Here is a 72089-nt window from a genome sequence, read left to right on the forward strand (position 1 = left end):
CATAAATCAGTTTCCCTCAAGAGAAATCACTGGAGCTATGCTGATTTATGCCCTGTGAGAATCTGGCTCATGCTCTTAGCTGGGCTTGATGAACCCTACTGATTTCTGTGTGGATAAAAGCCGCTGCACAGAGTTGGGAGGGATTCATCTTAATTTCATCCTGTTGGCAATCCCCAAGCTGCTTCTTGTCAATTTCACATCACTGCCTCTCCCCATGCTGCTATTTGTCAATTTCACTCTGCTGCAGAGTGCTAAAATGACAAGAAGTGATACAATGACCCTCACCGACATTAAAGTTATAATGAGAAGCATAGCAATTGGCCAGCCCATATATTTTGCTTTCCATTCCTCATACATATATTATGTATGCCTGTTTTATGAAGTTGAAGGAAGAAGACTCAAGGTTGTTTAAAAGTAGGAGGGAATACCTGTGCCAGCGCCACTTTTCAATGCTAGGAAGGAATAAGTGCAAGTATATTATTTTATCAGCAAATTATAACTCTCTTTTTTGAAAGTTTAAAAACATTAACCTCAGGCCACTATGTAAAATCATATTCTTTGCAACAAATGCTGCTCTGGTGGCTGATTTCAATAATAAAAGACAACAGGAGACCATAAAAAAGGACAGTGCAAGATGCTGAGAAACATTCCTTTCCCAGGAGGGTGTACTTAGCTTTGTCTTCAGACACTTGAGAAGTATCATTATCATGACAAAGCAAAATGGCAGACCCTGGGGAACATTACAGCAATTATAAAATGATCCTCTTTAAAAAAGAAATTGTGATTTATTTGGGCTTTGCTCATTGATGTTTGTCACTTTCATCATTCAAACACTTGTTCTCAGCTGCAGGGTAAAAAGGTTTATTAGATGAGAGATGGAGAACATGCTGGAACAAAGTGTCAGACATTGGCACCTCAGTTACACCATTTGCCCATTGTACAAAAAAAAATCTACATTTGCAAATGTGATAGGCATAGACTCATCATCATCATTGTTTATATATTTGTACTACAATAGCACCAAGCGCTCCTAATTATGGACCTAGACCCCACTCTGCTAGGCCCTTTACAATCACAGAACAAAAAGACAATCCCTGCCCCAAAGAGCTTACATGTGTTCTGTGGCTGCACTGTAGGTGTTGACATTTGAGAACTCAGCCTATTTCTCTAATACATTGTAAAGTGCGATAGGAATATGTGTTATAATGTATTATTATTATTATATTGATTTTTATTTCTCATTTTAAAGAAAGTTAGAGCCTAAATAAAGGTGTTTTTTAAAGCTTATGGGATCTCCTGTCTTACTAAGCCCCGTTCCGTGGGTTTAGCATGACAGCCAAAAAACCAGTTACTTTAATCAGAAGAATTTCTCTTTGGGAGCATGGGCAGGGAGAGTAGGCTGGATGGGTTTTCATTTGTGTGTATTTCTGCTGTGTCCAATGGCTCATATTTAAAGAAGTCACCTTCTAAGGACAATAGCCACTTTCTTCCTCTAGAAGAGCAATCAGGCTAAGCGTGAATCAGATTCATTCCGGGAGCCAGAAAATGAGTAGGTATGCAGATGTGAATGGGAGCTACACAGAACTCCAGGCCTTAACTAACATGTGCTGGCAACATGTGTATGGGATTAAATGAATCAGTTAGGAGCCTAATAGAGCAGATTGCAACAGTCTTTATTGTAAAGCAAGGAGAAGACTGCACACTCAGAGGAGCTCTGCACTGTATACCTAACAATCTGCCAATATAAAGAGACTGTTTGGACAAACTCCATGAGGAATAGTTTTTGGGTGAGTTTCTTGAGGAAAGACACCATACAAGTACTTAACTAATATACCACTTGCACGCTGCCTGTGTTGTCCACGCACACAGTGCACAATATCCAATAATAAACACCGCTTTTAAATGTACCTTTTACTACCTCATCACAAGCTGCATTGATTTCACCTCACATGCAGTATCCTTAGCACAGAACACAGCAAGTCAAAAGAGAAACATAAATAACCTAATTTTCTGGGGGGGTTAAGTTCCATCTGGGAACATATGGAACAGATCGTGTTGCAATGTAGCAAAATAAAATATTTCAAGTAAACTACCTCATTATCATCAACAAAAATAAAGCGATCTAGCCAACCTTGCTATTTCAATTTTCTGCTCATTTTCTTTAGTTCATGTCAGTCTCAGCACTCATTTTCTTTAGTTCCTGAAAGACTCACTGTAATAGCAAACCAATGAGCAAAGACCATTTTCAGACATGGTAATTATAATGAAAAAGGAAAATATCAGGAAAAAAGATTGAATTTCGACAGACTCTGCCATTTATAATCCACCAAACCCAAGTTAGAAGGGACTCTCCTTTTCCATTTCTTCATTCCACCGCTTAAACTGTTAGGAGACTTGTTGCATGTGTAGCGATGTAGCTCTGATGTCTTTGCTGTCTCTCTATGGCACGTTTAAATGTCTCCGAAGGCTGCTTGTCCATAGGGGCAGCTGCCAGTGTGTGAGGCAGAGCTGATCTAGGGTATTGCAGAGGAGAGGAACTCCGTGCCCACTCATGCAGATTTTGTTTTTGTTGTTATTTCTTCCGTTTCAAAATAAATCACTCCTGCAAAATGTATGAGCTGTATAAAAACAGACCAAGGTCTACTGAAGAGGTATAATAAAGATTTTTAATTTTGTAGAGGTATCACACGCAACCTGCGAGCATCCTGGTCCTGTGGATTAGCCATAGGACTGGGACTCAGAAGACCCACCTTCTATCCCTGGCTATACCCCAGACTACCACTGCCCACAGTACTTCTGTGTTTAGTGCTTATCTGGCCCCCATTATCATAGGAGCTCAACAGCTTGAAATCTTTAATGTATTTAATAGTGACTGTGCCCCTGCAAGGTAGGGATTCATCCCTATTTTACAGATGCACAGAGACAGTAAGTGACTCACCCAAGGGCACACAGGAAGTCTATGGCAAGCAGGGATTTGACTCCAAGGCTATTACCCTAACGACTGGATGATACTGACCCACCTTGCAGTGGTATTGCAAGTCTTAATGCATTAATGTTTGTAAAGGGCCTTGTAAACTTTGTAGAGAAGGAGCTTTATCAGTATAAAATGTTGTTTTATTCATGAATCTACAAAGCTTCCTATACTTTGCTGCAGGGGAAAAAAAAGAAGAATCTAATAGGAGGCAAAGTTGGTCTGTCAAAACCTCTGTCTTTCCGTTTAATTAAGGAAGGAAAGGAGAGGGAAGTAGTGATAAAATCTAGAACCTTTTCTGAAGTCTGGGTCAGAGGGTAATAATGGAACACAAATTGAGTCAAGAAGTTAAGGGAAAGCCACACTCCAAAGTCACCATACAGAGGTCCAGGTTATTTCAATCGAAATTATTTTCAGGCAATGTCGCTCTCCCTAACCAGCCTTTAATGCCATAAGGCAAAAGGCCAAAGCAGTCAGCAGTCTGACAGCTTAGTTTTCTTACATCGATCCAGAAAATATATACTAGACCGTTTGCACCATCTGCCACACAGGTGTCATTCACAGGAAGTAGGGTGAAAACCTGGGACTGTCAGCGTTGAGATGCCATTAGAGGATAAATAAAGGCTGCGGTGGGAAAAGCCTGAAATAACAAAGAACCTAAGAGAGCTGAAAACAACAACAAATAATACTTGCAACCGCAGGGTAATCATGAGAAGGCAGAATGGGCATGCTTCTGAGACCTGGGGAAGCATACAACTTTCCAGCTTTTATCACCCAGAAATGGCTTAATATAACTCATGAGCCTGGCAAACATGTTGACATTTAAAAAAAGTGTCTTCTGCAGCACAAAAAGTGTCCCAGCATAAAAAGGGAGCTGCAGAAGCAAGATGTGCACAGTACACAACGAGCAGCCCACCTGCACAGATGTATATTTATATATGACTGTAGTATTGATAAATCCACTGACAAAAAATAACATTACCCTGATCCTTTTGTGATGTTTTTTCTTTGAACAAAACAGACTATTCGGTTTATGAAATTGTGCGAGGAAGATTAATGTATGCTGGGGCAGGGCCTCAGCAACTGGAAAGTGGCATAGCATTTCTGACTTCAGTGGAGAAATGCTGATTTACTCCAGCTGAGAATATGACCCTCGCTATAGAGGGAAGGAAATAAGGAATGAAATTCAGTCTAGAGCCGTATCTTCGACTCTCTGAATATAGGGAATTGTCAAGTCCAGGGTTTTTGTTCAGCTAGGTACAGCAATAGCAGCCCCCTGAGAAAGTCAGATTTGGGATTGGATTCCTCCTCCCTCAAGTACTGGTGTGCTGGATTTGAGTTTTGGCTCATGCCCATCGACTATTCTAAGGCAAGCTGAGGCACTTCAAGGTCACATCGGCACATGTAATATGCAGCCTTCTGATTAAATGCTGGATGTCAGTTACAGACAGATTGGAGAATGTACAAGTCTGCCAGCTGTGTCTTGTCCTTTTCCAAGGCTAGTGTCATTGGGAACTGTTTAGCTTAATTTATTAAAGGTTTTGAAATAGATCACATTGTCATCGGCTTGTTTCAGCACCTGCTTGGAGTGTGGTTCGTGCCCACTTCTGTCTCGTTTATCTCGCACATTCTGAGTTAAGGCTGTCCGCACCATCCATAACATAAAGAATAGTGGCCGCTCACTCTGCTTAGCATGCCATTTAAACTGGGCTGTGCATAACTCCCTGCACAATTAATCACAGAACTAGAATATGTGATTGGTGTCACTCAGTGCTTAATCTGTGCCAGGGTTGAGCCCCGGCACCTCTAGGTTTGGCAGACCTTAGCCCTGGAACCTCTGGGCTCGACACATCAGTTATGAAAGTAAAAAAATTGCTTTAGCCGCAGCACCTAATTGCTTGAGCCTCAGCACCTCCTTCATTACAAATTAAGCATGGGTGTCACGTATGATCTTTGGCCACTTTGGCTACTGGCCATTATGTCAAAAAGAGTTTGGCTCATTACAGGAAGGGAAAAAGCAAAAACAAACCAACAACTTGCCAATACATCAGCTCAAAGCAGGAGGTTCAAGCTCATTGGAAATTGGCATTCCATATGCTCAAGAGACTTCTGGAACAAGCACACTCTACATATGCTTCTGTTGGCAAGCTCATAAACAGAAAGGGAGATATTTTCCTCTTCCCACCTAACATTTTCCTCTTCCCACCTCCCACTCACTTGAAATGCTCACTTGCAAATGGAGAGCGCTCAAATATAAGAATGACGCTAGCATATACCCAATATATGAAAAGCTAGTGAGAGAAAAATGCTGAATGAATTTGAAACTAAAGAAGTCCTTGATGCAGTCACAGTAGTAGAAAGCATAGCTTGTAAGAGAGCCTCCCACTCCACAGTCAGTGGACTAGTTAAAGGAGAATAACATTTGCTGTGCTGTGCTGGCCACATTTATTTCCATCCCAAGTAGATGCAGATTGCTGGAAAGATGCTTTCATGGACAAAAGATTTTAAGCCCGTGTAATTCTCTGCCTCTACTTTTTCTTCATAATAATGAAGCCATGGTATCTATCTATCTATCTATGGTTACCTCTTGGGACATCAGAGAGTGTAAAAGAGAATCACCCATGCTGGTAGCAGCAGTATCAACAATAGACTATAAATGCACCTATTGTCTTTTTTTCAGACATGTCTTTTGGTCCTTTTCTAAAAGGTCAAGGTAGAGCAGGAAAATCACCCCGTCTTCTTAATTTGCTCGTACATGCATATTGTTTGTAGAAGTTCAAGTGTTTGTATGGGGGAGGGAGGGAGAAAAATATCTCTACAGTTTGAGAGGCCAGGTTGAGACAGCCTGTTAATCTACCCTTCAGTGACTACCTTGGGGAAGTTGTGTCACTGTATAACGAAACCCAACCTTAAAAATAATAGTTCCTCAGTGCGGAATTGTTACTTCATGAAAGGAAAATGGAAATGTCAGAGAAAATAGTGCAGGAACCCGTGCTTGAAGTGAATGGTTTATATGCATAGTCGTCACCATTAGTCAGCCTTTGCCAGCAGTTGCGACACGGGGGTACCAAAGACTTTTTTGAACATGAAACAGCTGTGGGTAAGCAGTTGATCTGTTGACAAATTCTAAGTTTTTAAATGGCAAGCTCACTCGATCTGGTTAACATTTTTCAGATTTCAGCATTTTGACAAAATAAGAGTGTCCATTAAATTATTGTGAAATTTCCCACTATTTGTTGACTAACTTTTAGAGCTGGTGGAAAATTTTCAACATGTGATTTTCTTCTAGAGGGGAAAATATTTTAAAAAATGAATTGTGCAAAGTTTTCCCTGCCTCAATCAAATCTACTTCCTTACCCTGCCCACTGGGAAAGGGGAAAGAAAAGCTTGGGCACTCCGCTCTGCTTGGCTTGAGTTGAAGTTATAAAAATGAAACTGCCCCACCTGCAAGACCTAAGGCAATTGTTTATTGGATGTTAAATAAGAAGATAATGGAAGAAATTATTTGTTGTATGTTTTTATTTGTATGTGAAATGGTTACTTGGTACAATGGAGAGCACTGAATTTAGTATGTAATCAAATACCTACAACCAGTAAACCTGGCTTTAGACTATATTTCAAGTTCCCTGATAAGCAACACAAAAGGCCCTCTGCTCCTCTAGGGGGTAGTGATGGAGTCCTTTCCCTGTTTCTAGAACCACACAATTGAATTAGAACATCCCTATCATTCAGCAAATACACAGGGCTACATTCTGCACTGACCTGACTCCCACTGGCGACCTCACTGAAAATCATTGAGTTCACACAAGCTTTAAGGCAGCAGAGAATCTGCCCCACTGAGGTAGATGTTAACTCTGATCTTAACAAATACATGCCCACAGTATTAGCAACGATGGAAAAGGCTTCCAAGAAAAATGAGCACAAACTAATTACTGGTATAAATAACACTGCTTCCATTAATTTAGGTCTTCTAATGCAACACATTCATGCTAGCAGAAAAGTAAAGCAAGGCCATGTATTTAGAACAGTTCTATCAACTTTAAAAAAAAAAAAAAAAAAAAAAACTTTCAATACCCAGAATTTTACACTGAATAGTTCTAATGTGAAACATTCCTTATAATAACCTACTAAAAGGACACAAGCATCACAAAACTGGCAGTCTGATTAAGCTAAGAGTTTAAGCACATGTTTAACTGGCAGGATCCCATCACATGCTCAAGAGAATGGGCTGGGGGGTATCACTAGCGCCTCATGCTGTCTGGAACAACAAATCTGAGAAGCCCTTGCCTGGTTGCTATGACTCGTAAGAGGAGAGAAGAGTGACACAATGATTTGCTTAATCAGAACTTCGGGGTTTGGCATGCGTCTTGCAGTGCCGGGTTTACAATGGCTCCAGTGACTCCATGGAGCCAGACCCATGTTCAGAAGGGGCCCCAGCCTGCTCCGCTTGCACTGTGCCCTGAGACCCCACTGGCTCCCCCTGCCCACCATTTGCTCCTCTCGGCCTGCCTGCTGGCTGGCCGAGGGCTCCTGTCTGCCCTCTGGCCCCACTCCCTGCTCCTCTCAGCCCCCTGGTAGGACTCCAGTGCACCTCCGGCTCTGGGCAGTCTCTGCTTCCCACCACCAGTGGGGCCCCACCTGTCACCCCAGAGTTGAGCCTCCTGGGACTGGTGCAGAAGCCTGGCCGGTCTCAGCCCAGCATGTGTGTGGAGGGGAATAGTGTGGAGGGCTTGGCAGGGCCCCTCCAGGCAAGTGTGTCTTGAGGGACCCCGGCCGGGGCAGGTCCCGGCCTGGCTGACTGTGCCACTCCCGAGGGAACGGAGCAATTCCTGGCCCTGGGACCGGCCCTGGCTGTGCTGCCGGCTCAGCCCAGCAGACACAGTCGCTTCCCAGCAGGGCCGGTGAGTGGGTCTGTGGGGAGTATGGGGGGAGGGTGCTGGGCTGTGTAGGAGCAGGGAGGATTTGTGTGTGTTGGGGCACTATGGAATGGGGGTTCTGTGTGGGGGGTGCTGGGCAGTTGTAGTGGGGCTGTGGGCAGGGGTGGTGTTGTGCAGGGCACTGTGCATGTGAGTGGGTCTCGGGGGGGCGCTGGGCATAGTGGGTCATAAGACCATAAGAATGGCCATACTGGTCAGACCAAAGGTCCATCAAGCCCAGTATCCTGTCCTATGGCAGGTGCCCCAAAAGGGAATGAACAGACAGGTTATCATCAAGTGATCCATGCCCTGTCGCCCAATCCCAGCTTCTGGCAAACAGAGGCTAGGGACACCATTCCTGCCCATCTTGGCTAATAGCCATTGATAGATTCATAGAAGATAGGTCCATCTAGCTTCCTTTTGAACCCCGTTATAGTATTGGCCTTCACAACACCCTCTGGCAAGGAGTTCCAGAGGTTGACAGTGCATTGCGTGGAAAAAAATACTTTCTTGTGTTTGTTTTAAACCTGCTACCTATTAATTTCATTTGGTGGCCCCCTGTTCCTGTATAATGAGAAGGAGTAAATAACACTTCCCCATTTACTTTCTCTATACCACTCATGATTTTATAGACCTCTATCAGATCCCTCCTTAGTTGCCTCTTTTCCAAGCTGAAAAGTCCCAGTCTTATTAATCTCTCCTCATACGGAAGCCGTTCCATACCCCTCATCATTTTTGTTGCCCTTTTCTGAACCTTTTCCAATTCCAATATAACTTTTTTGAGATGGATCGACCACATCTGCACGAAGTATTCAAGATGTGGGCATACTATGAATTTATATAGAGGCAATATGATATTTTCTGACTTATTATCTATCCCTTTCTTGATGATTCCCAACATTCTGTTCGCTTTTTTGACTGCCGCTGCACATTGAGTGGATGATTTCAGAGAAATATCCACAATGACTCCAAGATCTCTTTTTTGAGCGGTAACAGCTAATTTTGACCCCATCATTGCGTGTGTGTGTGTGTGTGTGTGTATATATATATATATATATATATATATTAGTTAGTTAGGATTATGTTTTCCAATGTGCATTACTTTGCATTTATCAACATTAAATTTCATCTGCCAGTCACCCAGTTTTGTGAGATCCTTTTGTAGCTCTTTGCAGTCTGCCTGGGTCCTAACTATCTTGAGTAGTTTTGTATCATCTGCAAATTTTACCACCTCACTGTTTACCCCTTTTTCCAGATCATTTATGAATATGTTAAATAGGACTGGGCCCAGTACAGATCCCTGGGGGACACCACTATTTACCTCTCTCCATTCTGAAAACTGACCATTTGTTCCTACCCTTTGTTTCCTACTTTTTAATCAGTTATGAATCCATGAGAGAACCTTCCCTCTTATCCCATGACTGCTTATTTTGCTTAAGAGCCTTTGGTGAGGGACCTTGTCAAAGGCTTTCTGAAAATCTAAATACACTATATCTACTAGATCTCCTTTGTACACATTCTTGTTGACCCCCTCAAAGAATTCTAGTAGATTGGTGAGGCATGATTTCCCTTCACAAAAACCATGTTGACTATTTCCCAACAAATTATGTTCATCTATGTGTCTGAGAATTTTGTTCTTTATGATAATTTCAACCAATTTGCCTGGTACTGAAGTGAGGCTTACTGGCCTGTAGTTGCCAGGGTCACTTCTGGATCCCTTCTTAAAAATTGGCATCACATTAACTATCCTCCAGTCATTTGGTACAGAAGCTGATTTAATGATAGGTTACAGATGACAGTTAGTAGTCCTGCAATTTCACATTTGAGTTCTTTTAGAACTCTTGGGTGAATACCATGAGGTCCTGGAGATTTATTACTGTTTAATTTATCAATTTGTTCCAAAGCCTCTTCTAATGACACCTCAATTTGGGACAGTTCCTCAGATCTGTCATCCAAAAAGAATGGTTCAGGTTTGGGAATCTTCCTCACATCCTCAACGGTGAAGACCGATGTAAAGAATTAATTTAGTTTCTCCTCAATGGCCTTATCATCTTTGAGTGCTCCTTTAGCATCTCAATTGTTCAGTGGCCCCACTGGTTGTTTAGCAGGCTTTCTGTTTCTGATGTATTTTTTAAAAAATTGCTATTACTTTTGGAGTCTTTGGCTAGCTGTTCTTCAAATTCTTTTTTGGTCTTTCTAATTATATTTTTACACTTCATTTGCCAGAGTTTATGTTCTTTTCTATTTTCCTCTTTAGGATTTATCTTCCACTTTTTAAAGGATGCCTTTTTGCCTCTCACTGCTTCTTTTACTTTGTTGTTTAACCACGTTGTCTCTTTTTTGGTACTCTTACTATGTTTTTTAAATTGGGGCATACATTTAAGTTGTGCCTCTGTTATGGTGTCTTTAAAAAGTTTCCATGCAGCTTGCAGGGATTTTACTTTTGGTACCGTTCCTTTTAATTTCTGTTTCACTAACCTCCTCATTTTTGTGTAGTTCCCTTTTCTGAAATGAAATGCTACAGTGTTGGGCCGCTGTGGAGTTTTCCCCGCCACAGGGATGTTAAATTTAATTATATTATGGTCACTATTACTAAGAGGTCCAGCTATATTCACCTCTTGGACCTGATCCTGTGCTCCACTTAGGACTAACTCAAGAATTGCCTCTCCTCTTGTGAGTTCCAGGACTAGCTGCTCCAAGAAGCAGTCATTTAAGGTGTCAAGAAACTTTATCTCAGCATCCCTTCCTGAGGTGATATGTACCCAGTCAATATGGGGATAGTTGAAATCCCCCATTACTATTATTGAGTTTTTTATTTTAGTGGTCTCTTTAATCTCCCTGACCATTTCAGAGTCACTAACACCATCCTGGTCAGGTGGTCTGTAATATATCCCTACTGTTATATTCTTATTTTTCAAGCATGGGTCCGGGGGGCCTCTGGCCATAGGGAGTCAGAGGGGTATTGGGTGGGGGGGCTGTGTGGCAAACCATAGGTCCACCCCAGAGGGGAAGGGACATGCTGGCAGCTCAGGGCCGAGTAGGCTACTGTGAGTCTGGCAACTGCCGGTTTGTAAATAGTGCCCTCGCATTGGGCGGAGTAGGGCCACCCCTGCCATGCCATGCCCCATTGCCTCTGGCTGGCCCCTTGCTCCGCGGACTGACCTCCCCACGCCATGCTCCATTGCCTCCATGGGGGCCCATGTTTGGCGCCAAGCTCACAAAAGCTTAATCCGGCCCTGGTCTGAATGCGTCCAGAACCCCTTTGCTGAGCATTCATTGTATTTATACTTTTGCATGCTCCTGCACTTCCTGCTTTTGCCAGGGATGAGAGATGCAAGTTCTGAAATTCTGTGGAGAGAAAAAAGTCTGTTCCTTGTATATGGAAGCATGTAATTGTGACATTGTGTAAATAATGTAAGGGAAGACCTCATCTTTGTGACATTCCCCAGGCTGTGTCCTGACTGGAATGCTTGGATAAATTCAGATCAGAGTTGTGTGGAAGTCAGCAGTTTTGATGTGGAAATAATGAGGAGGGCTCATATGAATCTTTTCTTCTATTTGTATTCATCTGGCTATAGCAGTCACACAAGGTCACCCCATGGAAGAGCTCCCTGGACCTCAGTGGGATTTTTGCTCAATAAAGCACTGCAGAATTGGACTCTACGTTCCCAGATAGTAACATGTGCTTAACTAATCGTTAAGCCTGCCAGGCCCTTCACTCAGCTTTGTGGCACTTCTCTGGCTGTTTGGATGTAATGCAATCGCTTTTGCTCATTGCAGCTGATCAATTCCAAAAATTCAGGGGCTGTTCTTGGCAGAACCCTACTGATTTCGGTGAAAACTGGAAAACCAGAGAGTGAAATGGGGGGGACACATGGGAGCCCTGGCATCTGGTTACCAGACCCAGCAACTTCAACATGCACTATTCTCCATCCATCAAAGAAATGGCATCCATTAACACTTTCCAGCATTGCAATGCCACTCTCCTGCCCTCCTGCTAGAGCTGAATATGTTGATGCCCCGAATGACTCATCTCCCAGGCAAAAAAAGAAAAGAAATTATAGTGGGGGAATGGAAGCCACACAGATTTCTGGCATAGAGGGGAGGGGATGAGGGGCTGCAGTATGGGGCGGGAAGAATAGGCAGCCACACAGTGACCCTAGCATTTAAGGAAAGGGGGAACAAGTGGGCACACGCAGCCTCTGGCATGGGGGAGGGGATGAGGGGCTGCAGGGAGTTCCTGCAATAGAGTGGGAAGGGGGCCAGTGACACACAGAGAGCTTGTGGGAGGGAATGGATGAAGGATCTTGGCCTTTAGAAGCTACAGAAGTGTAATCCCATACTTACAGGGAGTGTGACTTATAGGGAGTCGCATCTTCCAGCTTTACTAACGAGCCAAACTTCCGAGCTGCTCTCCCTCCTCTCATTAGCAAAAACATACCCTGCACAAACCTCTTTGTTTGCATTTAGCCTCCATATCTCTCGCTGTCTGTGCCTGCTTGTTCTTCATTATTGCACCTCTATCTTTTCATCACCTGGGGCCCAACCCTATGAGATGCTGGACACCTGCTGCAATGCATTGAATGCTCCCAGGCTCCTACTGAAGTTCAGTGCGTCACCCTGGGCTCTTCTAAGGCACACAAAAGAACTTTGTTCCCTTTTTTCTCTCTTTTAATGAATGACATTAGCAGCAGACAGGCAATTCCATTGTTCAGCAACACAGACAATACTAGAATAAACACTGCAAAGTGGGCAGCTGAGCCGAAATGCATTTATTTCTGTGGCCTGTGGGATGGTCCCTTCTGCATTCTTTTGCCTTTTCAAACGTTTCTGAAATATTAGGTTTTGCCAGGTGAGTGACAGTTCACCTATGTGCCTTGCCAGTCACATGGCTTCCTCTGGTACTAGCAGTGCCTATGACTAGGAAAGAAATAATGGATGTCAAGCCACTCAGTGGATGTTATCACTGATACGTACCGAGATCTTGATTGCTTCTCCACCTCCTCCTCCGTCTATGCCTCCCTATTGCATAGCTGATGATTTTCTGCATGATGTGCAAAGGTTTTTCTCCCCGTGCTATTGCATGGTTATTTTTCAGTGTACTCGATCTGCAGCATCTACCTTCCTGCCCTCCACTAATGCATTCTCCGACCCCATTTGAATGCTGATCTAAAAACACTGATGGTTTTATTTTCTCTCTCTCCAATAGCATTGCTTCCTATGGATATATTCTCTAGGGTGGTTTTTCTCTTTAGATTCCCTCTTTGTCCCTGTGCCTTGTACCCAGAACCAAATCCTTCAGTCCTTCATCATTGAGATCAATGGGATCTCATCTAAAGGGTCCGGAGTACAAGCATATTTTTAAGAGGCTACGGCATGAGAGATGCTGCTGCTCCTGCTGTACTTGTACCAGCCTGTTCCTCTCTTCTCTGCAGAAGGAACACCCTGTCCTTTGCTCCTGTTCTCCCTCTTCTTCAACAAAACAAAAAAGAAATCATTTGCAGCTTTACAACTTTTCTTTTCCACTCACAAGTAGAAGGATTTGGCCTGCTGTTCACCCTTCTTCCCACTGCTAGAGCTTTCGCACGGTGGGAGTTAGAACGAATGAACATATTGCACACAAAAGTGGCATAAATACCATATGCAAAAGTAATTTTCTGTGTAGGCAGAAAATACAAAACCCAGCTTTTGACACCAGCATTTGGGATAAGGGAGAATCACACCTGGTGAAAAGACGTCATCAGGCAAAATGCAAATGTATCCATTTTTCATGTTAAGCAGGGGTGAGGGAGGCCCATGGAATACAGGGTTTGCAAACCTCAGAAGCCAAATTCACAGGGGTTGCAGGTCCATACACCTATTTTTCCCCTTTCCCTGTACTATAAACCCATGTTGTTTTCTAGGGTAATTCAATTAAAAAAAAAACAATCTAGGTAAACGGAAGAATGAGCTAAATTGGGAAAGAAGGGCAATTCACAAAACCTAGGTTGATACTGGGGTCAGATTTAATACAGCTGGCACAGATCTCAGACACCACGGCAGTTGGAAAGTCCACCCAAAAATGGCTTGCAGCAGTGCATCATACCCACACCCTCCCGTCCACTGGGGGGGGCCTCACAACTAGTCAGCACAATTCCAAACATGGGCAGTGTTGAGTAAGGAGGGGGTGTGCTGATTCCCCACTGCAGCCTTAGATCCAGCTGCCAAGATTGAGGCTGTCCCCTCCCTGGAGGAAACTCCCCGGCAAAGTTGTTCTGTGAAGACAATTTGCACCTCCCTGCACTCGCAGTTGTGACTCTATCCCAGATATTCATGCTGCCTGCCCATTGCTCTGTTTTTTACCCTGGTTTTTTTCACGGGACATTTTTCTCCCTGTCTCTTTTCTGCCCCCTTCTTTATATTCTCTCCTAAGCAGAATTTACACCCAGTAACTTCAGGGGTCAGACAAACTTTGGAGCCCACAATAGTTATGTGGGTTTCAGATTGGTTGAGCTGGTTTAAGAATGGAAACCTATTATTGTGTACCAGCGGCGGCTCCAGGCACCGGCGCACCAAACGCGTGCCTGGGGCGGCAAGCCGCGGGGGGGTGGCCTGCCGTTCGCTCTGAGGGCGGCAGTCAGGCAGCCTTCGGCGGCATGCCTGCGGGAGGTCCACAGGTCCTGCAGCTTCGGCGGCAATTTGGCGGCGGGTACGCCGAAGCCGCGGGACCGGCGGACCTCCCGCAGGCATGCCGCCAAAGGCAGCCTGCCTGCCGTGCTTGGGGCGGTAAAAAAGCTAGAGCCGCCCCTGTTGTTTACAGTTGTCAATTGTTCAAAACTGGTCGATTCATTTTTTTTTTTTTTTCAGAATCTTTTAGGGGCTGGAGTGAGTGAGATGAAATTTATATTGGACACATGAATGGTTTTTGAAATTTTCATTCAACAAAAAAATTCAATAGCTATTTTGCTAACAATTTTTTTAAAGGTATAGGGTAAAATCCTGGCTCCACAAAAATCAATGACAAAACTCACATTAATTTTAGTAATGGCAGGATTTCAGCCATAAGATTTTTTTTTTTTTAATTGTTTTTTAAAAAGGCCATTTTTCAATTAAAGCAACTTCAGAATTTTTTTGGTCAGCTCTAGAAATTAGATTAAACATGTTTGCATTGTGAACTGGAGAAGAGAGCACAGACGTTTATTTCTAGGTGATTCGGGGACTCAAAATCACACCATGTTTACTCCATACTTACAAGCAATAACAGCATCTTATTTTGCCCGGGAGACCGAAGTAGCTGATCGTCTCAGGGATAGAGAAAACAAGGTGTAACTTCATTTCAAAGCTGTCTTGAAAGTGTTGAACATCTGAAAACTTTCCCAGATGTACTGAGAGCATAACTTGCCCCAACCCATGAGCCTAATATCAATTTGTGTAGTCCCATTGGCCTCATCTGACCATGTACTGCGGTCTTCTAACTACTTGCATCAGTGCTAGAACCTGACTTGGAAATGCAGTAGCAATCTAGGAATGTATTTCTCTTAATTTTTTGGTCACTTCTCTGAATTAGAATGTGGCAAATATTATGGGCCAGACCCTCAGCTGATGTAAACTTCTGCACCTCCATTGCTATGGTTTTACACTTGCTGAAGACCTGGCTCTATGTGTGTGCATTATAGGGGCTGCATAAGAACATGTTGATTCAGTCCCTTGGAAGGACTTAGCAGAAGGAAAGGCTCAATTATAGGCTTCTTGTGTAGCTGACTTTAAAACTCCCACCCCCAACTGTAGAATCTCAAACATTTGTAAAATAAAACAGTTGCAACATGTTGTTCTCTCTTCTGTTTAGACTGAAGAAATTAGGGGGAGGGCTCTTGTCAGTCTTTGCTGAATTTTCTGTATTCAGAGATATTTCCAAAGCTCCGTACATAAAAAGAAGGTACAATTAATTCTTCCTGAATTTGGACAGCTTGGAAGTTTTCTGTTGCCCTCTGTCAAGCTTGGCACATTGAATTCTCTCTTTGAGATTTCTTACAGCATGCTGTTTCAGGCATTTCAAAGATGTCTCTGCCTGCTCCTAGAAATACTTGAGATAGTTTGTGCAGAGACTGTTTCTAGGAATTGCACAGCAGTGGCAATCACCTGTGCTTGCTGTCTTCAGAATCAGAGAGCAAATATATATTTTATATATTTTGTTTATTTGTGCAAATGCTCCATCAATTGGTAAGTCAAGTTGCTATTAAGAGATGAATAGGGATCTGAAGTACAGACCTAACCTCTCATAGGGCATTATTTGGATGGGTGGGTATTAGCTGCCTCCAGTTGTACCTGCTAGTAACCTGAGTTCCAGTTTCCACTCCCTTCAAAGCTTGTGCCTAGTATCCCATAATACTTGTTTTCCATGTGGTTTATACGCCCAATATTTTCAGTAGCAAAATGGTTTTTGGGTCCTGAAGAACAACAAAAAATGATTCAATTGTGGTTTTAGCAGATGAGAGGGAGGGGGAAATCCACAGGTTTCTGCAAAAGCCGACATTTTCAGGGGAACGAAAGCACTCTGAGCCCGAAGAAGCTGTTCATGACAGTGTGGGACATAAGAGGTGAAGAAGCCATTTGGAAACCTCTTCATTTATCCACACATTGCTCTTCTCCTGGATCACCTCAGAAATATCATTCCTTCATCTCCGGTTTAGAATTAGAACTAGGTAAATAAATTAAACTAAATAACATCAATTAATTCCAATTTTTTTTCGGTTCATGAACTGTCTAGGTCCCAGATCATGATTGTCTCAAATTGATTCATTATCTGTTGAACAATTTTTGTGAATAATTCTTGACCTGTAGATTGTTCTTGGTTAGTACTTTAGCCAAGTTTTGATTGAACACATTTAGTTATGTGGTATGTTTCTGTGCCCTGATTGGACAAGTGCAACTCTTCAAGCATCTAGTATGGTTACAAATTCACAATTTGTTTCTCATTAATATTTTGCATAAAATTCACCATTTTGGTTAACTATCATGCAAGTGAACTAACTCATATTAAGTGAACACTAAAGGGCTGCAAGCATGTCAAAGACAATTTAATATAGCGCAGGCCAAATAAACTCCATTCTGCAAAAAATCTCAGTTCAGCCAGATGTGATAACTCCCTGTAGGTCAGATTACCCCCAGCTGGGGGAAGACAAATGATGGCTTTCAGGATTTTTGTAAAATATCAGGTTCCTCTGAAATTAGGATACCTTGTCCTAAAGGAATGACTAGATTACTGTTCTATGGTGCCAGGGACTTGATCCTTCAGTTCTTACCTTTAGTAAGGCAGACTGAGCATATCTAGAAGGACTCAGCATATTAGTATTCTAAAGTTACACAGTGTCTCTTAGCGCTGTGAAAGCACCAGAGGGGTAGCTTCCTTCCCCCATTAGAGTTTTATCAGTTATCAGATCCTCTCAGATCCTTATCAGTTATCAGATCCTCTTTTTCCTCCAGTTGTATCTTTCAAAAATAGTATTTTTTTTTAATTTTGCTCTCATTTGGTTCCAAATTAAGCCAAGGACCTTGCTGGGCTGTATGATATACAGGTCAGTATGGCTAATGAACTCTGACTTTAAAATTGTGAGCATTGGGAGGAAAGCTCTTGCACAGAAATGGAGGTGGGTATTCCTGAGGGTTAGTAGCCAGGATTACTGTCTCCAGATTAATAATCTACAGCAATTAGCATGAAGATGGTGTTTTTTCACACCATTGAATGGATTGTCCTGCACCCTAGGACTCCAGTAGTCTGGAATCAGCCAAAACTTTCTCAGTGGGACTGGCATTTATATATGTCCACAAGTTATTCTGTAATAACTAGTGTCCTAGCCCTTGCCCTTCACGCAAACTATTAGACAAGGTTACCCATTTCTCTCTCTTCTTGAGGCCTGGTTCCAATCTCATTTACAACACAAATTGTTAGTAACTCCATGGAGCTCAACAGAGTTACACCATATGAGTCTGTTCTGAATCAAGTCCTTACTACTTTAGCCACTGAGTCTTTAGTTTTCTGTTGTTTGAGCTATTAACAGAATTCAAACAAATTGGGCCTCAATTTTCCTTCCTTTGGGAGGAACTTTGCTGCTAATGTCAATAGTCTCCCTCTTAGGAGACAGGTTTCTTTCTTTTAAACATATGGATCAGCTTCCCTCCTTCAACTGAATGTGTGTGGGTATGGGTTTTATGGAAATATCTGCTTCTCCTAGCTCATCAGTCTCAAATTTCTGCCATGTTATTTATTGTGTTTGTTATAGCACTGCCTAAGGACCAACCAAGACTGGAACGCCATTGTGGCAGGCACTGTACAAACTCAGAATAGTTGACGGTTCCTGCCTTGAAGAGTTTATACTCGAAATATGCCATGAGACTTCTGCAGGGTTTGGTTTCAACTGTGGAAACCATTAAATCTTAAGGATTACTAAGTAAAGAGCAATTGTGATTATCTACGTTGAGCTACCTAGACTATATTTTATTTTGTTAGGACAAGGGCTTCCCTTTATCAAGCTTTAATGGTTTAGCTGCCAACGTTAATTAGTTTCTAGGGCTTTTTTCACTGATTTTACAGGCTATGGATGTGGTAAGATTAAGAAATGTCTGTTTCCCTTTTACTTCAAGGGATTCTCTCTGAACTCAGCATGGTTCTTTTATGATACGATTTCCATACCTAACTACCTGATCATCAGCCGTTCTGTACATGGTTCAGCATATGTGAAGGAGTTCAACTTTTTAATCAATAGATACACTGATTTTCTTCAGCAATGCTTTCCCTGGGATGGGTAACCCTTTACCCTCCAGGAAGGGATTACCAGTGGGAAATCTGCAGTGGAGGATGTGGTCATCAGTTGTCTGTTCCTGACCTTTTCAGAGCTGAGTCAGAAATACAGCATCACCTTTCCAGCAAGTCTTGTATGAGTATAAATTGATTTGCTCTGAATACTGTTTAATTTTTTTCCCTTCCCTCTTGTTGCTCTGCTACATTTATATCTGTCTGAATCCATGTTGATGTCTCTGATGCTGATTTTTCTTTGGAAAAAGGATTTTCATTTTCCTAAAGCTGGGATTTAGTAGTTTGTGAAAATGGAAAACAAACAAACCCTGATCAATTCCTATTCCTCTAAAAGTATCCTAGTAAACAGTGTTTGAAAACAACTAAACTGTATCTAACTGGTTTGATTCATATTTGTGGTGCACATAAAGCAAAAAGCATGCCTGATCTTGCTTCCCTTGAAGTCAATGGCAGAGCTATCATTGACTTAAAAGGGAGCAATATTCAGGACCTTAAATGCTACAATTTTGATCACAAGATTGCGGGTTAACAGTTAGACCAGGTGACTGGATGACGGAGCTCCTCGGTTCTGGCCCCAGCCTTGCTACTAGCTCACCGCACAGCTCAATTTCCCTCCATGAAAATGCATTTAATATTTCAAAGCAACATTGTAAGGCTGAAATAATTATAAATATTCTTAAAGCTCTCTGAGATCCTCGGATGAAATTTGCTATAGAAATGAAAGTATGAGTATGTCTTGTGACTCCACTGAGCAAGCAGGCTGACGCAGCACCCCACCCCACTGCATCGCACAGCAGCGACTGGCTGACTTTGCAGGGCTTTTTCATTTCAAATAACGTTTCCAATTTGTTGCAGTGGCTCCAAAGAGCTACATAACCTTCTTTTATATTCATATTTGCCTGTTCAGTGATGGGGGTTTTTGGGGGGTGGGAAGTTGTTCAAAAATACGCACAATTTATTAATTCAGTTAGGGATGTTCTGAGCCTGGCACAATTATTCCTTTTCCAGGCACATTGGAGTGGAATTTCCTTGCAGTAGAACATCCTGGGTTGCCCTGATTCCCATACATTTTCTTTGTGTCTCTGTGAAGTGTCCTCATGATAGTTCCCTTCTGCATGTGGTCTGGAAATCACAAAGCTGAGATTCAAAAATTAATGAAAATGTGGAAGCGCAAAAAAGAAAATGAACAGCTGTAGCGACTGTAATGATTCCTACACCCACAGGCTCAGCAGGTTCTGGAGCAATCAGCTATAACTTGGCTTAAAAAGCATAGAATTTCTGGTACTACATTTGCTGCTGCTTTGCTCAGTTTAATTGTGGGGGACTCTTCAGAAAGGAATAAGACTTGAGGTCTCAGCTGAATCCCAGCCTGACATAACCTATGGGACCACTGGAATAAACATCAACTTTCAGGCCAGTATATATCCTACAATGAACAAACTGTAAAAGACCACGATTTATTGCACTGATAGAAGAAACGGTATATAATTTGCCGCAGATATTAGGAATGGAGATGTTGTGCATTTTGGGACAACCTCCACCTCTCTAATTCAAGCCAAAATCGTCTCCAGCTGAATTAGATAGATGGGTAGAGAATCTGACAGTGACACAGAGCAAGGCAGTGAAAGTAGAAACTCAGGATTCAGCACGGTGGCAGAGGGAGGATTAGTGCCAGTTGGACTCTCTCTCTCTCTCACCTGTCTGATTGCTGCTTCTTAATCCATCTAGGGAGGCCAGGGACCTCATTTTCCCACCCTCAGGCTACATGTAACTCCTATCAATGCCACATATCCTGCAGGGGGAGAGGAGAGGCCCAGCTGTTTTATGGAGGTGACTACAAGGCTCTAAAGAAAAAGGTTAAGCACAATTCAATCTGTATAATGTTTTCTCTGTACGAAATTTGTACCTGATGCAGGCGGGGGATTTGCTCCTCGTCTCTGCTGCAACTGCTACTCCTTCCATTGACCTTAATTCATTTCCGTACCCTGGTCTCAACTTACTGCAGACTGGAGGGTGCAGTAGCCCAAGATAGCCATGTGAACACTGTCATTTCAGAAAGAATGACTCAGGGGGCTCATCCACCTGCGCAGTCAGAATGTGAACTGCTTCTCTCTCAGTAGACAGCTACGTGTTCATAAAATCATAGCCAAATCAGTTTGATTAAAGTGAACAAAAGGAGAACTCGGTACTTTCCTTCTCCCTGGCAGAGAATGTGACGCTCATGCAAATGAGGTCCTCGTTTCCCTTCCATCCTATCTTCTATTGGTTCCCTAGCTGGTACTCCCTGTACTGCTACACTAACCCACATGTGGATCCAAATGGCAAAGTTTCTCTGTTTTTTATTTCTTCCTTGAGGGTCACTGGGGATGTCTTTTCCTCTTATTCAGGTTGTAGGGGGGAATCTTTGCACAGATCTCCATTTTCTCTTCCTGGCTGACAACTTCCTAACTGTTGGCTGGAAGATCCATCTTCAGGTCATGCAGCCCCTTTGAATACCTCCCAGTCAGCCAGAAACCCACATTTCTGGATTTGGCTTGCTAACCCTAAAAGCTGGAATTGAATTTTAGGAAAGGTTCAATTTATGAAGTATAGCCTTGGCCTTTCACAATTCCTGCTGCTCTACAGAGTGAATTCCTTTGAACAGCACAGAGTTCCTCACCACTTCCTGTTGAAGAAATTCTAAAGGGCAGGGTCGGTATGCACTATAGAGTACCAGTGATATTACCCTATAAGTTACATCATACTGTATCTCTGCAAACTCCCTTTCATTCAGTGATCACACAGTAATTTACAGACTTTAATTAATTAAGCCTCAAACCACGCTGTCAAATATATAAGGAGTATTATTGCCTATAAAATTGAGTAAGATGAGGCACAGAGAAGTTAAGTGTCTAGCCTAAGGTCACTTCTCATTTCTGTTTCTGATCTGTTATGTCCTGAATCCTCGGGCCTTGCTCTGAACATTAATTCACACTCCAGCTCTGAAATGCCATGACAGAGAGTTTGGGTAGCTATATCATGAAAGAGAGATTTGTGTTCTGAGTGGCACAAGCTGTTAATTTTCCTTTCTCTGAGCCCTAATACGCAACGGAAGAGAAAGGCACTCAGTTATTCTAGGCAAGAACATCATAGCAAGGGAAGAGAGATCCAGTTCAGATAAAATACAATCATATTTTGCCTTTATATAGCGACTTTCATTCAAGGTTCTCTGAGTGCTTTGGTGTTCAAAGGTGGGGGGAAATTTGACAGTGTGTGTCTAATTAGGAGTACAGCTATGTAGCTAATGGTACCAATGCTCTAATTTGTGTTTACAGCTGATTTTTGCTACCTGAAAGTAATTTTGCAGGCTCATTTTTCACCCACAAATAAGGAGGTTGGGCCTGAGGATTAGCCTTGTAACCATACAGTACTGCCGAGGCCACTGTATGCAGCTGTCATTGCCTATAGTTTGCTTTCTCACAGCCCCAGTGGGATTGAGATAAATGGCAAACTGTTGCTTAACCTGATGCCATTTTTGTGCAGGGTATGTTTGCTTGCTTGCTTGCAAATCTGTCGGGTGTGGAGAGAGGATAGTGGGTGCTGTTAACATTTTTTCATCAACATTTTATCTGGGAGAAAAATTATTGCCAGTTCCAGTGCTATCAGGGAGGCGGAGCCAGATTTCCAAAGATACTTAGGGGCCTCAGGCTAAAGCCACAAAGGGGTCCTAGGCTCAGCATTGAATATTTTCTTATATTTTTCAATGGTAGGTAAGATGCTATTATTGTTGTATATTATTTGTATTCCTATAGCACCTAGTCATGGAGCATGTTGTGCTAGGCACTGCACACACAAGGAACATAAGACAGCCCCCAAAGAGCCCCAGATACCTTACAATGTAAGTCCTGGTTTAAGTAGGTAGGGCCAGATTTACCAAGGTAGTTAGATGCCTAAAATGCAGATGGGTGCCTAGCGGGGTTTACAAAAGCATCCAAATAAATTGGGTGCCCAACTCCCATTGACTTTCAGCAATGCCAATGGGAGTTAGGTGCCCAACTCATTTAGGTGCTTTTTCAAATACCATTTGGGGTTAGATCTACAAAGGGAATTAGGTGCTTATCTGCCATTTTAGGTGTCTAAGTCCAAAGTCACATCCTCAAAAGATCCACTCAGCTGCTGCCTAACGCTGTACACCCCTAAGTTTCTGCTAGTAAAATTCCTGCGGCACTTAAAAATCTGCCCATAAGCATGAGTACAGCTGACAAAGTCCTGACTTCCAGCAGAATCCTCAGACTAGCCATGCCCCTCCCATCTCCCACAGGGCTTGACCTGATAGATGTTCTCAGAGGCTGCCTAACAGCTATCACCCTGCACAAAACACAGCTGGAGAAGAAAGAAATGATGGTGTGAGGTCTCCCACCCAAACCTTTAGCCAGTGGTTAAGGCATTCACCAGGATGTGGGAGAACCAGATTCAAATCCTTCCTCTGACTGATGTGAAGCAGGCTTTTGAGCCAATATCTCCTACGTCTTAGGAGAGTGCCTAACCACTGGGCTATGGTATATCCAGGGGGAGTGTGGAGAGGGAGTCTCTCAGTCTTTCCAATTGAAACTGTTCCATTTTGTATAACATACTTCAATAGTCACGAGAGAGTGAGAATGACTCTATAGCTCAGTGGTTAGTGCACACTCCAGAGATGGGGATTCAACTCCACATCAGGCAGGGGAGGGATTTGAACTTGGGGGATTTGAACATCCTGGGGGAGTGCTCTAACCACTGAGCTACAGGTTATAAAGGGGGCGGCTCCTCCTCATGTGTTTCGGGTTTTTTATTTTTCTTGTGAGAAGTGGCTTAAAGGCCTACGTATCAGGGGGCATCCGAAGAAGTGAGGTTTTTACCCACGAAAGCTTATGCCCAAATAAATCTGTTAGTCTTTAAGGTGCCACCGGACTCCATGTTGTTTTTAAAGGCCTAAGTCCAGGAAGAAGGTTCACAGCTGTGAACCTCAAGTGGAGAGAGTTGCCTAACTTCCCTTGAGCTGTGGAGCTTAGGCCACACTTCTCTCGTCAGTACTTCCAGTTGGCTGTCTAGGTGAAATCCTGGCCCAATGGAATTCAGTGAGTTTTGCCATTCAGTGTGCTGGCTTTTGTAGTTCCCGTTTTTAGGCACTTAACTCTCCCCAAACTTTGTACAGGGAGCCTGGGTGCCCGTCTCGGGGCTGTGCATTCCATTCAGTGGCAGCATGCTTAAAGTTACATCTTGACTTTTTGATTGCGTCCACTGTAACTGACGTTATCTGATATAACCTCTGGTACCATTTAATGTTTTAATAAGCATTCAGGAGTCAGGTTTGTCCAGAGTTAAGATGAGGTACTTGCCATTAAGATCACTAGCACTCACCTCATTCTGAGACTGCTCAGGTTTCTGGAAAAATCTCGTGAAAATCCTGGCCCTATGGAAGTTAATGGCAAAACTCACTGAATTCCATAGGGTCAGGATTTCACCCTTACTTAAGCATACTGGGCATGCTCAGAAGCTTAAGCTAGACATTAGCATCCTCAGTGGGTACCAACATCAGCTCATTAGGAGACTCACTCCCATGCTTGTAACTTGATACCTTGCCCTATACCGTCACTATTTCCTCCACTGTCAGAATAATAGCCTCTGTATCTTCCTGATTATTGCCTTCACTGTCATTGAGTTTAGAGGAGATAGACAGACACACCACTGTCACCTCAATCAGTATCAGCTGTACCTGATAATGTATCAGCTGAGTCTGACCTGACACACCATTCTCCTGATATCTTTATTATCCTTATTGGTAATTTCAAGTTCAGACTGAACCTGACTGCAGCAGTTCCTTGAGAGTTTGATGTATCTGAACTGCCTGGTTGGGAGGTGGACAAGGACTCCCCTATCCCTCTGTTCTGAGTTGAGCTCCTTGCAAGCTCTGCTTGTTTCTCTGCTTGTTTCTGACTTGGTGGTTATTCTCTGAGGGCTGATGTCTACTGCTTGCTTTATTTGATCTATTGATTGATTCTATTTATTTTATCTTGTGCTTTTACTGGTGATGAGAGAAAGAATAGGTTGGATCCAGACACACAAATTAACTAGTTAATTGTTCTCTTTCCCTACTCTTTAATCTGTTCCTCTGTGTATTTGCTTAAATTGGAGTTCAGCTTGTTTTTCTTCTTTCTTATGTACCTGCACCCTTTTTTACACATCCTATCTATATAAGCAGAGTCAGGATGAGCTCTACCCTGACATCTGGTGGTGAATTATGGTGAGTGTGGAAAAGAACTCCAGGGGCTGATCTTGTTTGCATAGGCACACCCACTCGCCTGGCATGAAACAACAGCAACTGAAAGTGGTTACTTTGGCTGGTGTGGGATCCCCAGTTTCTCTGTTATTGGGGCAGGAAGAATAAAGTTTTGTTACCCTGATTCTGTGAATCAAGGCCAGTGGAACTGTTGTATGACAGAAGGACTAAGTGAGTCCTTCACCATTACCTAAGTAGCACTTGCCCGACAAGGGGCATGGGTTACAAAACCCAGTGAATTGAGAGAGGATGAGGACAGGTAGTTGTAGCTGATGGTATGGGCCTTCTCCACTCTTGAATGTCAGAGCTAACTTTGATTCTATTAGGAGTCTAGTCACAGGCTGCTGAGCTGAATTCACTTTGGGCCAATGGTGTACCAGCACTGGGGCTCCCCTACTGTGAGCTGAAATTGCTAAGAGCTGAAATCACAAAAGAGCTAAAGTTATTAAGAGCTGAGATCACTGAGTGCTGTGTTAACTAGTGGGAGAGCCCGAAGCTATATTGCTAAGCAGCTGGCAGAGCAATTTGTGGGGACGACTGGAGGAGCAGCGAGTGGTGCGGAGCCTTGTGGGGACGGTTGGAGCGGCCCAAGGAATGGCGAGCAGAGCTGTTTGCGGGGATGGCTGGAGCAACTCACAGGTCAGTGAGCGGAGCAGCTCGTAGAGCGCAGCAGTTTGTGGGACGGCAGGAAGTGGACTGGCTCATGGTGAAGGCTACGGTGGAACCCCACGGAGAGACGGCCGGCTGGCCTTGGATCACATAAGGTGCCCCTTAACACCCTGTGTGCCCCCCCTTTTACTCTGGGGCTGCACTGACCAGGGACAGAGACTTTGGGGTTTGTTGGACTTTTGGGACTTTGGGTGGTTGCTGAACCCAAGAGACTTTGGGGGTGTTGGACTTTGGGGACTCTGGGTGATTTTTGGGTTGCTGGATTCAAGAGCCAAAGGGAAAGTACACAGCCCAATTTGCTGGGGTAGGTTTTTTTGCTCATGGTTTGTGTTATGAATCCTGTTTGTGGTGTTTTTCCAATTTAATGCTGATGTCGTTTACCTCATGTTATTAAACATTTTCTGCTACACTCAGACTCCGTGCTTGCGAGAGGGGAAGTATTGCCTCTTAGAGGGGGTGATATGTAATTGTCCCAGGTCACTGGGTAGGGGCTTAAGCCGGTTTTGCATTGTGTTATTGAAACAGAACCCCTAGATACAGAACCCGGCCATTGTTGCTGCCAACTTAGATGGACAGAAGGGTTACATATAACTCATGCTCCAGTTCTTCTCCCTCCTCACACTGGAGGACAACTGGATTGTGCCCATCCTTGTTGGGGCACAGCCCAAGGGCACCCAGTAAGCATAGCAATAATTTATGCTAGCAAGGAAATTTGTCTGTCTTTGCTCTGAAATTACACTCATCTAACTGTGCTGGGTAACCTTACCTGAATGCCAAAGCCTGCACACTGTGCTTCACTGAATATTTGTGCTGTAAAGTGTGGCAGGTCATGCACAAAGATGAATAAAATGAATTGTACAAATACCAACCTTCATGCTGTTAAAATTGATACATTCCAGTTTTATGAGAGTGACCTAAAATCAAAGAGTTGACTCAGAATTACTGCAGTGGAGGAACTGGAGAAAATGTTAAGACCTTTGTGGTAATGATCAACAATCCTGAATTACTGTCCAAGACATGAGAGCTCCTTGCCAGGATACATAGAAAGTTTGAGGTCAGAGGATGAGTGAGAGCTCAGTGAGAAAGAAGAATATTGAAATGGTAGCAATAAAGAAGCCTTTATGGTCAGGAATAGAAATGGAGGGTGTGTAGAAACAGATGGATACTACATGCTTAGGTCTCTGAAGATCCAGACATGTAATGATTTCGCTGGCTGATTATCAATATTGTATGTGTGTTGAAATCTAAAGCCTGGGACAGATCCTGAAGAGACATTCATGTCCATATAAAGCCCTGACAGAGCACAAACACAGTTTCTACCACAGCAACAGGCCAGACAGCAAAGACGTCCTGAAGGAAGTATTTGCTTCTCCTGCACAGCAGGGTAGCCCTCGTAACATTACGTGGAGGGCTAGCAGAAGGGTTGGATGGGTTTGCATTGTGCAAAAAGCAAATCCAGAAGAGCCAGGCTCCCTCCTCCCTCACCCCTTTGAAGGACAGGAGGGCACTGCCTATGCAGCAGAATTCTGAGGCTAGCATTGTAGTGGTGGAATCTTTTCCTCTGTCCTGCTACGGTTCAAAGCATTTCCATTTTATACTCTGGCTTTTCTCCATTACCAGAGAGCCTCTCTAAGTCACAGGTGGTGGCCATAGCAAGAGTGAGCCTCATCTGAGAGAAATAAATCAGGCAGTAATTATTTATAGAGATAGGGCAACCGAATATTAATTGGAATCAATGGCAATTACCATGCTAGGAAAAAACAAATTAAGATTAAATCAATTAAAGGTAATGCCTTGACGGAAGGACAATGATATTTAAATTAAATTGTTCTAAAGGGTACTTCACAGACACAAATTGTTATTTCCGTTAAAATATTTTAAACATTTTAACATTGAAAATGAAATTGAATTCTTTTTGAAAGGTAAAGAGCAAAAGTGGTATTGGCAGCTTTTTTTTATTCCCTCGGCCGGGTCTGGAATTGCATAAGTATCATTTTACTTAGCCTGCAGTGCACATTTATTTTATACTTTCAATGTACTGTATGTGGTCTGCTTGTGAGAGAGGCTTAAATTGCAAAAGGCATTCACGTCTTTTAAAAATTTACATTCAAGGTCTTTTCTTGAATTTTTGTTGTTCCCCCCCCCCACAATAAAAGATTGAGATCAAATCATCTCATCAAAGTGTCAGTTACAAACCCCTTCAAATTAATGTTTCTTTGCTGATCAGTAGGAGATGTAAGATGTTTACCCCATGGTTTTTATATTTCATCCTGTTCACATACTTAAGGCTACAGTCTCTGAAGTTACATACAGTTGGCATTCTTGAGTTTCTAAGCCTGGATTAATAGTAACAATGCTCAGATGTTGCCCAAAAAATAAGAGTACTGTCCATCCATCATCTCCTTCTCCTTCTCCTTCTCCTCCTTTATTATCATCATCCCTTAAAATAAGCAAGCCACTTTCTAAGTTTTATATAAGGCTATATATTATTCACTGTATGTGAAATACTCATCCTATTGAGATCAAGTGTGACTTGCTGTTGTCTGGGTGTTGATATATGGAAAGAATATAATAGGAGACTTTCAAAGGCATGTGTTAACTCTTCCCATCCCATACTTCCTACCCTACACAGATATGTAACACTGCCTGATGTGACATAGTATATATATAGAAGATCTGCATCCTTCACATAGTAAAAACTCCTCATTTACTTCATTTAGATGTTTTATTGAGTGAAGACTGAAGGATCAAGTCCAATACCAGTATGTCTAAAAGAATTGTTTCCCAACTGGCAATGATTTTGCACTGTAATTGATATGCTAGATTTCTCTTTTCTTAATGATGAGCATTTGTCCTCTTCCCCATTGGGTACCCTTGTGCCAGACTCGATTCAGTTATGCAAAGTTTAAGGGCTTGTTTATAGTGGTACAGCTTTTTGCTGACTATTGTGCTGCTAATGTGAATACATTGTTCAGAACAATTCCAGATAAAACGCTCGAGTGTGAACTGAGACAGTGCTAGGGGTTGGCACAGGCTGAAATGCCAGCATAGGGAAAGCCTAACTCACAGCAAAGCTTCGTTTGATTATGAGACAGCCTCCAGCATGAACTGAGGTGAGTACAGCTGTTTGGAAGGCAGCTCACACTACCCAGGGTTTAGCCAGATATAGTGTTATAGTTGCTTGAAAAGGCTGGGAACCCCTCTCCTAAGGCATATCAAGTGCATCTTAATTGGACTTGTTCTGCAGAGTACATCAATCTTCAGCAAAGTAGTCAGAGTACTAATTTCAAAGAAAAGCTATAATTACAGATACCCTTTATCAGAAGCTTTGCATGTTCTCTGAAGGATGTAGGTTTTGAATGTGTCAGGCCATCTATTTGGGGGATCCTGATAGCTTAAGCTGCTCCATGGCTTAAATTGCTTCAAGTTATTAGTTATATTTCACAAATGTCAGTGCTGCTCCGTAGAAACTTGATGTGGCCTTACCCAGACAGTGCTTCATTACTGACATTTCTTTCCCTAGCTAGTGCCTTTTCCTTGGAACCCATTGTCTTGAGTTGTCTGTCTTTGTCTCTGGCTTTTAAACCCCAGAGAGCTGTCAACTAAGTATCAAACTGGGGCCGAGGTAATGCAGGTCACTGATGTTTTAATTGACACTTTGCTTTGCATAATGTGCAGAAAGCATGGGGGATGAGCTTCAAGGTCAACCTCAAAATATGGACACTCCTTCTTAATATTATGTTTGTATTAATTGTGCATGCTCTCCACAGTGCTGCCCAGTAATTTTTGGCTATATTTAGGAAAGATCTCCCCCCCCCCCCCCCCCCCCCCAGAAAAGGGGGATTGTTTTTTCTCCCTTCACAGGAGGTAAAAAACGCACTTGTTTGCTTTTACTTTACTTTCCTGCAAAGTTTCCATCTAACTCTGCCAACATGTGGAGAAATTAGCTCTGAAGGCAGTTCCTCACTTTATTCATGAAGTAGAGCTGCCATGAATACCATACTCCTACTTTTGCTGTTCTTTTAGATGATAATCTAGAGAAGGTTCATGTTCATGTAAACTGTCTAGACCTCTAGAAATAATGCCGCATAATATCTGAAGCTAAGGCCAGATCCTCAGCTGGTGTAAATTGGCATAGCTCCATTGAGTTCAACAGAGTTATGCTGATTTGTCCAGCTGAGGGTCAGGTCCTTAAGACTTGTTCTAAGATAACATGGTTAAAAAGGAAGTTTCACAGGACCTGATTCAACTCTCAGCTTTCATTAATATGTCTCCATGGACTTCAGTTGAGTTACTCCCATTTTAAGACTGATTTAAATGAGAACACAATATGACCCACAGTGTACCTGAATATCTTGATGACATTTCTTTTGACAAGGACAGCCAAAGAATTTATCAAACCAGATTTGGAACTTCTCTATCTGATTATCTGAGTGAGCATCAGGTAGGAGAAGACATCCCCGTTCCAACTTAAGCTGTTGCGAAACTCTTGTTGCAACAAGTATTCAAGCTTTCCCAGCACCTGATGATTTAAATGGTTTTTGAGTTTGCTATGTACAAGAAAAGTGGTGTTTGCTGCCTTTACAAACCTCTAGAGAAACATTCTGTGTAGCTCTAATTCAAACTAGACCAGCTGGGCAGATAAATCATTATGTAAAAATCCATCATTGCTATCAGAATATTTTAAGGAAATGAGCAAAACTAGGTATGCTTCCCTTCAAGAGTTTCCCCCCAAAATGCTGAATTTACTATAATTAGTTTTGTTCTCTACAGAAACCTTCATTTAGTGGCAACGCCATTAAACAAGTGAAATACAAATTACAAGTGACATTTATATGATCATAATCACTCCTTCCTGGCTGCCAGGAATATTTTCTCATAGAGAACCTGCATTTCTGCAGATGGTATGAAAAAAAATGAGGCCTGCAGAACACACCATTATTCCTGTGAGGCCGTCAGTTCATTAGTCGAAGCAGCCAAGTCTTGACGAGCCGCAACTGATCAGCAAATGGGAAATGAGCAGGAGTATAAATTCCCAGCAAACTGAATCATTAACATTTGCTGCCTGCATCCTGGAAACCCGGTAAATCAAAAGTGTCATGATGTATCAAGACAAAATATCATTACTAATTGGGATTAATTTGCTGCCGTGGGATTGCCGACCTTTGCTGAAAGAAAATAAAATTGCTCATTAACTTTTCTTACTTATTTTTTATTATTATTATTTATTTAGGATAGACTAAGGTGCCACTATACCATATCTTTCACTCAGTTCCATTCTTGTTATAGTTTGATGCTTTGAATGACAAATGTAATATTTTCTGCATGGACCGGATATTTGTGTTCAGAGAAAGTAACACACATCCACACTATGTTAGTTCTGATTGAGAAGTGTGGAAAACATTATTAGAAAAATAATTAAGGTGGAATTTTGTCCTATTTGAAGGAAAATAGGTAAAAATAAGACATTTGGGATTTACTTTCCTATTTCTTTTGATTGTTAACATGAGGCATGGGACTATTGTGGGAACACCATCTCTGTCTGGCACTCATTGGCATTCCCCAATGCTTGATAATTCTTAGCACTTACAGAGCATCTTTTCATCTTCAAAGGACTTTGCAATTGTTATCCAGTTGATCCTCAAAACAGTCTTCTGAGAAAATGCTACTGAGAATATGAGCTACAGAGCCATTTATGGAGGATCAGGCCTATTATAATTTTTCATCAGTGGCCGCAAGGAGCCCTGAAAGAGAATTCATCGATAAAATGAAAGTCATCAACCCCTATAAATGTGTAACAGGGCAGTTTGGGTGGAGCGGGCCTACTGTCAAACACATGGCACCTACCCACCTGTAAGCTGCTGGTGAGTGTGTGTTACAGATCCCTCTTCATGCCGATCCACAGAGCATACGAGTTGTTACAGCTCCCAGCTATAAAATCTTGGCTATTTAGTTCATGCTGTAGCACCTAATGTTTTTAGCTCTGGGGGGTCCCCAGTTCAGTCTCTGGTGCATCAGCCAATGTGGATACCATCACACGCCTATGTCCTGGACCTCATTCATACACTAGTACAAAGTGGAGGTGTGATGGGGTATTCACCCCACCCCAGCCCCAAAAGGATTAGGGAAGCTGAGAATGGGCCAGTTAGTGAGATAGGCCACACATGAGGGGTGTACACTGGAGAAGCAACCCCAATGAGAAGATGGAGCTCAGCTAAGCAGCTGTGGGCTGAGCTAGTATAAAGCCAGGAAACTGGCAATAGAAATGACTACAGTGAGGAAGTCTGTAGCCACCCTCTGTACATTAAAGAGGGAAGCCTGGGAAAGAGTAGGACTCTGGGAGCCTGGCCCTGAGGAAAGGGTGTACCCAGAAGAGAGAAGGGTGAAGATGAGAGCCTGTGGGAGGTGGGTAGGAAGCAGCCCAAGGAAGAGCAGCAAGGGTAGGGACTGAGCAGTCCTTGCAGGGGTGCTGCAACAGTGGGGGTGCTGAGAGCCTTGAACCAAACTGTAAACCCTGTATCTGATGGAAACCACTTCAAGCCAGGGCATGCCGCCACACCCCCAATGCCCTTATTTCCAGCACCTATGAGACCTTTGCTGTGTGTTGTAGGGTCTCTGGACTGGAACTCAGAGTAGTAGGTAGGCCCAGATTCCCCTACCAGTCACTGACTGAGTGGCATTGCCTGGACAATGGGGCCAGTGAGAGACTGTATCTCAGAAGGGGAAGCCACATAGTAACCTGGCCAGAGGAGGCGTTCTGAGGAGGAAGCTGCAGCTCCTGGTGCAAGAGAGGGGCCACAGAGTGAGAGGTATGACAATGGGCTGAGAGATGGCAAGGGGAGGTGTCAGACCTGGAAGACAGCTAATCCCCAGAACAGCTAGGATCAAGCGCCACCTGCAGTGAGTATCCCATGATAGGTGGTTCCATTCTGACTGGTCAGCATTTTAAATCCAGTTGCACTGGTGTAAATGCCTACACAATGTCCAGAGCGCAATTAATAGATCAGGAATGAAGATTAGGCAAAATAGTTGAATCCCGAAGTTGAGTAGGCTTGTTCTTTCCTCAGAAGGCCTGCCACAGCCTTGGGTTGAAGTGAGGGAATGTTAGGCAGGGTTGTGGTAAAAAATATAGGCTTCTCTATATGAGAGGAAGATCTCTGGAGAGAGGTCCTTATCCAATTTAAGGCAAATATATAAGTGGTTCCTACTCATCCATATTGATCAGGGAGAAAAAAGGAGGGAAAGAGAAAAGAGGCGGTCAGGAAGGAGAAAATAATAATGGCAAGGAACAGACAGCACTGTTGGGGATGGAGATGTCTCCTGACACCCCCCCGTATCATCACCTAGCAACACCCAATTGCCCAATTCACCCCTTTACTTCTAACACCAGCTCCTGACCACCCATAACAATATGAAAAATGGACTAAAGGAGAGTACACTACTCAAACTCCTCCCCTCCGCTCCCCTTCCCCCCGCCCACACCTCCCAGCCAGCTGTGAACAGGCAACATTTCACATGGAACCCATTTCCCACATAGTTCACAAGAGGGTGCCTTCCTTTATTTATTGTGAGGCCTGTGAGATTTTAAAAGGCCCTGCCAAAATACGTCTCAGTGTTCAAATAGGAACAAGAAGAGGTAAATGATACCTGAAAAATAACCCATGACAATTCTGAGACAATAATATACAATTAGTTTAAAAAGTTGACAAAATATTCCTCTTTCTTTCCATAGTATTGAGCATATTAAAAGTTTTTCAGTGCCTGTTTCAACATGTGCATGAGTAACCATGTGCTTGAATCCTTGCCCCACTCTGAGCTGCTCCCCAGTTCTGCCTTAATGCGTCCCCAAAGCCCTCTACAAACAGTAGTTAAACATATATTTAGTCTGCCAGGTTTATGAATGTCCCTCATTACTTTCTCATGTGCACCCCAGCCCCTCATGATTCCTTGGCTTTCCTACTTATACACAAACTAAATCATAGTTTCTCCCATAAATACAGTACAACATGAAATTATTATCAGCGCTCCATGATTGTATTGAAAATGGGGAATGGTAGAACTGTAACACCTTCTTCTAATGATTTAAGTTTCTAATCTTGTGACCCTCCCAGCGTGCTGTCTCATAAACTGTAATCACATACTAGAGTTCACCACATATTTTGTCCAGAGCTTATTACTCTGTGTTGGGTTTCATAATGTGTGTGTGGGGGGGTCATTTTTATCTGCTATTAACAAAACCATTATTTTTCTGATCAAGCCAATGAGGGAGAAGATGTATTGTGTGTGTCTGCTCAGTCTCCTCACAAGAGGCTATTCTACCTCCTGGAATCTTCCATCACTGTGAGATAAGGTAACGGTTATAGTAACATTGACAGTGCATATTTGGGGTATTCAAAGTGACACTAGAAAGGACAATGGTCTATAAATAATTAAGAAAAAGTCATTTGTGCTCAGAGATAAGCTCTCGTTTCAACTTCAGGCATGTTGCAGCCAAAATTGATAGTCCAAGGTCAACTTGAGTGTTGCACATAGCTCCATTTGAAATAATGTTGTCCTTTTCAGTTATAGGGGCCAGACTCAGCCTTGGTGTAAAGCTGGTACTGAAGTCAATTGGAGGTTTCTTCATGTCCCTGCCAGCAAGTAGGGGATCTTGGGGGACAACTATTGCACTGGTGGGGTGCAAAATAAACTTTATTGAGAAAATGCAAAAACAGGGAAAATTCAATAGTGAGGGGTATGAGGTTTGTTAAGGTAGACAATTGGGGAGGGGTTTCTTTTAGTAAATAGGATAGGGGGTTTCAATAGTGGGGTACAATACAGTGGGGTACAATACAGTTGGTAACCAATTAACACTGAAGTATAAATGTAACAGGTAGCTAACAATTTATATGTAAAGAGTGTGTCACCGCAGCATATAACCAACTAACAATTGGGTTAAATGTGTTAAATAACCAACAACTTTAAGTAAAAAATGTGTCACAGTGGTGTAAATGTAAAATGTGAGGTGTGTTAGAGAGAAAAGGGGTAACCAATGGGGTTTTATGCTAGACTTCAGTAATACAATTGAGGTTTGGCAGCAGTGGTAACGGGGTGAGCATGTGGGGGAAGGGATTAAAAGAGAGAGAGAGAGAAAGAAAGAAAGTGGTAGAGAAGTGAGGTTGGGGGATGGGGGAAGAGGAGCCCGTGGTGGAGCAGAGGCCAAAGGCAGAGGGAGATTTAAACTCAGGGAGACACAGAGAGCAGACAGGCTGCAAGTTTAAACAGCAGAGAGACAATTATACAGAACACAGTAAAATCTTATCTATGATTTAATTTAACCAAGACTACACAAATTAGCAAGTAACAAAACTCAATGCAACAATTTTTAAGCCTAACTTACAGAGTACAATGCAAGCAATTTCCTAAACCTAACTTAACCACAGCTATGCAAAATGAAATTACAATTTATCTAGACTAAAAGCTAAATCTAACCGAATGGGTGCACCTTATACTAGGGGTAGTTCCAGAGGGCAGACTGGTGTGTGCCCAGGATACAGCTCCAAGGGGGGAGAGGGGAATTAACTAGTGGTGGCTGCAGCAGTGGGGTGGCTGCAAGCTGGCAGCCCAGGATACAGTCCAGGAAGGCACAGGCTTATTTCTAGCAGCAAAGGCGCTGCGGAGCAAGAAACAGATTACAGATACAGACCAAGGAGTTAGCTTGGGTCTGCCTGCTGGGGGAAAGAAAGCCAGCAGGTAAAACAAGGGGGGTGTGCAAGAGGTTTTTCCTTACCAATCCCCAAAGCAGCAGCAGGAACAGCAGTTTCAACATCAGAGGACACAGAGAGGACTCGATTCGTTTACAATAATCAGGAGCTCTCCGGGCACAAATTCGTTGTTCATGGGAGGGGAGTTTAAAAACGGGGGTACGCTCAAAAACAAACGAGAGCAGGGAGAGGGCCCCCCAAAGACCCCTAGCTGATCAGACTAGGCGGCAAAGCAAGGACCTTCTTCGGGGGTCTGATCAGAAAATGTCTGTTTTTAAGGGCAAATTCAGGCAGTTTCCCGCCAGTAACTTTGATTGGCTCCTCTGAATCCAGGGGAGCAGAGAAGGCAGGGAAAACTTGCAGGTAGGCACAGGACATGTCTGGGCAAGTTCTGAGTCACAGGTATGACTCATATGCTCAGCTATGTGGCCACTTTAGGTCTCACATACCTGGGCAGAGCACCCTACACCGAGCCGGGTCCTGAACAAAGAAGCTAGACAAAGGAGCGAAAAACCCCCACCTCCCTGAGCAGAGCAGATGGCTCCAGTCAGTCTGCACAAGCCATTTTCATGAACAGGGCCAGGCTGTGACTTTGGTTAGTTCCATGGCCCGGGGCGGCCACACAGCACAAACAGAACAGCAGGGGAACAGCTGTAACAGACACTTCACTGTTGCCAGTACTAGATTTGGCCCATAATTCTTTTTGAATATCTTTGGGCTGAGACTCACCTGCTGCAGTGGTGTTTAGGGTCGTAAATGAACCACCAAGGTCCAGGAAAGAATTCTCTCATCTTAGGAGCAGTGTAAGGCCAATGTAAGCCCTACACTGCTGCTTATTGCAAGCCACACAGAGGGGAAAAGCTGGGGCTGGCAGAGGGAAGAGAGATGTCGAGGAGGGTGAGGGGGTAGTGGTAGCACTTGATGCTGTGCAGAGTCTGGGCTGCGATCCATAAGCCCCTTGGGACACGCCACTTTTGCCACCCCTTCTTGCTGTGCAACATCTGCTGTGTTTCTTCTTTCAGGAGATGCCAGAGAGAGAGAGAGAGAGAGAGAGAGAGAGAGATCTTGAAATAGAAGAAGGGCCATATTTACAGCAGAGATGGATTTGGCCAAAGATATTTACAAACATCACATTAAGAAACCTGTAGGAAAAAACTGCTACTGTGCTAGATTTTTTCCCCACCTCTTCCTAACCCCTACCTCCTCTTCTCCCCAGGCCTGATAGGTATTTGACTTTTCTGGGCATTTGTTATGTATAGGTTAGGCAATGGACTCATCAGAAGACAATACAAATATTGAGAAATACTGTACGCTTATCAAAGGCTAAATTAAAAACCGTTCTCATTATGGGCAGCAGTGTTATTCTTGTGCCCCAGACCTTGTGGCTCATCTGTTTAATATGTATGTAGGCTGGCTTTCAGACGCATGATAAACTACCGGCTTGTCTACTGAGCCCAAGCTGACTTTATTAACACCATCATTAAAAACACATAGACAGTATTTCATTAATTTAGAAGCAAGAAGCTGTTTTAATTAGATACTGTAACTCAGTTTAAACTTCTCTTTATCTAACTTCAGAGTCAGACACCTGGATTGTGACAATGTCTTTAGTGACGCAAAGGTCCTTTTTCCAACCAAATCCATAGGAACCTGTAACATTTACCAGTACATTTGTGTTATTAAGATAAGCAATGCCAGTCCAAGTCAAGAACAGGGACTCTCAAGTCAATAGGCAAACAGATGAGCTGCACGTCAGCAGTACAGTGGTTGGGGCACTAGCCTAGGACTTGGAGACCTGGGGTCAATTCCCTGCTTTACCACGGATGTCCTGACTGACCTTGTTGCAAGTTACTTAGCCTCACAGTGCCCTATCTGTAAAGTGGAGGTAAAAATCATTCCCTACCTCACTTGTGAGGATAAATACAGTACAGGGTGTGAAGCACTTTGAGATCTACTGATGAAAAGTGCTATATAAGAGGTAGGCATTTTTTAATTTAAGGTAGACTGTCAAAGTGAACTATTTATTCTGTGGCCGCACCTTACATAGTGAATTTAAAAAGTTGCATTAATGTGATTATGATTAAATATTAAAACAAGAATAAACTATTTCAAATTCTCCTCTAGCATGGGAGTTATTTTACCCCTGAGCATAGGTGTTGATGTTAATAATTTTACATCCAAAAGACTGTGAGGACTCCTCTCACATGGTGCTAGATGAGGATGAATGAAGGTGGCTCTGGAACACAAAGGTGCCTCCTCCACATGCTCCAGTTCTGCCTTATTTGAACTTTAAGAAGATTTTTCCAATGAAGCCAGGAAGCCAGCCAGCCACCCATATCTGCCCTAGCTGCTGATAGACGCTCATCAGCCTATCTACAGGTGGTACCATTTTGTGCACAGTGTATGATAACGATCCTCTTTTGGCAGTAAGTTCTGCAGGAACCCCCTCAACCAATTTCCAAACTAGAACTGGTTATTCTGGTTTTAAAACGGCTTTTGGCTCACATCTCCCATGGATTTCCAGTTATTGCATCAGCCATGTCATCCAGTGGCACTAGTCAGTGCTGGATGTTCCTTTGCAGTGGTACAGGCTTTGTTTTGATCAGCAAGACATTTATGAACAGGTGATCCTTCCTGAAAAGAACACAAGGCTTGTGTTGGTTGAAAAAAAACCTTTCTGTGCAATACAGTATAGAGCTAACTTATGACCTACCCCAAGCATCAGCTTCAAAGTTTCAAACTCATCACACACAGTGACATATTGAAATGTACAAGTTGTTAATGATAGACCAGGAAGACTGAGCATTTCACACAGGTTTCGTAGCTGTAGGTCAGGGATCGGAACTCCCCTGACGGGCCTGGAGGGTTTGTTTACCTGCAGCGTCCATAGATTTGGCCGATCGCAGCTCCCAATGGGGGCTGTGGGAAGCAGCATGGGCCGAGGGATACACTTTCTGCTGCTTCCCGCAGCCCCCATTGGCCTGGAGCGGTGAACCGCGGCCAGTGGGAGCTGCGATCAGCCGAACCTGCGGACGCGGCAGGTAAACAAACTGTCCTGGCCTGCTAGCGGCTTTCCCTGACAGGCCACATGCCAAAGGTTGCCGATCCCTGCTATAGGGTGACCAGATGTCCCAGTCTTATAGGGACAGTCCTAGTATTCGGGGCTTTATCTTATATAGGCATCTATCACCCCCCACCTCCTGGCCCAATTTTTCACACTTGCTGTCTGGTCACCCTATGTAGCTGTAAAGGTCCATACAGATTCCCAGCTACTTTGAATAAGCAACATTGATCATCAATAATATGAGTCCTATGAAAGGAAGAGCAAAATTCACATGGATATGCTGGAATGGATTTTCAACCCACCCATGAATTACGGATGCTGCTGTTTTCCCATAAGCAAGGAGATGCTATATACTTTTTCAGAATGACCTTTATTTTAAAGAAATGTCATTTTTGAAATCTAGTCAGTTTTCAAAACTTGAGTTAACAGGTAATGATATCTACCTCTTGGTCTCCCTGCCAATGTTTCTGTGATTATTATTTTTTTTTTTGCAATCACACTTTCCAATTTTATAACATTTTTCTTTACCCTGTTTGTTGTATGAAAGACCTATACAAACAACAAGGGAATCCAGCTAACTAAATTGAAAAGGAAACAGTGAAATTGAAAATGCGCCAAGTGCTGTCAAAAGCATAATATAAACTGAAAAATAGAGAACACCATTTTTTTTCTAATCCCTTTAATTTAAACCAATCTTAGGCGCTACTTGACGAAAATGGTAAAAACATTTTCTAATATAAGTGTGAGATTGTTTGGTTTTTTTAATTTGTTGACTCTTTAGGAGAAGGGCTAAATAAGAGAGCACAAAAGGTAACATCTCCAAAAGAGAACATGCGATCTGTGCCTGCACTGCTCTGCGTTAGAAAATGGCAGCTTCCTTCTGTGTGTTGACAGCAGCTGTCTAGAAATTCAAAGGTTCAGTAACAGAAAACAAACAGGAAAAGTGACATAGCTCCATATACCATAAATATAGGGGTGCCATTTCTAGCACAAGAAAAAACTTCTTTTTTTCCCCCTTTGTACAGTCCAAAGGAAGGTCACCAAAAGGAACTTCGGGCAATTTGCTCCAGCTCTATCACTCCACAAAGCCTATATAAAGCTCAGCTGGCCTCTGCTTGCTTAATTGTGGTGGAATAAGAGTTTGAATACACAGCAAGACTGAACCAGTACCTCTGTTTATCTGTAGTAATAGGGTGTGAGCACTTCTGACTTTCCTAGAATGTTTTCTTAGAGAAAACAAGTTTAACAACACAAGACAGTATTAAATCAGCTGGTTTGCATTGTCTTATGTGCAGATAAAGAAATGAGTTTGCGTGGCTCCATTACCAAAGCTTTAGGAAGAATTAACAATTTTTCTAAGATATACTAGAAAATAACACTGCACTTTAATAGTTAAAATATTTAAAGACAGTAATTCATCGATTTCTGTGTTTTAGCTAATAACTCTGAAACTGAATCCTTCCCGCACTATGAAATTTTGCTTAGGGCTGCTCTTTGCAATTCCTCTATGTTGTTAAGTTCTCCATATGTTTTCCCTCTTGAAGGACATGTTCAATGGAGGGATTCTTTCCTCCAGCTGCCTAATGGTACACGTGGCATGGCAGACATTGTGGCTTTATTCTTAACATGTCCCGTATCTTCTTTTCTAGATAACTTTGGAGATAATACGTTGTTGAACTCTGACAGATCTCAGCAACTGTTATAAAGTCATTCAATTTCAGACCTACCATTCTTCTAACGCATTGGCTTTCAAAGGCATTTAGACATCTGGCTACCTTTGGTGGAATTCCAGCTTTCACATCAGTTAGACATTTTTAAACCAATGCTTTTAAAAAACAAAATAAGCTTTTACATACATTATGAACAATAGCCTGTGTTTAAAAAAGCATAGGCACAAAAGTATGGGCCTGATCTGTGTGCTCAAAACACACCTGATGTGTATACAAGTTGGGACTGCACAGGTGTAAAGGTATGAACAGATGCAAATCTCAACCTTATATGCAAGGATCAGACATACTTTCATCCATTCATTTTTAGAATTTTGGGCCAAGGCATGTTTCCATATCTTTGCAAACGAGTCCCTTCCTCACTCTTAGTATTGTGACCTTTTGCATGCTAGTTATACTAATCTTATTCAGAGAGTAAATATTTCAATTTTAATTGCATCAGAACTAATTCAGTCTAGCCTATAGATGGGGCTCTTTGAATTAGCTACAATTAACCTGAACATCTTAATTTCTTTGTATGGGAAAAACAAGACATTCATTCCCTGTTCATTTCTGTTAGCACAGAGCCGCAATAAATGAATACTGTAGGTGTTAACAAGCATGACTGTGCTACAGAGTAAGTTGTTCTTTTGCAATATCTTCTTATAACACTTAGACTTTCAAGGGAACTGTTGTTTCAAACACAAAAGTAATACCTCCAACATGTGAGATGTCTGACTGCAGCACATTTTTTTGCTGCACTTCGTTTCTGCAGCTGCAACCCAACTGGAGTGTTAAAGCATTATGACTAAACATTCAAAGCTAGGAATGCTTATTTTAGATAAAGTAGGGAAAAGCACTTTTGCATTGTCGGGTACTTAAATAATAAGTCTGACTGATGAAGAGGTTGTGCTAGCGGCAGCTCATCCTTATGCTGATATAACTTTGGATGTAGCTTTTATTGAAATTGTGAAATTATTTAGGACCATGTATTTAGAGTGCTTAGATGAATCAGTGTGAAAATATATGCAAAAGTCTATTCCTGTTTAGGAAAAGCACTTAAGTGTGTGATTAAAGTTACACAGGTTCTTAAGTGAATTGAGTCATGTGTTTTTTATATTTACTGTAAAATATCTACAGTAGTTGCTTCTGGTGAATCTTCAGAACATTCAGGGTGTGTTTGCATGTATTCTTCTCCTGTAGTAAAGAGGATAGGATTCAGACATTGTGTGCTAAATCTGCAGTAAGCCAGGTTGTTGAATCTATACTTAAGATCCTACTGTGTAAGGTCCTCGCTCCTCAGATATACACTATAAGTAAGATTCTAACACCCTTTCTCCATGAGTAGTGCTGCTGACTATGATGGAGTAAGATGTTGTTTGGGGTGAAAATGGGGTACTAAGTACTTAATACCATGGGGAGGAAGTATGCAGGTTCTTCTGAAGTTAAGGCATCTCAAATCCACCAACAGTTAGCTTTATTGGGTGGAAGTCTGTATAATGATGTTCCACCTCAGCCTAGATAGTGAAGGCAAGATCCCTTTTCTATTGAATCAATGGAAAGACTCCCATTGAGTTTGGCAAGAGTTGGTTTGGACCCTGAGGAAGCAAAAGGAATATCAGTGCTTTCCTTTCTGCAATAACTAACTTGTACAGTTCGGATGTTTAGCCCACAACTTACTGTACTGCTCTGCATTTTAAAAGATTAGCATGGGATTTAGGCACACAAATCTCATTGCATGAGGAATTAGCCAGCCAATTCCCACTCTAATCAATGGGAACCACATGGCTAAATCCTGTGTAACTCATTGAAAATGTAGAAGTTTCTCAGTTGTTTGTTGCCATATGGCTAGATAATGCTGGGGGTTGTGCAACATAAACATTAGTTTAAGTTTCTAGAGTAAAAAGATTAGGTTTGGCATGTTGTTAATAGAGCTTCAACCTCCTCAAATGGTGTAGCTTATCTTCATAAAAGTTGTTATGGCTTCAAGTCTGGCTGCTGTTTCTTCTCCAAGCCTCTCCAAGTTATTCAGTCTCTCTTGCTTACTGCAGTGCATAGAAAACAATAACATGTGTCAATTAATTCCTAGATTTCCTCCCTTCCCTCCCCCCCAAAAAAACCCAACAACTTGGGCTGAATTCTGGCCCCAGTGAAGTCAATGGCTGGCCCTAATGAAGTCAATGGCTGGCCCCAATGAAGTCAATGGCTTAAATGGGGCCAGGATTTCACTCATCATCTGTCTGAGAAACAAACAAACAAAATTGGAAAATATTATTTTCTCTTTCCTAACTAATTTGTCTGCAATTTGAGTGTTACATCAAATTATGATTTTTACAGTGGATAAAGATTTTGAGACATCTGCCCACTTCATTATTTATCTTGGGTGTGCTTTAATTAACCCATTCTCCTACACGTCCCTGGAGCTCATCTTTCAGTTCTGTTGATGATATTTATTTATATGGTTGTCTAATGCCTTATGATTTATTTTCACTGCTGTCACTGGTACTTCTAAATAACAGTCAGGAGCTCAGACAATTGATAGAAATGTTCACTGTGCTGTAATATTAAATGTCTTACAGCCAAACAACCCAACTATTTGTATTGTACTGTATACTTCTTTTCTTCTGAGAATGTAATACCTTCCTGTTCTTTCATCTCTCACTCCCTATTATCCTCAGAACAGATAATAAGAGCTCAAATTATTGTTATGGCCCCCAAATGGAGCATAATTTGATATACCATAGAAAATGCTAAATGACAATTTTCTCCACATTTTGAGGTATTGATATTACATTTGTGCCAACCATAGATCATTTATGGGACAAATTGCTTCAACAAATACATTTAACGTTGGATAATATAAATAAAAATATGCCTATATTGTTCTTTTATAACCCATGAATATATGATTTAATCATTTAATCAGATATACAAGCATGCACTGAGCGAAGGACTGAGTCCATAGAATGGATAAAAATACTGTGTACTATTGTCATAATATCTAGGGAATTTTTTATCCAAGTTTCTCTGTATGGTCGTGCAGAGAAATCTTTTGTAAATGTGCATTAGCGTGCAATCAAACTGAGGCCATGATCCTGCAAATACTTATAAATGTGCTTAACTTTTTATGCATGTGAGCAATTCCATTGAAGTAAAATATTTGACACCCCTGGGATTAAGCACAGACATAAGTGTTTGCAGAACTGGGGGCTTAAAAACGTACCAACTTTACTTTATAGAGCTAATGCACATCTGTCATGCTCTATTGTATCAATAACACTATTTCCAATGAAGATTGTAGTGCCTTGTAACTTGCTATTGTATGAAAATCCATGTCTTCCAGGGACATATATACATACTTAATAGGTGCTATTAGAAACTCAGCATTTGCCACTCCAGGTTCCTGCACTAACTGTGGTATTTTCCTGTACTTATAACAGGGTGGCCAACGTGGGGCTCCGGAGCCACATGTGGCTCTTCAGAAGTTAATATGTGGCTCCTTGTATAGGGACCGACTCCGGGGCTAGAGCTACAGGCGCCAACTTTCCAATGTGCCAGGAGGTGCTCACTGCTTAACCCCTGGCTCTGCCATAGGCCCTGCCCCCACTCCACCCCTTCCCACCCCCTCACTCCTCATCCCCAGAGCCTCCTGCACACAATGAAACAGCTGATGGGGAGGGAAGGGGAGGCGTTGATTGACCAGGCTACTGGTGGGTGGGAGGTGCTGGGAGTAGGGGGAGAGGGGCTGATTGAAGGCTGCTGACGTGGCTCTTTGGCAATGTATATTGGTAAATTCTGGCTCCCTCTCAGGCTTAGGTTGGCCATCCCTGACTTATAATAAGAGATCCCAGTGTACCACAATCACTGCAGTAGGTCAGATAGTGAGGTTTATTTTCTAATAACCTTTTACTTTTTAAAAGAACTTAAGAACATACATTGACTTAAATTATGTATGTTATTTTACACTTCCTTGCTGTTCAGCAAATATTGTTATATACTAAAAAAAAAAAAGTTAAACAGTTTTACAGCAGCTGAATTATACATTATCGATAAAACAAAGTCAGTTATCTAGGTATTTGTCAGGAATTTTTTGTCTCCCTTATTGGGTTTTCAGTTAATGTGTGTATTTCTCCATTACCATTATATCTTAAGCTTTATTGTACCAGGCAGGAGTGTTTTCTTTTTCCATTTCCCAGCTAATGAGAAACTGGCTGCCTCTCGTAAATGTGTTATTAATGATTTAGGTTCTCCAAAGGCCATCTTGTTAATTGGGAAACCTAAAAGGACCTAATGGCTCCTTAAGAAGATTACATCGAGTCATTGATCTGATTTGGTCAGTTATCCTGCCCCAGTAACCTTGTGCCTCTGGACAATCCCACCTGCTATGCATAAAGGGCCCTGTATTCCCACATGCCCTCCAGCATCAGTCACTGGTAGGTTACAAATATTAAAAGCTTTGCTGAATTAAGGTACCATTAACGTAATATCTTAAAACAGTTTTCCCTTGTAATGGTATCTCTCTGTTGACATCTATTCCTCTTCTCTTCAGGATGCCAGCATTCCCCTTTATGTCCTCAGGGATCAGATATCTGCAGATCTGTAGGAAAGTATCCTCTTTTCCAGTTCTCCAATAATTGGCAAGCGACCCACACCAGCATGCTGCAGAGGAAGGTGAAAAATCTCCAAGGTCACTGCCAATCAGATCTGGAGAAAAAAATCTTCCTGGTCCCATATATTGTGTTCAGTTACATTTAACAAGAACCAGACAGCCAAGCACCTAGAGAGAGAATGCTCGGTGCCACCTCACAGCCCTGGCCCACCACATCCAATGTCCCATCTCCAGCCTGGGCCATCCCTGATGCTTCAGAGGAAAGAGATTTTTAAAAATACCTGGCATAAACTGGGGGAAAGGAAATCCCTTCCTGCCCCCTGCAGGTGGCTTGCTGAAACCCTGAAGAATGAGCCTTTATATATGCTAATTTATGTGAGTGAAGTGTGTGATTTATTTATAAGCATTCATTAAGGAGATTTCTATAATACAACTATGAATCATATCATCAATGGCAGAATTCATCCTAACTCCAATTATTGTCTTATCTCACTTAAACTTTCACCTAGATATGTTTGCATTATTGCACACTCTCATAAGATAAATTTAAAATGAAAATGCCTGAAGCAATACTGTCCACTTCACTATGACAGTAATATTTTGTTGTAAATCTCCTGTGGAAGAGTTAAGTCTGTATTCATTTCAGTGAGAGTCAATACAACCCTAACTATTAATTCCTTGGTGTTGTAGTTTGTTTTTTTAACTCAAACTTTCTTGAACGGTTACAACATATACTTAGAGTTGGGTTTTCTAAAGCATTCAGCATTGGCCTAACTCTGCTCCCTTTGAAGTCATTGCTGCTAAACCACAGATCTATACTTGCCACCTTAACTATCCCTTAACAAAGCTTGTTCTCTAAACATCTTCTTCAGCTTCTCTGTTGTATGTTTGTGAAAATTATTAGGAATCCTAATGAAAACCATTGAAAACAGCTATCATGCAGGGCCCCACACTGAAATTGATAGTTGAAATGGAGAAATTTGCATATTTGAAATGACTCTATGTTGCTGTGAATGTAGAACTTATATTTAGCTCCCATAATTCCCTGAGCCCGAATTTTATAATGAAGTAGAAATTAATGTAAGGATAAATTCTCATCACAAAGTACAGCGCATAACTGTTTAAGTTCAGTTTATGGTCTGTTGATTGGCTAAGTCTGAGTTAATTGAAAGTAATTATAAATAGGCAATTTGCAAACTGAAAAAAGAAAATCAGAGTGAAAAATTAAGCTTCCATGGTCCAATTCAGCGAGTCTTATAGTTGGAGCAAAGAAACTTTGATATAAATGTAATTCCTCAGAGACAATGCTCTTCCCACTACTATTATTTGAAAAATAAATGTAAACAGATTCTGCACTCTCCATCCAACAAAAGATCCTATTGGCATGAAATTTCTCTAGTGTAAAATGTCTTCTTCCCTCTAAACAGATACCATACATTGTACCCAAAGTCAAAATATGTTACAAAAATATATTACAAAATATCTTTATATGTATTACAAAATATCTTTAAGTTAAGGTATGGTGATAAAACATGACCTTCTGAATATTTTGGGGGTTCAGTGATATTGTATGAATATTAACTATATTTACTAAGCCTTGTCATCTTATATTTGTCTGTAAAGCATTATGCACACCAGTAGAAAATAGCAATGAATAATAATAGTGTGATCCATATATTTAAGTGGCATAAAAGCCTACCTAGGCTGTAGTACTTACGAAAAAAGAAAACATCATGTCATTATTTATATACTTAGTTACTCTGCAGAGTGATTGTAAAATAGCTTTAAATCCTACTCAGCTCTTCTATCTCGGCTGATTACTTTATCGGAACAGTGAAATGAATTTTAATTATAACATGACATTTCCATGAAATATTCTGATAGATGTTCGTCTTATTTTTCCATCAGTCATCATAAACAGAAGGAAACATTCATGATATTCAGCTACCAAAATACCTCCAGTACTGCCTACCAAAGATACCTTCAGTGTTCATCGATTAGCTCTGATGTCACACAGACTCCAAAGTATTGTAATGTTATTCCCCAAAACAGCCCCTCCTTCTGAAAGTGGTTCTTCCGAGAATGATGTAGAAACATGTTGAGGCAAGCTGCTTGCCTAGCCCTATTGTGAAGGCACCTGTATATGCAAAAGTATCTGTCTCCTCAGCTGGGTAACCTGCAAATCTTTAGTTGATAGTTGTTCAGGAAAATGTAACACATTTTGCAGTCTGTAAGGCAGGATGCTCTGCTGGCCTATCTATACTCTACTGGCCTTACAGTCAGCAGTTTTGTGATTCTTAGCCTGGATTTTGGATATTCCAGAGATGATATCACACCACTTACTGTAGCCGCAGAATACTAATGAGGAGTTAGGGAAGATTTGCAACTGCTGAGCCTGAAATTGTTTGAGAATTTTATTTGTACATTTCCCTTTGCAGGTTTTGTCACAACTCACTTGTCTCTGTCCTCCCACATCCTATATTTATTGAGAAACAAATATAAATTCCAAAGATCAATAATCGTGGGCCTGAAAGCTCTGTCCTGTGAGTGAAATACGTCTTTAAAAGTGTAGCTCTATGAGTTGTTTGCATACACTTGAAACTTCTGTTTAATTTCTGTTCTTGAACCTCCTTTATAAAATCCAGATAAATGCTGGACCCGGTGTAATTTATTAGCCCAACAGTAATAGCCTTTCAATATCCTAACCGAACTGCTGTCTTCCCTCTGAATATTCCAACAGGCATACAGTAAGGATTCAGATTTTTTTAAACACAGCAAATTAATCACAGAATTAGAGCAATTATGTAACAAATTAAATGCACAGGGACTTACTTTCATAAATGCAACTGAAAATAGGAATGTAACCCTCCCCAGTTAGTGGGGGGACTGAAACTGACTTTCAAGTGAGCAGAGCAGGTCCAGTCTCTCCTCAGTTGAAAGCCCAGCCTAGAACCAGAGGCTCAACACATTCATGAAGAAGGCTTTGTGCTTGCTGATTATTGTACTACTGCAGAGTGCAGGGATGCATTCGTAATCAATAATTAGTCATTAAAACAGCATGGACTATCTTCCACAGGCAGCATCCTTTTCGTTGGTAGCATTTCCTTCTTTCAAGTAATCTAAATGAGTCTGCTGTTTTTGTTTTTGCTTTCCCAGTCAGCATCTGATAAACATGGTGATGGTTTTCTCTTTGTCACAGAGGCCCATTGCAGCTTCTGATATCTGAAAGGTCTGAGCCTGTGAATATATAAAATATGCTAATAGATATGTAACCACTATATAGAGAGCAACAGAGGGTCCTGTGGCACCTTTGAGACTAACAGAAGTATTGGGAGCATAAGCTTTCGTGGGTAAGAACCTCACTTCTTCAGATGCAAGTAATGGAAATCTCTAGAGGCAGGTATATATCAGTGTGGAGATAACGAGGTTAGTTCAATCAGGGAGGGTGAGGTGCTCTGCTAGCAGTTGAGGTGTGAACACCAAGGGAGGAGAAACTGTTTCTGTAGTTGGATAGCCATTCACAGTCTTTGTTTAATCCTGATCTGATGGTGTCAAAAACATAGCAGAGGGGCATTGCTGGCATATGATGGCATATATAACATTAGTGGACGTGCAGGTGAATGAGCCGGTGATGTTGTAGCTGATCTGGTTAGGTCCAGTGATGGTGTTGCTGGTGTAGATATGTGGGCAGAGTTGGCATCGAGGTTTGTTGCATGGGTTGGTTCCTGAGTTAGAGTTGTTATGGTGCGGTGCGTGGTTGCTGGTGAGAATATGCTTAAGGTTGGCAGGTTGTCTGTGGGCGAGGACTGGCCTGCCTCCCAAGGTCTGTGAAAGTGAGGGATCATTGTCCAGGATGGGTTGTAGATCACTGATGATGCGTTGGAGAGGTTTAAGCTGAGGACTGTAGGTGATGGCCAGTGGAGTTCTGTTGGTTTCTCTTCTGGGCCTGTCTTGTAGCAGGAGGCTTCTGGGTACACGTCTGGCTCTATTGATTTGTTTCTTTATTTCCTTGTGTGGGTATCGTAGTTTTGAGAATGCTTGGTGAAGATCTTGTAGGTGTTGGTCTCTGTCTGAGGGGTTGGAGCAGATGCGATTGTACCTCAGTGCTTGGCTGTAGACGATGGATCGTGTGGTGTGACCGGGGTGGAAGCTGGAGGCATGAAGGTAGGCGTAGCGGTCGGTGGGTTTTCGGTATAGGGTGGTGTTAATGTGGCCATCGCTTATTTGTACGGTGGTGTCCAGGAAGTGGACCTCCCGTGTAGATTGGTCCAGGCTGAGGTTGATGGTGGGGTGGAAGCTGTTGAAAGCATGGTGGAATTCTTCCAGGGCCTCCTTCCCATGGGTCCAGATGATGAAGATGTCATCAATATAGCGTAGGTAGAGAAGGGGCATGAGTGGACGGGAGCTGAGGAAGCGTTGTTCCAGGTCAGCCATAAAAATGTTGGCATATTGTGGGGCCATGCGGGTGCCCATAGACAACCTGCCAACCTTAAGCATATTCTCACCAGCAACCACGCACCGCACCATAACAACTCTAACTCAGGAACCAACCCATGCAACAAACCTCGATGCCAACTCTGCCCACATATCTACACCAGCAACACCATCACTGGACCTAACCAGATCAGCTACAACATCACCGGCTCATTCACCTGCACGTCCACTAATGTTATATATGCCATCATATGCCAGCAATGCCCCTCTGCTATGTACATTGGCCAAACTGGACAGTCACTACGCAAGAGGATAAATGGACACAAGTCAGATATCAGGAATGGCAATATACAAAAACCTGTAGGAGAACACTTCAACCTCCCTGGCCACACAATAGCAGATGTAAAGGTTGCCATCTTACAGCAAAAAAACTTCAGGACCAGACTCCAAAGAGAAACTGCTGAGCTCCAGTTCATTTGCAAATTTGACACCATCAGATCAGGATTAAACAAAGACTGTGAATGGCTATCCAACTACAGAAACAGTTTCTCCTCCCTTGGTGTTCACACCTCAACTGCTAGCAGAGCACCTCACCCTCCCTGATTGAACTAACCTCGTTATCTCCACACTGATATATACCTGCCTCTAGAGATTTCCATTACTTGCATCTGAAGAAGTGAGGTTCTTACCCACGAAAGCTTATGCTCCCAATACTTCTGTTAGTCTCAAAGGTGCCACAGGACCCTCTGTTGCTTTTTACAGATTCAGACTAACATGGCTACCCCTCTGATACTTGACAGTATATAGAGAGCTGGTTGAAATTTTCTGTCCATGTGATTTTTGGATAGAAAATACGGTTTTTGCAAAACTGAAATTTTCCACAGGAAATTTTTGGTTTTGATGACATTTTTAATTTTTCACCAGGCAAATTGTAACGAAGTATTTTGTTTTGGGTCAATTTGACCCAAATTGAAGCATTTCAGTTTGTTGAACAGAATCAAAATATTTTGAGTCAGTTCAACATTAAACTGCATCTGTGCATGGTGCCATGGTGCATCATGGGAGTTGTAGTTTGGGTGCTTCATCCTCCATTCTTATGTTCATTTGCCAGACATTTCCCTTGATGCACTGTGCCCTCCACTCTTACTGAGCCATGTGATGTTTCGTAAGAGTCACGTAACTGTAGGTGCATCATGGATCATGGAAGACATAGTGTGGCCATAGAGTCTGGCACTTTGAGGAGACCAGGGGCAAGAGGCACCCATACCATACTTACTATGTGTCTCCGCAGCACAATAGGCAGATGCAATTTAATTGCAAACTGACTCAAAATGAGATGTTGAATTTCCATTCAACACACTGAGACAAAATGTTTTGACATTTCTGATTCAGTTTTTAGAACTTTTCTTTTGATGAAAGTTTAGATATTTGAATGGTTTGTCTCAATTCAGGACAAAAACAAATGTTGAAATGGTTGAATTTCCCACAGCGCAGAAATTCAGATATTTTTCTTGGCTCTAGTTATATGTTGTCAAGGCTGGATCCCCACTTTGAACACTAGGGTACAAATGTAGGGGCCTGTATGAAAACTTCTAAGCTTAACTACCAGCTTAGCTTTGGTTCCGCTGCCACCATTTCAATGGATTCCATTCCTGGGAAGCCTTGAAAAACCTTCACCAATTCCCTGGTGAATACAGATCCAAACCCCTTGGATCTTAAAACAAGGAGAAATTAACCATTCCCCTCCTTCCTCCCACCAACTCCTGATGAATACAGATCCAACCCCCTTGGATCTAAAACAAGGAGAAATTAACCATTCCCCTCCTTCCTCCCACCAACTCCTGGTGAATCAAGATCCAAACCCCTTGGATCTTAAACAAGGAAAAATCAATCAGGTTCTTAAAAAGAAGGTTTTTAATTAAAGAAAAAGGTAAAAATCATCTCTGTAAAATCAGTATGGAAATTAACCTTACAGGGTAATCAAACTTAAAGAGCTCAGAGGACTCCCCTCTAGTCTTAGGTTCAAAGTACAGCAAACAAAGATAAACACTCTAGTAAAAGGTACATTTACAAGTTGAGAAAACAAAGGAAAACTAACACGCTTTGCCTGGCTATTTACTTACAAGTTTGAAATAGGAGAGACTTGTTTAGAAAGATGTGGAGAACCTGGATTGATGTCTGGTCCCTCTCAGTCCAGAGAACGAACACACTCCCAAACAAAGAACACAAACAAAAGCCTTCCCCCCCGAAGATTTGAAAGTATCTTGTCCCCTTATTGGTCCTTTAGGTCAGATGCCAGCCAGGTTACCTGAGCTTCTTAACTCTTTACAGGGAAAAGGATTTTGGAGTCTCTGGCCAGGAGGGATTTTATAGTACTGTACACAGGACAGCTGTTACCCTTCCCTTTATAGTTATGACATATGTATATAAACAAGTCTGAAGCCAAAGAGTTGGCCAAGATGTAAGACCAAAAGTTGGCCATTGCTAACATGCTAGTAGTCTCAATATTAGTTCACATAATGAAAGCATTTATCTTTCAGGATTCACCTATTACTGACATAACTAAACAAGAATCTTTAAGTATTTAAATCAGGATTTAGACTGCAGCTCACTTTTGGGAAGGTATATAGTACTGCTTGTTATTAAGGCATGATAAGAAGAATCGTATACCATCTAGAGATTAAAAATGTGTATTTAGGGCATCAATCTACAAATAAAGCCCTCTAGTAGCAAGTAAAATAAGAAAGATGATGATAGATTCATGATTCATGGCATGAGCCAGATGCATTATGAATGATCAATGAACATTATCATCAGAACAATGTCCTACTGTTACAATTATGGTGCATCATAAATGCAAATATAACTGCATTGTATTTAATGAAATACAAAAGCTTCATTTAAATAATAAAGTTAAGGTTGTGATTCAAACTGACCAAATCTTCACTATTAGAGAGACAAGGTGGATAACTTTTATTGGACCAACTTCTGTTGGTGAGAGAGACAAGCTTTCGAGTTTACACAGATCTCTTCTTCACATCACTGTTTATGCTTGAAAGCTTGTCTCTCTCACCAACAGAAGTTGGTCCAATAAAAGATATTACCTCACCCACCTTGTCTCTCTAACACCCTGGGAACAACAGGGCTACAATAATATTGTGTAAAACTTTGAAGACTCAAGTAGCCTGACATGATTTCATCCTTAACCCCTTTGTTACTGCCGGAACTTAAACATGTTTTGATAACACTTCCTTATGGACCATCAGGACATGCCTAGTGATAACATTGGACAAGTATTTTTGCCACAGGGAACTGAGGGACCACAGTATACAGACATCTGTTCTTCCCATCCCATTTTGAGGTCATCTTATTGATTTCAAAGTATGCTGACAACACTGCCAAGGAGTAAGATGTTATTTCAATAGCCATTCAGAGTGAAGGGTGATATACATATGTGTATATATATACACACAAACACACTTAATCGTTCACTGTATAAGTGAACAAGCCTACCAGTGAGTTAAAATGCCATGATTATGGTTAAGATTTTGTCATGGTTATTTTTAGTAAAAGTCACGGACAGGTTGCTGGCAATAAACAAATTCATGGAAACCTGTGACCTGTCTGTGACATTTACTAAAAAATAACCCAGGATGGCAGGCTGACTACTGGGGTAGACTGAAGCCCGCGCCCTGCTGCTCGGGGAAGGGAGGTTCCAGCCACTGCTGTAGAGACTGACAGTTCTAGCCCCCACTCCCCTGAGGCATGTGGCTGAAGCTGAAGAAGTCATGGAGGTCTCTTAGAGTCACAGAATCCATGACCTATGTGACGAAAACATATCCTTAGCCATGACAGTAGCCACTCGGGGTGAGATATACACTTAGATATATATTCACTGTGTAAATGGATAATGGAATCACTGATGGGAGTATGTTCATTGGAGTGTGTGACAAATGCTCTTGGCCTCCCTGATATACAGTTGTCCATAGTTAGCTCTGATCTTAAACATTTTATGTTGCACTGAACTTAAATTGGAAATAGTAAGTCTGGTCCATTATCTGAACAAATATTTTAAATAATAGTAAGCAAGTAAGCAAGGGTGGGGAAGGGATACAATGAGTTTAACTTACTTGCCCCCTGTGTTCAGGTTGAGTGCACCCCAGACTCTTCACTCAAGAAATGCAAACAATCCATGAGTCTGGTGCCATCTGCAATAAGCTGCAGAGGGGTTGGGGTGAAAACAGGGCCATGGAGGAAATTCTGCCCTCGTTGAAGTCAATGGCAAAAATTCCATGGACTTCAATAGGGCCAGGATTTCACCTCACAGTCTGTCCCCTCCTCACCAGGCACCATAGCTGGTCCTGTACTGTGGTGAGACCATGCTGTACTCTTTGCTAATGATGTACCAGTTGTCACATTCTGGGATGCATCTCAGATCAGTCAGGGATTGTGTCACTGCCTGCCCTGTAATCCTGGACGCCTTCAATGCTCTGCTGTTGTGGCTCACAGCTTGAACACCGATGGCTAGCCGACAAGCATGCACTGAGTGTCTGTGTTAAGCAGCTCTGACTCAGAAACTCTGATTCCAGCAGCCTGCTTGTTACAGCTCAGTCACACTCTGGCACACACCAGCTCTGGTTATGCCTGGCAAGGTGACCCCAACACAACCTAGCTCTGAATTTTCCCCAGACCATGAGCTCTGCAATGTCCAGGCCTTTCCTGGACCATTCAGAGGAGTAATAAGGTTCATTTGGTCCTCTAAAAAGATAAACTGCACAGCTTATCACTTTAACTGGGGTTAACAATCACTTTAAGTCAGGCACAGCACGGGCTTGGTTTAGATTGAAAGTAAAACAAGTGTTATTAACAAAAGAATATAGGTATTCAAGTGAGTTCAAGTATAAGGGATAGAGGCAGAAATGGTTACAAACAGATAAAAGCGAAAAATGCTTCCGAGAGACTAAGATGTAACAAACTACAGTCTTGTTTCCAGGTAAGATTCTTATCACTCTACCTTCCAGCGTGATGACTAACCACGTGTATAGTGAGGATCCCCCACAAAGTCCAAAGTTCTCAGTTCCTTTGTCTTCTGAGGTGAAAGATCATGTGGGGTGCTTTGCCCCTCTTTTATAGTCCAGTAAACCTTTGAAATGGATTCTTTTGAAGATTACTCCCCAAAATAAAGTTCATTCAAGCTCATAAAGTTCATTCATACAAGGCACATGTAGTCTCCTGATGAACGAAGTTCCATGCTGGTATTTGCTAAAATGCAAATTGCTCTGTTTCCCGTAATCTTCTGCCCTGCTGTGATGCTGAGTGGTTATCTCCTTCCCTTGTTAGCTTGATGGTCCTATTTACCTTTTTATGTAAATTGTATTCCCAATGTCTGTAAATATACCTTGGAAGTACCTTCAAGGTGGCAGAACCACATTCCCTTTTCTACAGTGGGGTGGACACGCTTTAAGAACATAATTTCCAATATGCTTGTAATTTTGAGTTTTCCCACTGTACATGCACCATACAATAATATTAATAATCAGTATGTTATTAGCTTTCTATTGAGCTCTTACATGACACCTTTTAGGTATGGGTTATGACATTGATGAGTTGGGGTGGTCAGTCCAGCTGAAACTCACTATCAGATACCAGTGAGCCTCTTGCACTGAGATGCTGTAAGGATCACACAAGCATCTGCCCTTCCTTTGCACTCCTGAAGGCACTGTGCTTCCCTTGTCCTACATATCCTAGAACTGGTCTGGCTAAGTACTCCAGTCTCTATACCGAGGACAGTGTGGGGAAGGATTTGTGGTGACAGCGAGAACACCACTTGGAACTACAGGAGGTAGAAGCATATCCTTGTTTTGGAAGCTCTGAATGTGCTCATATACTATGGGAAAAAATGTTAAATGACAGCTAACAATTCTCTCATTTACTGGTTTCTTGACAAAGCCAGCCATTTTAAAAGGTCAAATCTTCTGCTTCAGTTGATTGAAAACTGCCAACTGCTGTATTCATAGTGCTCGACAGGGAGATAATGATGTCACTCTTAAAATTATTTCATACATATATGCCTTTTGGGGGGCAGGTTTTGCAGGAGTCATGGCCTTAGAAAGTTTCTAGATGCTGTACGTGATGCCTGGTATCTACAGTAAATATTAGTCTCCTTATCTTATATAATACTCTGTGCTGTTCATTTCAATAAGAATATAATATCACCTAAATTTTCAGAAGCAGTTTAAAGAAAATCAAATCCTACAAGATATACAGTAATAACTAGAATCTGCTTCAATATCTTTTGTCATTTTCAATAATAGCGATACCACAAAATGGAATTCTAAGCACAAAAGGCAACCCCATTCCTCTGCTATGGGAAACATATAACTCTTATTGACTTAAATGGGCATCACCTGCATCCCATGATAAGGAAATACTAGGGGTTCCAATTCTTCTCTCAGCTGTAGTGGTGTAAATGGGAATAATTCCACTGAAGTTAATGGCATGCCTCAGATTTGTGCTGATGTAATTCAGAGCAGCATTTGGCCCACTAAGTTATCTTAAATATAACTGGAGTTTAATCCTACTCCTAAATTTCAGCTTCAGATAGGTTATATTACTATTCGCCATATGAATGTTTAGACTCAATATGGGGTTATAATGAGAAAGAAACTTATTTACTAAATGTTCCCTAATCACCAGACAATAAAGGTCTTTAAAGATGAGCAAGGAGTTCTGTTATGGGCTGATGTCATATGGTGAGTCACCAGTCTAATAATCACCAGCAATCAGAGAGGAGCAGAACACAGTCTCGGTTAATTAAAAGACAGAGGGATAACTGGGCCACTGTCATTGGCATCGCTGCAGTATGTTAAATTGTCTAAAAGTCTCCATTAAACTCTACATGAAAACACTTGACCCTTTGTTATTATTAAAAATTATTAGATTTTTCAGCATATCAGTGGCTGAATTACAAAGAGCAGTTATAATCATAATAGTGCCCAGTGTGGAGATAGTATTGCTATCCATAGAGTACCGAGAGTGTTAAGACTGCTTTCAATAATAAAGCACTTGACCCTTTTAGCCCTACATTTTCCCAAAGTTTATAATTCTAACATTAACAAGAGCATTGTCATCAGCAAGAACATTTTATTTCGGGGTGATTTTAGTTTAGTTACGAAGGTAGTCATAAAATATTAGATAATGAAAGATTTCTTTCCTATAAATGCTCTTTAATCAAGTGTGATTTACATATCTCTTAATATGCAGTTTCTTTTAGAAAAATGTTCTGAAATTTGCAAAGGGTGATTCAAGGTAAATTGTCTATGGCAGGGAGTGATAAGAGATTTGAAAAAGTCAATACCTCAGCTGTGCATCCCACAACAACATTTTGAGCAAAGATAGGCAGGTATTCAAAAAACTGACAAGGATTAGAATAGTGTTCTGGAATAGGGGCAACAACCACGTATGTTGTGGAATTCCAAGTGGATCACATTTTGCTGGAAAAAGCTATTGAGAGATTAAACATGAGCTTTAAGGTTAAAATTATACCTAAAGACACAGCACGCTTTTGGGGATAGAGTCAAAGTATCTATAAAAATGTACTAATGGGAAGGCTGGTGACTGAACAGATAATTAACAATGGAAAACTATGAAAAATCTCTGTTGGGTCGTGAGACTCAAGAAATTATTTATTTAATGGTAGCACCCAATATGTCCCAGGAACTTTCCAATCATTCCAGAATGTCAGTCTTTGTTCCAAGGAGCTCGCAATCTAATACCCCGATCCTTCAATGTACAATCAGCCGATGATTGCTCCACCCACACAGATCCTCACTGACTTCTGTGGGACTTCATGCGGGGACAGCATTTCACCCATGCATTATACATTGCCGGGCTGGGCCCAAGCTCAGAAAAATGTAGCGATTAAGAGAAAAGGAACAGAAACAACCATAGATCATTTCTGTGCAGTTTATAGGCAAGCTAACGCAATTGGCTGTAGGCAGTATGGCAGAAGTGGGTCCTTAACGGGGACTTAATTGTGGACATGTTGTGAGTCTATTAAAATATATTAATTTCAGATGAATGAGAAGATTGAGGAATGTAATGGAATATGTTTTGCCTTTCTGAAGCTATACAACTAAATGAAAACATACGGTTTTTAATCAGTAATATAGGTCACATGTAATATATCTTCCTTGTAAACGATTGCAGTAAAAATCTGTGTGTTGTTACTGCTATTTATTATTTCTGTTGTGCTAGTGCCCAAAGGCCCCAATCAGAATATCTGTTCATTTTCTCTGTCATTATCCATTTCTCACTAACCCCTCCTGCTTTGAAAATCTAAAATATATAAAACGAAGAAAGAAGAAAAAGGAAAGATGAAGGGTTTCAAGTGAGTACTTTCCACTAATAGTAAAATATTCGTGATATGTCTGGGAACTGCCTTATCTTTACAAGCCTTCAGTAACATGTCTTTACAAGCCTTCAGTAACATGGGAGTGAAGGATATTTGGAAGCCATTCCCCCCTTTACCTGCTGATTTCTCGTGTCCCACAGGAGGCGAGCCTCACTTCTGTACAGTGCCCCAGATTCACAGGAGGAACTTGTCTCCTGTGGAGCTGAGGAGTTGCACAGAAGCAGGGCTTCACTTCAACGAGTGCACCATCACCGAGGTGAGCTGTAAGAGGTTGTTCCCTCTCACCTTGTGAGTTTGGTGCTTGTGACCAACAACTCTCAATCTCTGCGAATCTTAGGAGTTTGGGTCTGAGCCTCCTGAAACCACCTTTGATTTGTGGATGTGTCTTACACACACACATGCCTCTCTCTCTCTCTCACACACACACACACACACACACACACACACACACACACACACACACACACATTCAAATATTGGCATATCCCTGTCACTTCCAAAACATAGATGGATGTCTCTTTCCTTTCCTTTGAATATGTCTCTTCCCTTTCCTTTGAATTCAGGGTGTCCAGTGTTGCTATGAACATAGCTGGTGTGATGCGGTATAGCAGCATAATCAGCTCCTGGCCACATCTATAGAGAAAGAGTTTATCAAACAGCTGCAGAAATACAGTTTCTTCTTTAACTTTATCTTGTACAACAAACAGCACAATGGCTGTGTCTATCAGCTTGGCTTGTCTTATAGTAGCATAGTAAATCCATGGCCAGGGAAGGAAAGTTGCATTTGCTGAATTTAGTACTGTGCATCTTGGGAGCTCACAGTGATTTGCAAACACTGTAGAAACTAGTTTGTATTTAGGAGAGAAGTGATGAGACCTCTGGGGGTGAATGCAGGTGCCATTTTATACCAGTTAACTACACGTCACTTTCCATTGCTACAACCAGAGTAGTTGGTAACATAGTGTATTGTATATTTTGATTCTTGACCATGAGGAATCACTGCAGCAAACTTTAAATGTTCTATGAAATGCAAAATTCCTGCGTGGTGTATAGATCAAAAAAGAGTGCGTGAGTGCACATAGACAGTGCCAAACAGTCATTGCTCGTTTGTGCCATTGGCTCCATAGTATTAAAGGAAAGTTTCAGAAAACCAGCAAGACATGTGTGTGTGTGTGTGAGAGAGAGAGAGAGAGAGAGAGAGCATTTAGCTGCTAGCAGTTCTAGGAACTCCTAAAGTGTGAGATCCCCAGGCAGAAGCAGTTTCTGAGGGATCTGTCACACCCCAAATTTTCACTAACTCAATCACTACATCCTCATCCTCCCACCAAAAGTCATCACCTCCTCTTCACAAGGCTTATTTGCATAAAGGCTGTTATGGAGAATTTCTGTGGTGATGTCACAAGATCTCAAGGGTCTCCTTTTGTAAAGTTGCAGCCACGGCTGCTCAGACACTGCTGGTCCAGAGTTGTTGGGACCTTTTATAAGCGACTCCCAGAGAAGTTGATATAGGAACCTACTGTCCCACATGGTCTGGGGAGAGAAGGGCCTGGTGCCCATAGTCCTGAGATTTGGATTTCCAAGGGCAGGGAGACAGGCTAAGCCAGCTGCTGCTCTCTGTGGTTAAACATTCTCTTTTTTTTATTTAAATGAAGAATATTTTATCCATTGTGAGTTCCCTTTAACACAAGGGATGCATCCCTTCTATGGAGACCTGTGAATCAGATAATCAATCTGTAATACCTCTTGATAAATCGTTCACAAAATATGCACTGTGGTTCATTCCTTTCCTTATGGAGAACATTATGAGAGAATATGAAATAAATGCATTTTTAATAGTGTCTGATAGCAGGAGCATTGTCTCTTCATAAGAGAAAGGAGTACCAAAATAAACCTCTGCTGTCTGTGTGTTAATTAAAGTGGCCTACCTCCTTCGTCTCTACATCCCCTCCACCTGCTAAACTGATAATTGGCTGCTGTGAGCTGAAAATGAAATTGGAAGATAGAGAATGTCAGGGGAGGAGCAGATGAAGGAGTGTGAGTGTGTGTGCATGTATCATCTATATTTAGGGTTGCCAACTTTCTGAATGCAGAAAACCGAACACCCTTGCCCTGCCTCTTGCCCTGCTCCTTCCCCAGGCCCCACCCCTTCTCCGAGGCTCCGCCCCTGCTCACTCCATTCCCCCTCCTTCTGTTGCTCCCTCTCCCCCACTCTCGCTCACGCTCTCATTTTCAACGGCCTGGGCAGGGAGTTGGAGTGTTGGAGGGGGTAAGGGCTCTGGCTGAGGGTGCGGGCTCCAGGATGGGACCAGAAATGAGGGATTTGAAATGTGGAAGGGGGATCCGGGATGGGGCAGGGGAATAGGGTGTGGGAGTGGGTAGGGGCTCTGGGCTGGGGGTATGGGCTCAGGGGTGGGGCCAGAAATGAGGGGGTCAGGTGTGGGGGAAGGTGCTGGGCTGCAGGCTGGGGTGCAGAGGGGATGAGGGCTCTGGTTGGGGGTGTGGGCTCTGGGGTGGGGCTGGAGGTGAGGGTTGGGGGGTGTGGGCTCCAGGCTGGGACTGAGCGTTTTGGAGTGTGGGAGGGGGTGCAGGCTCTGGGAGGGAGTTTGGATGCAGAAGGGGGCTCAGGGCTGGGGCAGGGGGTTGGGGTGTGGGTGGGGATTCAGGGTGCAGGCTCCAGGTGGCCTTACCCTCAGGCGGCTCCCAGAAGCAGTTGGCCTTTCCCTCTGGCTCCTAGGCAGAGGTGTGGCCAGGCGGTTCTGCGCATTCCCCTTGTTCGCAGGTGCCACCCCTGCAGCTGCCACTGGCCGTGGTTCTCAGCTAATGGGAACTGCGGAGTCAGCGCACAGGGAAGGGGCAGCGTGCAGAGCCCCTGTGGCTACACCTCTGCCTAGGAGCCTGAGGGAAATGCCGGCTGCTTCCAGAAGCCGTGCAGACCCAGGGCAAGCAGGGAGCCTTGCCTTACGCCTGCTACATTGCCAACTGGATATTTAATGGTCCAGTCAGCGGTGCTGATCAGTGCTGTCAGGATCCCTTTTCAACCAGAAGTTCTGGTCGAAAACTGGATGCCTGGCAATCCTATCTATATTCTCTTATGCATTCTTTCTCCATTCTTTCTCTTTCCTCTTTTGGTTTCATTGCGCAGTATTATGTTCCCTTGTGGTTTCTGGTCTAGTTAGAATCAGGAATTTCCACAAGACAGCCTACCTTCACCATGTTTTCAGGCCAGAGATATTTGGCGTATCCAGACTAAGTTCAGATAAGTATCCAAAAGTTTGAGTGCTAATCTGAATCTCAACCTACACATCTTTTCAGCATTACCCATTACTGCACAAGATTGGTATATGAGCTATTCTTGTGACCATAATTTCTGCTTCATTTGTCTGCAAAATTAATATCCTACTGGTTGTAATTTTGTAGGCAAATTTGATATCTGTTTACCTGATTTGCAGAGACAGAAAAGTAACTTACTGTCTAAGTGACAATAAAATGCACCCACACATATTTGTCTCTATGGTTATCTGAAAAAAGTAGACCAAAAACCAAAGGCTGAGGCCCTTTTGAAAATCAGGGCCTATATATCTGCTTTGCAACAGGTCAGACCACTTATTCCTGATCCTGCACCACTGAGTGTGTGACAGTCATTTAAACTGAGGTGAATTCAAATCACGATTCTATACAGTCATTCCATAATAGCAGAGTGAGCAACGGTCACCCTGTTGCTCCGGTATCCATCAGATACAAGGATTATTTCCAAACATCAGTAATTTTACATAATAGAACGGAAGTTAATAAGACAGAAAATTATCACAATATCAGTGCCTCCCACTTTGAAAATAAACATCCCTGCTTTTCCTTGCCATATATCTAGCAACAAGAAGGCATTATCCTGTGACAATATTCTATCCGTTATTAGTATCTCTTCATTATTGCAAATAGAATCTGTATTACTCTGTTGCTAGATGGCTGATTTCAGACTAATTTATATTTTTAGTACTATTTTCTTTTGAAATATTGAACTTTTGGCATGATCAGCTAGACCAGGATTCAATAAAAGAAACATTACATTCCCCAAACATGATATATGTTACTTGCTTCTTGATGTGCTCTCTGAATAGCCTAAGACAGTATTTTAAGTCCTAACACAATTCCATGTTCACACACTTAAAGGCCGATCCAAAGCTCATTAAAGTCAATGGGAATCTTTCATAGAATAGATTGGGTTTTGAATCGGGCCCTTAGTACTTCTGAAATATATTACAGTGATTAAAGACATCCTCAAAGGGTAATTACTTTAGAGAGGTAGCAGAGTAATTGAAGGTTGAGTGAAAAAACATATGCAGTTATCAATAGAACTGGATGAACATTTATTATTTATTATAATGAAGGCCTGCATACTCCCCAAGAAGCTAGACCTACATTCTGCCACTCTCTGATGCAGCAGACTGAAAACCCACAGTCATTCATGTTAACTTATGGAGCTTTTTTTAATGAATTTAATAAGAAAATGCATGGTGCAATCAGTGCATTAGTCCCTGAGATATTTCATGTGTCGTTAAATACAATCTGTTTTAAGCGCCTGGGTTTCCAGTTTCAATGCAGGGCAGATATTTGTATTGACACGGAATTATTGTATCATAGAAGTTGTCAGGGGCAGAGAGAGTTTTTGGGATCTGGGCAGAGGGTAGCTTGGGCTTTCTGTGCCTGAAGAGGGATGGGAAGCAATTTGAGGGGAATAAGGACAGGAGCTGGATGTTTCTGCTACAATGATCAGCACTGAATTGTTACTGGTGTTTATAGTCGCAATGTTATTTTTAAATTTCAGAATTAACAACCTTTTGGTGCAAGTGAGTTACTTCCCAGAGCTATTGTTTTGGGCATTCTGCGGACTCAGGAAGCCAACACTGCACTGGTTTACTGCAATTCATGTTTTTGAGTTCTCGTCACAGCCATGGGAGCTGGAGATAGATACAGATATATGAAATGAAAGGGTAGATTTTGGAGAACGGTTCTGAGGCAAAGAATGGATTATGAAGTAAGTTCCAGCACTGTTGAATCACACAATATATAGGGTCTTTATTATCCTTATCATTATTATTACCATAATAGCCCCCCCACAAATTATGCTGAGTCCTCCACAGTAAACATAGGAGATATGGCCCCTACCGTGATCCTAGAGTTTCCAGCTGTATGCAATGGGAGGATGATGAGATTTGTCATCCAATACCAACTGCTCAAAAAAACAACCTCATGAGAACAAAAGAAGTAAATGTTGTAATTACAGATGGGGAACAACCCAAACCATTTTTCCATTCCCCTCCACTGGGCTTTTGGGGCTTTGGATGAGCTGAGATCCAGATCTGAACCACCTTTGCTCTCAGAAATGAGCAGTATGAACTCTCTGAATGGCACAAATAATCAGACCTATATTTCTGCAATGATTTCACTGACAAAATGAAAAATATGTCCGTAAGCTAACAATTAAATCAAATTCAACTTAGAAGCAATAAGTGGAGGACCTCAAAGATCGAACAACAGTTAAAAATAATCTAAAATGAATGTAAGGGCAATTACTTAAACTGAACTAACAAACTGGTAAATTTCTAGTTTTGTATGATGATGGGGAAGTATAGTTTTAGAAAAAACAAACAGTTCAGACATTTATTTGATCTATTGTTGTTTTCATCCAAGGATTTCAAAACATTATTTAAATAAGATGCAGAAAAGTACCATAAGCTACTGCTGGAAAGTTACATTATACCCATGTTACAGGGAGGGACTGTGAGGCAAAAGCAGTTTAGTGAATTATTGCGTGGTGGGTTGAGGAGGGAAACTAATCCAGGATTCATGACTCCCAGCCTCTTACTTTAGCAACTAGAATAAATTGCCTTTGGAATTTGAGTGATTGTTTTACATTTATTAATTTAGCTCTTCAGATTTACTGCTCTCTGAATTTTATATGTATACTGTGTACTACAGCTAAACTGCTTTTTCTGGAAAATCTCTTTTCCTCTTTTTTTTCCAAAGATGGTCCTTTTCATAATTCAAAATACCCTGTAGATACTTTTCACACTTACCTTTTTTTTTTTAAAGAAAATTAAAGGTGAGATTACTCTCCTACGTATTAATTTTTCATATCACCAACAAGCAGAAAAAAATGTGTCATCAAGTTTTTCCCCCTTTAAGCACTTTTGTGTTTGGATCTTTGCATAAAATCAAATAGCAGAGATAATAAAATTAGGATAGAAACATGTTCAACCCAGCCTACCCCAATGCAATTAATAATTAAGATCAAATGGCTTGTAAAATACCTAGCAGTACGATTAAAATGCTATGGAAAGGTTGCTGTAAGAATCATTGCTTTTTGTTTAATGTAACCAAAAAACAAATCTGTGCTTCAAGATCTGTTGTGTTGTATGTTTTCTGTTTTTAAAATTAATATGACATAAGCCATTCTTTATGCTAATGTTATAGCTCCTTGGTCGAGTTTAGCACCATTATCTTCTTTAATGAATAATTCATTCCCTGTTGAAAACTTAACTATATCATTTTTACAGTGTGTAAATGAAACTTTGAAGTGCAATTTAACTTTAAAGAACTTCCGAGTGTAGAGAATTCCCATAAACCACCCAAAAAAAGTGCTGTGCTGGTTATACTGCCTCATTCTGAAGTGTAATCACTTTATGGTAAGTATGTGTGAGATTTTTAATTTTGCTTCTCATTTAAAAAAAATCTTGGAGAGAATCCTTGCTGTGATTTTTCTTTTAACTGATGTAATTTGTCAGTACAAGGCGTAGCTTCCTAGTGCCTGTCTTTAGAGGGTGGGCTCGGTGTTGAGGAACGCCTAGGAGAAGGCTGTGGAGTGGGAACAAAACCCTTTCACAGCAGTAGACTCCAGCCTTGCTTCTGGAGAGCCTTTGCCTCAAGCACAGACTTATATTTAGGTGGAGGGAGAGGGAAAGGGAAGAAAGGACCAGTTGAGTTGTAAGAGCATCTGACCATATCCAACCCAGATCTCTCCTTGCCTCCCTGCATTCTTTCAGGGCCATGTTAGGAGCTCAGCATCACACAGGGGTTACTTAGTGGTCTTTTTGTTCTATAACAATTTTGCTGTATATAAACAGGACCCCATATGCTTTATGATTGCATTTTGCTTCACTCTCTACTGCAGACTTGCGCTTTTCAATCTAAGCTTTCACTTTTTTTTTTTCAAAAAAGTAAGTTTATGGGTTTCATCACAGTTTCATCAGTGTTATACTGCTGTAACAGAGTGCAGAATGGGACCCAATAGCTCTAAGGGGAGTGAATTTACCCATTCATCTCAATAAAGTGTTAACTGTGAAACCTAGATTCAATAAGTTAAAAATCAATGTTGCTAACTGTTTCACAGCTGATCATTTTAGGCTCAACATTTAGTTTGTTTGTCCCAGACAGTCTCCCCGATGCCCAAATATGGGTGTGTTTGTCTATACTTCTATTTTTTTTATTTAATTAACTTCTTCTATCATCTGCTTCATTACATTTACACAGGCCTCCATACATTCTGCAATCTATGGGCATATAATTTGCTACAGAATGGAATGGAGAATCAGACCCAGTTTTTCTAGGATGTTAGATGACTCAGCATGTATTATTTAAGGGGGTCAGATAACTGGAATATATATCTATACCTGTATAAATATTCCAGTTACCTGACCCTTTGCCCGATACTTATTGAGACCCCCTTGTGGTGAGACCTCATTGATTTCAATGCCATGGTAATAACATGGCAAAATGCACTGCCATCAAATAAATGCCTTTCTTGGTGAGAACTCTAAAACAGTGGAGTATTTAGATGAAGTCATTTCCACGCAATAATTTTCGTTCTAATCCATGTTTATTTTGAAAGTTTCCTGCTAAGACTAAACTTTCTCTCTCAAGGCTGGAGACATATGACTGTGTAAGTTGTTTTGACTCCCTATGGCAATAATAGCTACTGGTGATGGTGGGAGCTGCGTGTTCTCCCTTGTCCCCAGGGTATGCATTATCATCTTGATTTGGATTATATCGTCACAAAAGATTTTCTTTTGAGCCATTTTAAGGCTCACAGCTTTGAGGGTTTATAGAAACCCACTTAGTAAGTGCTTTCTCTTTTCCCACTTCCTTCCAAGCTCCCTCAGTTTGCAAGCCAAAGGACCCTGAGGAGTACTCATTTAAAGCCAACAGTGAAATCTACCAGAAAAATAAACAATGTTCTTAATTTTTTCCCTGAGATAATCTCTTTCTGTAACTGGTGTGATTCTCAGATAAAACAAATGACTCTCCAACTACATACTAGCTGATTTCATGCAGCTTCCCATGACAGAGAGTTCCTCAGGCACTCTTCTACCAGTGCTTTAAATAGCACAGACACGCAGACCTGTTCCTCTCAACTGTGGAGGAATTGATTGTGGGACACATCATCAATCTCAACACCAGACCTATCTCAGCTGATCATGAATCTGCAGTTAATTTTACTGTATGTTCTTGAACTTCTGAAATGATGACTTCTGAAGCTGAGTTAATTGAAATGTTACAGAACTGACATTATTTCTACCTGCCTCCTCTGAAATTTTCTGTTGTATCCTATACTTGGAGTCTTAGCTCCACATTTTAAAGGCCAGTGGTCTTGGCTGCTTTTGAAATGCATATATAAATTCAGTATAAAATTTAAGGTGTCCATTTACACAAGGGGTATAAGAAATTGTAGAGATGTAGCGGGGTGGTCACCCCGCTCCGGCCCTGAAGGGGTTAAAGTAGCCCTGGAGAGGGCTCTGGCTAGAAAAAGCTAGGCTGATTGGGGGAAGCAGCTGCAGCTGGATCCACGCCCCAATTAGGCCACAGAGGGCCAGAGGCTGACACACTCTCTCTAGTTTCTTGAGAGAGAAGGACCGGGCTGCCTGGGAGCTGAGAAGAGTACCCGAGGTGGAGCAGTGCTGGGGAAGGGCAGAGGGAGCTGGGGAGCTCCAGCCTGGTAAAACCCTAGGCTGCAGGCCTTGCTAAAAGGCCAAAAACGGTACTGAGGCTGCAGAGGGGCAGCCCAGAGATAGGCAATGGCAGCAGGTCCTAACCCCCTTGCTGATGATGAGTGGTTTACAGATTGCAGCCGACCCCAGGGAGCGGGGGCTAGATGACTGACAGTAGCCACTGAGGGAAGGTGGGGATAGAGGGTTGGGGGTTCCCCTGGGTAGGGAAACCCAGATTGTGGGTTACTGCTGGGGGCAGAACCCTGACATAGAGGGGCACCGGGGTCCAGGAGGGACACGGGGGCCAGCAGCAGATGATATACTGGCCTTCAGAGGACACTCTGGGCTGGAAGAGCTAATTCCCAGGATGACCAGCAGGAGGGACTGTGCCGGTGAGTCTTCACCCCACCAGAAGTGGTGGAGCATGCAGGGACCGGTCTGCCCCTGATACAAGGAGCAGGACAAGAATGGTGGGACTATTGCCCGGATCCGAGAGGGGAGGAACTGAAGGTGGAGAGACCAAAGATGGACTGGTATTGGAAGGCCTGGGTGGCCCAACTTGACGAGCAGCAGAGGGGGTTGTTCCGGCTGCTGCGGGGGTGGACACCCGGATCATATGGGAGACCAGGCACCAAGGGCTGGAGGCCGGTGCCAGGGACTAAAAACTGTTTTGCCTGTGGGCAGAGGGGCCCCAGATCAAAAGGGGAATCCACACGAGGGCAAGACAGGCCATGGTGGAGACCCAGACCGGGAGGGAAACCCACGTCGGAGCTGAGCAGGCTACAGTCGGCACCCAAACCCTTCAGGAGAGAGGCCGGTTGCTTCTCACGCTGGAGAACCTGCGGCAGGAAAGGGATGTCCTGTGGGCCCAGTTAAGGGAGAAACTGGGCAGGTAGAACCCCCATCCCAATGGGAGATTTTAAGGGGGAGGGTGTGTAGTGGGGTGGTCACCCCGCTCCGGCCCTGAAGGGGTTAAAGCAGCCCCAGAGAGGGCTGTGGCTGGAAAAAGCTAGGCTGATTGGGGGAAGTCTTCGCCCTGCCACGAGAGGATAGAATAGAAACAGGTAAACCCAGGCAAGGAGGAGGGTCAAACTGGGGAGAGAAGTATGAATCATACCTCTTTGCATAATGTGTTGTCCTTTGCATAATGTGGCTGGCTGTGAGTGGAAAACAACATTTCTTCAAAGGAAAAATAACTCCTGCGGGTATTATAGGCTCTTTATAATGGCAATTCAGCAACCTCAACTTGTGGTCTAGATTTATGATATTTTTATTTTATTTTTGTGGGATGCAATCATGGAAAGCTCTGCATTTGTCCAGCTGCACATTACAAAGCATTTGAACATTTTCCCTTTCCTTAATGATAGCAAAGCTTCTTGAATCAAGTATATTTAAAAGAGTAAATTCTTATGTTTTTCTAATGAGTTTACATTGTACAAAACATTGAAATAATCACAGTTAATCCCCTTCTTCAATCTAGGGTTCCGGCCCTTATGTCCCCTTTCTGTTCCTTTCTCTTTCTGACAATGAAAATCCTTTGAAGTCAGACACACACACAAAACCATTTTTACCTTGCGTAACTCAAGCAGTGATCAGCAGCAGCAGCTATTATTACAGGAGATTAGCTTTGTCATTAAGGGACATAATCCCTACAATACTCCTATTCATCAGGTACCATTTAAATGAGGAAAAGTCTCTAGTCCTGGCAATTGTAAAATTGCTTATTAAAACATTATACGCTATCCATGCAGACTGCATGAAACAATGATTAGCATGCTGCTCTCCCTTCCTTGTGAGATTATTTATTTTAAGGACATTTCAGATGATAAAGTGAAAATTACAACCACAGTTTCAATAACCGTGTTTTCCATTTTATTGTTAGCTATTTCCTGGCTTCTAGGTTTCATTTAGCTATTTTTATTCATTTGGTCTATTGATCTCTCTCCCTGTTCTATGATGCATCTCAATATTTGTCTCAAATTCTAAAATATAAACCAAGCCTGATGCTAATTTGAGTTTTTTAAAAGACCATTGGATTCCTTTAGTCTTTCTTTATGGCATTGAAAAGATGCACACACAAGAATAAAGGTAAAAACATTTCCTCTGTCCCAAAGAACTCTGCTGTTATGGTATTACCTGGGAATGAGACCCAGTTTTGTTTTTCTTTAGGGGGCTACAGAAGACCAAGAGTATTCAATGAGTTAAGCTAACATTTGCCTCATGGCAATACAGTTATTAAGCTGGTTTAACTTGAGGCTGGTCCAGCATTTAATCAGCCAGGGCTGTGTAAAATGATCACAGCAAAAGTTGAAATTATGCAAGATGTGTCAGGGATGGGTGTGTATTTTTTATTACAGATTCTAAACTAAGGCCGGGTTGGCAAAACTCTTGAGCAAAACTCTTGGACCCAGGTTTGAATACTCCTGGAACAATGTATCGTTTTGCAGTGCAAACAGGCAAAAAGTGCTGGTTTCAATTGAGTTTCGCTCAATGTTTTTGTCTTGGAACCTGGAAACTCAAAGTGAAATGTGGGGAGAGATCTGAATCTCACATGCATTAAAATCAAAGAAGACGTTGGCATGAACTCATGTGAAGGGAAACCACTATGTTTCTCACAGCTCCGTTAATTGTGGCACAAAGGGCATCCATGTGTAGATGAGTCTGAGACTTGTGCTTGTTCCTCCTTTCTGGTGCCATCATGAAGTGGAAGGCTAGAGCATGGCAGTGGCCTTGTTTTCAGCTCTGGCCATTTCAGGATGACAGTTGAGAGCACCAGAAGAAACTGCTTTCCATTCATCTCCTATAGAGGGATGACCATCACAAAGCTTGGGGAAGTATAACTGAGAAGGGGACAGAGGAGTCTTCTCTTCTGTAACAAAAAAGATTGTGCAAGTTACAGTATTGTCATTTTCCTAGTATTTCCCCCTTTGCACTGGTGGTTGTATATTGGTATTGGAGTGAATGGTTTCCTTGATTTACAAGGAGAAAACTAATTAAAAAAAAAGTTGGCAAGGTTACTCAATGGACTGATGCATTCATCTGTTACACTCTGATGCAAGTACTGGCACAGCCAGTTATATTATCATTTTGTTCTTTGTGTCAAACAGCCAGTTTTCAGATTCTGACCTCACTGGTGTTTGCTACTTGTAGAGAGTTATGTATGGCTTGTTGATTGAATTCAACAGCAGGGAAGGCAGCAGTGATCAGTTTTGTCCTAACTGAGTATCATTGCAGTCAACAGGAAATTCTATAAGAGGTTTCCAGGGATGATCTGCCAGCCAAAAGGCAAAGGCAGAACTAAATTATCATAGAAAATTGCAACAAACCTAATTAAGCTGGGTTTGTGGAGAGAGAGATTGTTTTTAACCACATGAATGGCTATTATCTTCAGTCACTAAAGATGCTCAGAACATAGCCCATCCTAGCAAATCATGCAGCACCTAGCTAAAATCTATAAGGACTCTCATTCATATGGTTCCATATGGTACAAGGTGTTTAATATTATCCTTAAGGCAGCAAGTTTCAGTGACGTTTGAAAAATGCACACATATGCTCATGGTGAGGACCAATATGGCTACAAACAATTTGTGAACAGTGTGGATGACACCGCAATCTGCTGTCTCAAATGGCAGTTCTGCAACATGGAAAAATCAGAGAAGCGTTTCCTGAGCAAATGCAAAATGCAGAATATTGTTCCTAACGGGCCTGGAGTCTACAACCCACTGAGAATCGCATATAACATTCATTACCATCACTCTCCATTAGAAAGGAAAGCTAAGCAGTCACGAAAATCCAATAACATCTTTATCAAGCCAGCTGACAAGAGCGGATACTGTCATACTAAACCAAGAAGATTATATTAATGAAGCAGACTCAGATTTCTTACAGAAAACTTTTGACTGCACTGAAGATTATTATTATTTCATTAAACTACTGCCCAGAAACCTCAATCAAGATTAGGGCCCAGTGTTCTGGGCACTACTGCCCCAAAGAGCTTACAGAACACACTGCAAGACAAACTCAGTTCTTAATGAACTATCATCAGAGATGCTCTGTGTTCTACTCCTCATGGCCATTATTCTCCTAAGAGACCACACGGTTGTACTGTATTGTCATCACTCTTATACCTTTGTGGTGTTTTTTCCACATTTATGGTAAGTCTAGGAAATTAAAACTCTATAGCACCAACCTGTTGACACATTTCAGGGTGTCATTAATACAGTATGGAGAGAGATAACAGCTCCCTTAGGGGGGAAAAAAAACTCTACCCAGAGCTGGAATATGTCAGCACCTACATCAAACTCCCTGGATAGTGAAGTAACTAACAAAGATTGCGGCCCTGCTAATTGGGTTGGCTGAGTTGTGCTTAGCCCAGGACTCTTCAAAAGAGGGGTGGAGCAGGCAGGACACCACCTTCATGACCAGCTTTATGACCTTGGACTGTTCTAACTTGTTTTGGTAGTAATGCCTCCCCCCACTCGCCCCTCGGGCCACTATGATGGCTGGATTGTTGGAGCATGTTCCTTGTGCTGAAGGACAGGAAGAAGTACTGTATAGCTAGCTAGTCCAAGAATATCCACCACTCTTCTCAGTAAAACAACCCTTACCACCTTTTATTTAATTGTTAGGAGGAAAGCCTAAACTAGAGTGTAGCATGAAAGTCACAATTTAACTTTGTTACAGATTTTTCATATGAAAAATTAAAATTTTTCACAGATTTGGGGTTTGTGGTGGTTTCATTTTGAGCATTCAGCAATTTGTCCAGGGCAAATATTTTCTTTTTTTTTCCATGGTAAACATGGATCTTTGAAATGAGACTATAAGATATCCATAATTTTTTCTCACATTTGGACAAAATACCAACCAAGTGTTCTGGGCCTAAATGCAAAGAAAATGTTTATAAAGTGCTAAATACACCTCCATAAAGGAACATAGCCATCCTGTCATGGAATGGAAATCTTTCTTTCTCTTGTAGTTATGCAATTCATAGTTAATAAGTCAACAAAGCCCTGTAAAATCTTCCAGCATGTAAAGAGAATTGGATTTTGGTGCAAAAGTTTTATAATAAAATTCACACAATATGTTGATCCAATAAAGGTATCACATTTTCTTTACCTTGTTCATAAATGGTCCCTTTTTTTAATTACAAAAGCTACCATATTAGTATCCTCATTTCTTCCTTGCCTTCAACCATTAACTCCTAGCATAGACCTATTGACCTACGGTATTCTAGTGAATGTATAGGTGTTGTACTGTAGTTTTGGAGTTTACAGCTCGTATGGCAATTTTCTGCCCAATCTAGGGCCATATATTTTTCCTTTAAATCACCTGCAAGTGAAATTAATTATTGGCCAAAATCTTAGTATTTGAACCTGTAGCAATTGTCTGACTAATTAACTCGTGTGGGTGCAAACATCTAAATACAAGCACTTGTGCCTGAAATTAACTGCACCTGCAATATTGGAGGAGAGAGTTGAAACTCCTTGTAAAATT

General features: G+C 42.0%; 1 long non-coding RNA gene across 1 annotated transcript; it reads left to right on the forward strand.

The window, feature by feature from the left end:
- Window positions 1-28682: 28682 nt before the first annotated feature.
- LOC117884184 lies at window positions 28683-46594 on the forward strand. Its single transcript, XR_004647508.1, has 3 exons — window positions 28683-28759; window positions 33904-33996; window positions 44709-46594. It is a non-coding gene; the product is annotated as an uncharacterized LOC117884184 (long non-coding RNA).
- The last annotated feature ends 25495 nt before the right edge of the window (window positions 46595-72089 follow it).

The sequence above is a fragment of the Trachemys scripta genome, chromosome 10 (genome assembly GCF_013100865.1).
Source record: "Trachemys scripta elegans isolate TJP31775 chromosome 10, CAS_Tse_1.0, whole genome shotgun sequence".
Taxonomy (NCBI): Eukaryota; Metazoa; Chordata; order Testudines; family Emydidae; genus Trachemys; species Trachemys scripta.